This window comes from Pempheris klunzingeri, chromosome 7 (genome assembly GCF_042242105.1).
Source record: "Pempheris klunzingeri isolate RE-2024b chromosome 7, fPemKlu1.hap1, whole genome shotgun sequence".
Classification (NCBI taxonomy): domain Eukaryota; kingdom Metazoa; phylum Chordata; class Actinopteri; order Acropomatiformes; family Pempheridae; genus Pempheris; species Pempheris klunzingeri.
In genome coordinates this window covers 9,632,334-9,695,431 of record NC_092018.1, presented here as the reverse complement: position 1 = coordinate 9,695,431, position 63,098 = coordinate 9,632,334, and the positions used below count along the sequence as shown (strand labels likewise).

General features: G+C 40.3%; 1 protein-coding gene across 2 annotated transcripts; it reads left to right on the top strand.

Moving 5' to 3' along the window:
- The first annotated feature begins 10,525 nt into the window (after window positions 1–10,525).
- Window positions 10,526–60,939, top strand: LOC139204408 (dmX-like protein 1). 2 transcript variants are annotated; one of them, XM_070834431.1, is made up of 51 exons: window positions 10,526–10,768; window positions 12,106–12,345; window positions 13,913–14,038; window positions 17,700–17,777; window positions 18,314–18,392; window positions 18,582–18,726; window positions 18,986–19,052; window positions 19,258–19,442; window positions 20,269–20,473; window positions 22,876–23,053; window positions 23,690–23,866; window positions 24,019–24,260; window positions 25,164–25,881; window positions 26,264–26,385; window positions 26,879–26,968; window positions 27,373–27,475; window positions 27,616–27,735; window positions 28,153–28,371; window positions 28,559–29,805; window positions 30,039–30,297; window positions 31,203–31,336; window positions 31,734–31,920; window positions 32,055–32,165; window positions 32,879–33,048; window positions 33,746–33,843; window positions 33,995–34,160; window positions 35,209–35,337; window positions 35,493–35,628; window positions 36,596–37,380; window positions 37,780–37,878; window positions 38,296–38,463; window positions 40,127–40,318; window positions 40,719–40,795; window positions 43,074–43,195; window positions 44,508–44,765; window positions 45,191–45,393; window positions 45,783–45,931; window positions 46,198–46,283; window positions 46,423–46,621; window positions 47,229–47,346; window positions 47,840–47,902; window positions 49,823–49,909; window positions 50,960–51,078; window positions 51,591–51,738; window positions 54,219–54,279; window positions 54,769–54,896; window positions 57,123–57,200; window positions 57,366–57,457; window positions 57,626–57,678; window positions 58,094–58,311; window positions 60,492–60,939. In XM_070834431.1, exons 2-51 carry the CDS (start codon window positions 12,259–12,261, stop codon window positions 60,723–60,725), a joined length of 9,315 nt encoding a protein of 3,104 aa, XP_070690532.1. In that variant the 5' UTR covers window positions 10,526–10,768; window positions 12,106–12,258; the 3' UTR covers window positions 60,726–60,939. The 2 variants fall into 2 exon arrangements, with proteins under 2 accessions (XP_070690532.1, XP_070690533.1); XM_070834432.1 differs by lacking the exon at window positions 47,840–47,902.
- Window positions 60,940–63,098: the final 2,159 nt, after the last annotated feature.

Here is a 63,098-nt window from a genome sequence, read left to right as displayed (position 1 = left end):
GGTTAACATACTGCTGATTGCTAAGCCATTCCATATGTGACTTCTGGGAGCATGACAGCTGTATCTGCATTCAAAGGATGGACTGTGTTCTGCTCTTTTTGTCATCTCATAATTGATAGTCACTCATGGATCATGTCGAAAACAGACAGGAAAGTGGGGATTATAAGGATCTAGTGTAACAGTGGTAAACAGCTACGGGCTTGAAAGTGATACTGTGGGTTTTTGGAAACATTGTCCAGGCTATATGCACTGTATTATGAGGATATTTATTTATTATATATTATATCAAAGGAGAAGCACTGTTGTTTTAGAACAGGTACAGTAGGGCAAAAGTCGAATTCAGTAAAAAAGAAGCCCAATTAAAGTGTTACAGTGGAGAAATATGAAAAAAAAAAAAAAAAAAATCCATGGGTGACTGTGATCAGTCCCAGGCCAATTTATCGACAGAAGAGTCAGCGATGAGCTCAGACAGCTGGGCAGTTTAATATTTCACAAAGTCGGCTGCAAAATAATAATAATTTCAATGAAACAGCTAATATTCAAAAAGCACCACTATTCAAAAACACTGTATTTGCACAAAATCCTAGAATACTGTACAAACACAAGAGAAAAAGAACAATGAGGATGAAATATTTCACTCTTAGTAAGTAATGACGATGTATGAACTGATTTTAACCCCATGAGGATGCTGTAAGTGTATTCCTGACAAACATTGTGTTTCAGAAACAGCTTTCTCAGCACTAAAATGTCAATAGGTATAAAAGTGTAAAGGTGTCCCATATTGTAGATATTTTCAAGAAATTACCATCATCTGGTATATTACTAAATCTGTACTACAGGACTATATAGAATGTATATACATTTATTTAATCAATTTCTCTTCAAATGGTTTTTATGACAATGTGGAGCCTAGAACATTTTATATAGGCTGAATAGTTGTACAAACCTTTGCACAAACATAGGAAAATAAAGTGTTCAGCAGTGTGTTCCACATTAGATGCTTGGCTCACCGGCCCTCACAGGTGTCCCAGCTGTATTTCAGGCACTTAGCCTTAATAGAGGGAAAATATTTAGCTGTTGTCACTGCGCATTTTTCACTCTAAAACCCCTGAGTCTGTTTATAGAGGAGCTTGAAGTAATCACATATGTTGTATTACAGTAGGCTAAATCAAATTTAATTATCTTTGACCAGTTATACATGTTAAATAGTCTATTGACAACATCCACATCTGTCTGCAGGGTCCATACTGGTGTCACAGGTCTCGTTATTGCCTTAAAACTGCAAAAACTGCACAAAACAAAAAATGTACTGGCAGACATTCTGTGTATTCCTCTGTGTATTTTCTGTGTGCATTTACTGTGTAACTTATATGTCTTCTCCTCCGTGTGAGATTACTGTGAAATACCTCAAATCAAGAGCAATATTCAACAGATCCTGGAAGACAGGTTGTCAGTTTCTACAGCAGGACAGGAAACAAAAAAGGGATACTGTTCCCCCTGAGCAGCAGAATGATGATCATTAGATGCCTGACAGTTATTATTTTAAACAGGGAGATGTCACTCACACATGCACATGCATGCATGTGTGCACATAGGCACACTCACACATACGTGCATGCAGTACCTCCAGTCGTAAGTGGAGCTTGGAATGCCCTAGTTACAAACTCAGAGTTGTAAAGGTTCCCCATCCACACACACACACACACACACACTTATGTACATACTTATGTGTTATGAAAATTAGTAAGTCAAAAGAAGAAAAGAGAATGGTAAGAATTACAGGAAATAAGGGTTGCACAGAGTGTCACAGGAAGAGCATTCACATCCAACTGGCAAGCAACACTTTCACACCATTTTAATTGGTCTCCAAGAAAATTCTAGATGACAGTCTTTTTTTTTTATTCCATCAGCTCTACACGTTGAAGCATCGCTGCTGGTGGCAAAAGGTTTTGAGTAACTGATTTGTATTCAGAGAAGACTGATTGCTGCTAAACTTTTATACAGTTGCATAACATCAGCTACTTATCACTATTTTCACCTTTAAACATTCACAAGAATAAGCAGCAACTATGTATCTCTACTATTACTTCTACTGACTGCTGTTTACAAGCCCAATAGCTTCTTGGAGACATTAAAGCGTCGCTCTAGTCTACTCAACATGATGTGTGCACAGGTGTGAATGTTCATTTAACAGTTTTTATGATGTTTATCATCATTTATGATGATGCTGATGGCAGCAATTTATTGCTGTATACTGGCCACAAACAGTGTCCTGCTTTAAGCGCTTCTAAATGAACAGTGAAGCCATTATCTGTAAGCCATGCTCTCACCTGTTATCAGTGAATATGCTGTATTATGAAAATATGATGAGATTATACAAGGATGAAATCCTCCTCCTTTACTCACCACAAAACTGCATTTTCATCCAGTCATCAATATGTAGTCAACAGTAGCCAAAAATGTCAAAACGCCTTTTTGAGTATAAGTCAGAGGCATCTGGCAGCATATATATCCTGATAAAATGTGTGTGTTATTGTGTTTGTGTGTGTGTCTGACCTGTAATGGCAAAAGGATGTAAAGCATGGCCGAATAAGGTAGAGTAAGCACAGTACTGTAAGACAGACCATACACACACACACACACACACACACACACGCCAGCCTGCTGAGCCTCGCCCCAGCCAGCTTCAGTTTCCTCTGTGCATCCAGGTTTGCATGAAAGCCATGAATAAGTCAGCATTTCTGCATGATAGGTCTGTAACTAGGAGTGACAGTTAGAGAGCATAGTCTTTAGAATCTCAGATGGGACTCAGTGTGTGTTTGTGTATGTGTGTGTGTGCGGTGGGTGGGGAGGCTGAGTGCTTGTGCATGTGCATGTGAGCCTGTGTCCTCGCCCCTCCCTCATCTACCTCACAAATGGACGTCATCCTGCTGATGAGGTCCTGAAAGAGAGAGAAAGAGGTTGTTGACGTCAGTTGCAAAAGGGTTTTATTTATTGGTTTTATCTATACGAAATTGTAACCATATTCTCATTTAACAATACTGAATGGTCGTATATTTAATAATAAAATTAATTTTGTCTTTTGCCTTTTTTTTCCATTTTGGTTTGTTAATTTGTTCTTTTGTTACCCTACATCATGTTTATTCATTCATTTAATTTTCCCCCCTCACATCTATTGTATGGCATGGTTTGATATGGATGGATTTGGAGATTTTTTCAGCCCTGTGAGACATGTTGGGATTCTAATGTCATATATAATTCAAAATTGCATGCTATCATGGTGTGTGCTATTGCTTTGTATGCTGAGAACTCATGTGTTAAATAGCTTTTCTTAACCAACTGACACTAATTTCTTGACCATGCTCCTACAGGCTCCCTTCTCACAACCAATCACAGTCCAGGCACACTGTGGAAACGACAGGCCAGACAAGGCCTACCAACCCCTGAGCTCAGCTTCACCTATGGCCACATAGCTGTTCTCTGCCATCATGCCAGATCTTTTCCCATTAAAAGTGTATGGAATGTCAGTTAAGATGCACTTCAGGCAATACTAGCTCCAACTGTACTGCTTTTACTTACAGAAATAAAAGAAGAGGTGGGTTTAACATTATTTTACCACAATGGTAACATGAAAGGCAAATTACTTTAAAGGTGTGGCTATATTGGGTAGAAGTTATTGCAACAACATGATTCATTGTCAAAAATATGCCCAGTTCGTTACATTTGATCACATTTTTCTGCAGGAAGTACAACCGACCATTGATTCATCATCTACGTAAGCAGCAAAATATTTGCATACACAACATGTAGGGGTATCTTTGCTCACCTTGTCACACCTGCAAACAGACATCAGGTGTTGAGTGGAATTGATTTTATGAGGAAATGATGCTGCAGAACACAGTATAACTACAATGGCATACAAAGTGGAAGCAGATGTTCCCCTGACATTGCATATTATTATTCCCATCTCCATCCCAGCATATTGATTCAGATCCAAATCCAGATCCAGATTCAACCCCAGCATTTCAGGTCTCTCCCTGAGCTCCAGCTTTAACTTCACCTGGCCGGCTGGACGTGGCGATAGCAGCTAATTTAATGACATGTACACGCAGTCCCTCATTCAGCCTCTGCTTACACACCCATAGTGCTCATCTATTTTTCAGGCCAGGGCATTTCTCTGTCTTTCCTTCCACTCCCATTCTGTCTGCCTGTCCATCTGTCTCAGTCTCTTCTTCTCTCTGCCCATTGTTGTTTATAAATTGTTCTTTTAGTGCCACTGAACTGCAGTGAGCTACATAATCTGCTGAGACTACTGAGTCATTCTTTTCTTTTCCTTTGGAGTCTGCAGGGGTTGTTTCTAATGAATTATCTCTGCACAGTGGTTGTTGTTGACTGTTTGGGGGAGAATGGATGGGAGGTCTGTATTACAGGAACAAGAAGAATTAGTCAAAATTGGACTGTGACCTTGGAAAACCAAAGTATTTGTATTTACCGCAGGCTTTGATAATGGCTAGACTCCACAAATTGAAGATGATTGTCAAAATAATCTGCTTCCCGGTTGTCTTCTCTTGATGTATTGTAGTTTGTATTCTGTTTTATCCACATCTGTACAGTGACAGCACGTTTTAGATACATAATATTGGGCACTTTTTTATGGTGTCATTGGAGAGTTAATGCCATGGTGATCCAGCTCTCTGCGTTCCTCCACAGGCAGACCTTGGCTTTGAACTTCTAAATGATTGATGGGCGAGATGAAGAGAATGTAGGTCACCGTGGGCGAGGGTCAAAAGAAGAAGTATAAATCAGATGAGGATAATAACCAGATATCATGGAGGATAATGGCCCAACCAGAGCCATTACAGGTATATTCAACAGCCGTAACTCAACAATCTGTCACAGTCACTAAATACTAGATTGCACATTTTACTACTAACAGATAATTTGATCTTGTAGAGAACATGAACAGTTTAGTGTCTGAACACGATGTAATTCTTGATTTGAGTTTAGCAGGAGTGAAGCAATACAATATTCGTGTAAGTGAAGGTGATGCAAACTCTATGCTTAATGTCAAAAGTATCTCTGTAACTTTGAACCTTGTTCACATGTACTAATTTGGACATCGCTTTATATAATGTAGATGTGAGTAGTTTCTTATGACAGCAGATAGAAAAGATTTCTGTGTTTTTCATCTACAGTGTGTCTGCACTGTATTTGATTTGTTATCGGATGTGCGTCGTTTGAGAGAGCTGTGTTCTGGACGTCTGCTCTGTGATCTCTGTTTAAATCATGTAAAAATATTCTTGTCTCCTCATTAAGCAAGTTCACTCCACATTTCCTCAGACAGAAGGAAGCAGGCAGACAAAGAATAATGCAACGGCATCTGATGATGAAGAGACCTGAGCTCAAACAAAGTTAAAACACATCTGGGCAAACTGTGTCTTAATGCTCAAAACAAGCAGAGATCTACAGTATAAAGTACAATTCTTTTTCATTCTGAATTTGAAATCTGATAAGCAAGATGCGCATCGCTAATTTCTAGTTTTAAATGTGGGACACTTATAGATTTGCTCAAATGTTGAACCATAATGTAAGAATATTAATGTGAATGACGTTTGCTCTACTTTGAGGCAGCTACCGTGCTTTCTTAAGATGGTTGAGAGATCTCGCTTTAAATTTGCATGACACAGAATATGAAGACATCAAATTATCACCTCTGTTGCTCAGTTTAGTCAATACCCATACATTATTCTATTACAGGACGTTGTTGTGTATCATGAAATATTCATGGTGACATAACATCTATATTGCATTACCACGTGCCCCAGATTTTAGTTGTATTTTTGACACACATTAGGCTGTGCTCTCGGGCTCACTAGACACAGCTCGTCCTCTCCTCTCTTGCTAAAAACTCACCGAAGATCACCCTCTGAAGAATTAGGTTCAATCTCCAGTCTGTCTGTGAAAACAGCAGTGGGTGTATAGTATCTCTGTTGCAATCTAGAGATCAGCTGCAGACTCAACAAAAGGTCTCAGAAAGAGGGACCTCTGAGATCCTTGAATCTGTGAGAGAAAATGACAGAGTGATGCAGGGCTATCAAAAGAGCAAAAAATGAGGCAAATAAAAGGATAAGAAAGGAACAAGAACTGGGAACAGATGGAGAGTAAAATATGTGGAAATCATAAAGGCAGAGTGAGAAAAGAAGAAAAAGGAAAGGGGTGAGGGATCATAAAGAGCTAAAGCTGGTGCCAAAAGTAAAAGGGGACCGGAGGGAAAGTTCTGTTGTCAGCAGAGAGCGGGCGGCAGGTGATGGAAGGATAATGACAGAGGGAGGAGCCTGCCCGACCTCTGCTGACCTCGCTGCTGGGAAGAGTTGAAGGAAGTGGGCGCAGCAGCAGTCCTAATGTGATGGGATATCCTGCCGCCTGCCTGCTCACCCCTCTTCCTCCGACGCTAATGTCTGTTCCCATCGTTTCACAGTCACAGACACAAGAGTAACAACAACACACAGGAGTTACAATCATAGACACCTCATGCAATGATGTTCACATGTTCACATGCATGTGTGCACAGATGGATGCATGCACTGATGTACGCGGGCCTTCACACATACTGTCAGCCAAAAACACAGCCACACATACACGTAAACACACCTCCAGTTGACTCAATAACATTGAGAGCCAAGGACACATTGACTTAGGTCAGTGCATTACGCAGAAATGTAGGACAGTGTTGAAATTGTAACAGAGGAGGAAGAGCCGGTGGATGACAAACACAGAGGGTCTGCCAGAGATGGCGCTAACAAAAACAATATTATCATGCAGCAGTGCAGTGCAGCTGGTTTGTTTGACTGGATGCAAACAAAGCCCATTATTCCTCACAGTGCAGTTTTACACATATACACCAAAATGAAAGCTTATCATTTGATGAGTGTTTAAAAGATCCACATAATTACCCTGAGATGTGAGTATTTATCAGTTTACGATAACTGAAGCCAAGTACTAAATGGCTAGTCACTTCAAAAGAACTGTTGTTTCATTTGCCATTATGCTTATGCATTGTGGTTAGTTACTCACGTCCCTGTCTGTAAGAAAAAGTTCAGCAACTTGTGGGTAATTTCTCCTGTGGAAAAGCCGCCTCACTCCACTCCCCCCGACCCCATGAAACATCAAAGCACGGCCACACTGAAACTTCAAGCCTATTTTGGCATTGCCCTCCTACCTCCAGATCCAGTAATTACAGCTCATACAAGACATCAACATTATTACTCGTCAAACCACAGTATAATAATACCACAAAACACTTCAAAGAGACAACTCACATTTCAAGGGAAAAATAAAAACTCATGGATTATGCATTAGGAGGGACTGATTCAACCTTCCAAAGCAGCTGGGGCTCAGTTTGCGTTATCTGGAGCGAGACCTTTGCGAGAACTTGATAATCAAGATCTGTGTTGGTGTAATTTAAAAATAAATTTTACATGATTGTTAAAAGTGAGCAGGCCAGTGGTCTGGGGTATTTGTACCAGTGTGTATTTTGCATTTGCAATGCGGTGCCTATTTCACATGTAACAATAGGATTATGCAGCAGCCAAGTGTGAGTTTGGCTGTGAGGTTAAATTGTAGTGCCTTGATAGAAAAGACAGGCCCGCCACCCTCGATTTTTTTATGTTTTAATACTGCCCTCTTGTGTCCTGTGCTTACTATGCAAAAATTCTGTTCTTTCAATTTTTCTTCTTAATATTATTGTTTTCTCCTTCCAGTTGTATCAAAATATAATCAATCTGAGCACCTAAGTAAGTTACTGACTGATTTTATTTTTCCAAATTCTCCCTTTCAAAGAAATACCAGGGGATAAACAGCAGAAGCAGCAGCAGAAGAAAAAGAAGAGATGTGTAGCATAGATGGGTAAATTTAGGAGAAAAAGCTTGAATACTATATACATTATGAGCATTTTCAATTCACAAAATCAAGCATGAATATACAAGATACTAAATACTAAATACTATACGCAAAAATTCTATTGAAACAAAAACAGTCATGCCCAATTTCTCTTGATTAAAAAACTTTACGGTTTTGAGAGATGCTGCCAAATATATCTTGGACCTGGCACAGAGATGTTCAGATATTTTTAGGGCCTCTTTTTTAGCTCTCTCCTCTACCAAATAACAGCTTAGCCTTGAAATATATTATATTCACTCAAACTGAAAACTCTAGATGGCACTTTTAGACAGTCAGAATCAGTATCTGTTGTCATTTAGACCATGTTGTGGCACAGTTCTTTAACACATAGCTAAAAACTTAATTTATTGATAATTATAACTTCATTGTTATGACCAGTTTCAAATGGGAGACAGCATTGAAGAGAAACTGTTGCTGCACACTCTTGCACAAAAAGTATTTCACTGAACAGCAATCTCCCATCTATGTTCCTCTGTGAATGTTGTTCAAAGTCAAACACACTAGTAGGAGAATGAGATGGTGAAAGAAGATAGGGTGGCATTATTGCACCAGGATGGATGATGTAGGTGTGTGTGTGTGTGTGTGTGTGTGTGTGTAGGTCTGTGCACAAGCTTCTGTGCAAGAATATCAGTTATTCACATTTCATTTCGTGCACATAAATTTAACCTGCAGTGGTCATGCATGTGTACATCTGAAAGGTGATGAAATGTTTAACTTACTATGAAGCTACATCTTTAATAACACTGTGACCTACTTCCTTGATGTCAACAGTTTCATCATCAGCACCATCCAACTGCCATGACAATAAATGTCACCAACCTTCCCTAATGTTACTGACATGTCAGCCATTTTAACTATTCATGGAGGATGTCTGTCCCATTTATCTCTACATGCCTTAATTGAGTTTGAAGCCCCCAACCCCCCATTCTCAATCCCCTCCCCCATTCAACACTGTTTTGCCCATTACAGGGCTTGCTTGAACAGAGCTAAAATATAGTGCAAGCAGGAATTGAGAAGTGAGCTGCTGGCTAAATATTATGTAGAGCATATTATGCTGTATTTATTCTCTGTCCATTAGTCTATTGTAATGACAGAGTTTCATCATGTTTGAAAAGACTTCCAGTCTTTCAGTCAACCTAATTACAACCATTCACCGTGTTCATTTTGAGAAAAATGGTAATAATATGAAATATTAAAATATGTTATAGCTAGGTTGCTTAAGGGAAATGTATTCTGGAATACCACAAAAAAGGAAAAAGAGAAAAAAAATAACATCAGGCCATAATTGCTGGAAGGCTGGTTCACCTTAACCAGTTGGACTGGTCAAAGTAAACTAGGATCCAGCGTAGAGCAAGAGTGACACCCTGTGGTGGTTTAGGATTCATGTGAGAACTTCAAACACTTGCCACCACACTGTCTTTCACTGCCCACTATCTCAGACAAGAATAAAACATAAAAGATAAATTTAGATTGAATTTACATCCATTGAACAAAGATATTCCTTTTCAGCTAGAAAGTTAGATGTTGAAAATGACAGATTTAGTGACCCTTGTCCAATAGTGACTAATATTTCTTGGCCATCGACAAAAAAAAATTAAAGAGTGCATTAATAACACAGAAACATTGAACACATTGATATGTGCAAAGGACACATGACACACAAAAAACACTACAATATATATAGAGCAATAAACAAACAGATGAAGCAAATAATGAGACATATAGTGATGTGTTTAGTTCAGTTTTCTTATAAATACTAGGCATGTTGATATACTTAAATGTCTAACCTGAAAGCGGGGATGCAGACGTGTGCATGGTGTCAGGAGGGTGCATCAGTACACCATGACATCACTGATGGGTGAGGTTACAGGAGCACCTTAACACAATCAGACGTTTATGACAAGATTAGTCAGTTTATGCTTCTCCGCAGATCTGTGTTAACTGAATCTGCAGGTGCTGCAGGCTCATCTTTACACCTCTGGATGCATTACATTTTTTTTGTATATACTGTACATGTATACATATATATATATTATTCCCTTTCTTTTTTCCATATCTTATTTCTTCTTTTCTCTTTACATATTTTTTTTATATATTTATACTTCTGTATGTGTGAACTGCTGCTGACTGGGAATTTCCCCATTGTGGGATAAATAAAGCCTTATCTTATCTTAAATGCTAGTTGCAAATCTTACATTAAGTTGCTAAAGTAAAATCTACCACTAAAATGAACTTTCACCATTTATGTGACTCTGTTACAGTAGTCTATAATTCATGTATTTGAGCAAGGCAGGCCAGTTGAGCTAGGACCTAATTCAAATGTGTGTAAACAAGGCTAACCACAGCCACACCAGGTCTCTGGAGAAGTGTGTGCTATGCTGATATGAAAAACCGCCCTCTCCCCCACTGCTAACAGAACGCAACTACAAGCACCATAATGCATTGCAGCGAAACAGTCACTATAATGACACATCTTCAACATAAGGAAAAGCTTCCTCCTTGGAAGCGCTGTATTTGCTAACCTTGGGGAGAGGTTGGCTCCTTCTTATGGTTAGCATTTTGAGGAAGTGATTTAAAAGCTACTCGTGTTGATACGCAGACGTTGTCAGGCACTGAACGTGTGCCACAAATGATCGACAGCTAGCTTTTCTAGCTCAGGAGCTCGCTAAAAGAAAGCTAGTAGCTACGCGCTAAAGCTAGCTAACTGAGGAGACCGACTCAAACATTAAACGCTGGAGAGCTACATTCATGAAAGAGAGCAGCTGAACTCGTTGTAACTACGGGATATTTTACAAAGTAGCAGCACAATGTAAGTAGCTCATTACTCACCGTGTTTGTTTTACAAACTACAGATGGCTAGCTAAACTTGACAGCTAAGTTAGCGTCATGATTCGAGCACCTGAACCAGACAGTGTATAAAGTGTTTGCTTAAAACCACTGAGACACTGAAACAATTGTGTGTTTTATATAAACGGGTGACACAATGTTAGTCAGATGTGTTGTCATTTGGTGTGTGTTAATGTGCTGGCGTGCGAGACGATATCACGTGAGTTGCCCCAGCACAGGAAACACACCTCACATTTTCTCCAGTTGTAAAATAGCCAGATGTTACAGCTGCACTTTGTATTAATGTAGGACTTGTCATCCATTCACTGAAAAATACATTGTTTTGTGTTGCAATGTTAAAATGACAGTGCGCCCTAAGCGTGAAGTGTATCATGCAAAGACACGTGATTCGGATTGATTTATTTTGTGCGTGTCAGTTTGATCGCTTGAGTTTACCTGTGTCTGCATCTACGATTGAGTTGACAAAGACAGGTAAGGCAAGTTGACACGAACAAAGTGGATTAACTGGGATTGTTGTGTTGTAGTGAGGTGTAAGCCTGCATTGTGTTGACCCACTTGGCTCACTGATATCTGCTCTGCACCCTTTTAATAATGGCCTTTTTGTGTGTATTGGACTTGATTTCCTGCCAGAATACAAAGGTGTAATACTGTACTTACCTCAGTACCTCTGCAGAATTTATAGTACATTTGAAATGCAAGAGGCAGCCTAAAACATTGTCCAATGACTTCACTAGATAAAAGCTTTCTTCTGCTGTCACGGTCATACAGGTGCATCTTTATTTAATGCGTAGTTTCAGTTATGCACAAATATGCATTCATGATCTTAATTCTCCATTTGACAGACAATGTGACACTGCATTTCATCAGCAGCTACAGTATCACCTTGCTTGTCCCCTACCGCTTATTTACTCCTGGTCTTCTTTCAGTTCATATATATAAATTGTTTATCAATAGTCAAGCTGGATTTTAAGATGGATCACTAGGATCAAATGAGCTTTGTTGCCAATATGCCTTTTTCAGGATTCTGTATGCCAAATAGGATTTATGCTTTTTTTGTAGTTGCTTCTCTCACAATACTGCCAGTGTTTATTTCGTGCATTGAGGTCCAATTGTGAGACATTCATGCAGTTTTAGACACGTAGATGGGGGTTAATGCATAGAAACAATTTACAAATGATTTTAACCTCTTTAATAATATTACTAGTGTATTCAGTATCCTTGAGTTAGTAATATACCCTAGGCCTGACATTTTCTGTTTACATTCTCTGTCTTACCTCTATCTTCCTTCCTTCCTCACAGCAAGTTTGTAGAGACACCGAAGTGAAATTACTGGCTACAGATGAAGATGAACACACCCTCCCAATGGTTTCCTATGAATCTCACCTGGAGCGGAAGGGTGTTGTGAGAAAGGAACAAGGAAGAAGGATCACAAGGGGACTATAAACGAGAGTCATGAATCTCCATCAGGTCCTCACAGGGGCTGTCAACCCAGGAGACAATTGTTTCTCTGTAGGGAGCGTCAACAATGTGCCATTCACGGTAAGATATTTCAAGCTCTGGAAATATTTCCCTTCCAGCCATTTAGGAGCTCTGATTCTCAGTAGGTTACCCAACTGACTGTCAGAACATATTTTTGTTTATGCATTGATACTAAGCGTAGTGTAACCCCATAGACTAAAGACTGAAAGGATCATATAATAATATTAATTGCAGTTGTAGTCACATTTCTGTAACTGAAGAAGAATTTTTTGTGGTGAAGATGAATTAAGGAGCCTTAAAGTGTGTTCCCACCAAACACGAAGCAAATATTCGCAAATATTCGCTTATACTGTGAGCAATGAAGCTGCTTCATAGTCTGGTTGTAAGACAGCTGATTCCTCTGTATCTCTTGCCAGACGGCACAGGGTGAACAGGCTGTGGCTGGGGTGGGAAAGGTCTTATTGTATCCTTTAGGCTCTGCACAGGCACCTCAAAATACCACTATCACTGATGCTTGGTATATGGGTACCAAATGTGCTCTGGGCTGTTGTAATCACCTGAGTCCTCCTGTCCTGGGCCATCCACATCCCATAACAATTTGTGATGTTTCCAGGTTGCTTCAGGTATGATAGAGTATGATAGAACCAACAATCACACACAAAATGTTGCCACATTATTGATATCAGAGTTTCTGGTCCAGATTTGACAAGCCCTCAGGCATTTGCCAAATTGCACCTAATGTTGTGTGTTACTTGGAAAAGTGGAACAGCTGGAGCCACTCGTGCCATTTTGTTTCTTTGTGTCGACATGTATACTTTTTCAAAGTTTTCCACTAATGGCAGACCATGCAAACACACCATCCCTCTTTCATTTCCTCAACTTCAAACTGCAGTAAAAACCCAACTGAGATGCCTATTCCAAATGAGCTGTATACGTTTCCAACACATGCTCTTAAAACCTGAATAATATTGGCATTTCCCACGTTTTATTTGAAAAATGCTACATTCATAAAATGTAATGCAGAATATCCAACTGGAATATGCTATTTTCGTAATCCGTATCAAATTTGGAGTATCATGTGTTACCTTGATCAAATGCATAATTATACCAGTGCTAGCGTGAACTTACTTTTAAAGCTGTAGCCTGTGTCATTGTGTTTTTTAACTGCTTTATAATTTAGATCTTGCTCAGTGGTGCAAAAGCACTTCCCTCTATTGCAGGAAGTCCTTGTAGAAGTTTTAGGACAGTGCCACATGTCTGGAATGCAAAGCCAGTACCTCCGACTGTTTTTGCACTCTGTGATCTCAAAGGAAACTCCTTGAGATACTACTCCTGTGCTATTCAGAGAATGGATCAATTGGGTGACTATTTTTGTCCCTATGTCTTCTTGTGAAGGAGGCACAGTCACAGCAATTCACAGCTCCTGTGTAGATTTCCTTCTGAGAGCCACAGAAATACAACACAGATCCTAATCGTATCTGCTTGTACTTCAGGGCTGTCATCTGGTGCCATGTTTTTGATGCAGTGGCAGTGGCTCGAGGACAAGTGCAGTTCAAGTAACCCTTCGTGCAATTCTGTGTCATCTTCATCTCTCTCTCCTCCTTGCTGTCTCCTTGTCTCTCGATAGGCCTATGCGTCTGGTTGTGACGTGGTGATTCTGGGCAGTGAGTTTGAGCGACTGCAGATTATTCCAGGAGCCAAGCATGGTAACATCCAGGTCGGCTGTGTCGACTGCTCACTGCGGGGTGGACAGGTAAGAATAATGGAGTGGTGCTCTGTCATGTGTGTCCTTAGGCTGATGTGCAAAGCGATAAAATTCGAAAACACCATACCATTTTTGTTGAGTACATACATTGCAGTTTAAATGAAATGTTGATTGGATGTTCTTATAGTGTGCTGATAATCACTGAGAATGCATATTCAGTTTAATGGGAGGGTAATATTGTATTTTAGAGCAATTGAAGATACAGGATTTGCTACAGAAAATGTCGCCACCACATGTAAACAATGCTGGATGTCTCTACACAGCAATACACAATATTCATGACCAACCCTTAATGCCATCTGGTGATTTCATAGAGATCAAACAGTAAAAATAGGGCATCAGAATCCAAAAAAAATGAGGCACTAAAAAGTGTCTTTTTGCACAAAAATACAACGTGGGGTTGGTGGAATGTGTCTTTGATTGAGAAATCATACTTATCTAATAAATCCTACCCATTTAAAAAAAAGAGCACATTAGGGGCACGCTCTGTTGCTCTCTTTTCTTTTTTTTTTATGAACTTGAGCTTCCTGTCATCAAACCCAAGTGAGGGATAAATCACCCAGTATAGCTAATAGTGTTGCAGCTGGCACTTTTACTAATTTACTGCCACTGATAATCCCTTTAATGACCCCAAAACTGTTGAAAGTGGTGGTACGAACAAAGGATCTGTTGTGATGTGTTTGCAGTTTGTATCTGGGACAGATCTGCAAGCATATTCATGTTTTCTTGTCTCTGTGATGTTTCTTATTGAACTCTCCTCAGCCCATGTGTGGCACAACAAGACAACAAGAGGATTTATTTTGTTTGCGACAGGAGTAGTCTGACTGTCGAACTGGATCAGACTATTGCTGTTTTACTTGTCTTGGCTGAATTTCAAGTTGTCTTTGAGGGAAGGTGATGCTGGTGTGCATTTAGGAGCAGAAGCTGTATATTTTGATGGAGCACAGGCAGCACTGTGTGATACAATGATATAGGTCATTCTATATCCAGAAAACAATCTGTATCATAATAAAGCACATTTTCTGCGAATTCAATGAATAGTTTAAAATGACGACATGTAAAGGCCTATTTCTTATTGCATTTTTTAGCTATCTGCCATGATTCATGTGGAGGTGGTGGTTAACCAGTCTGCAGAATAAGTACAGTTTTCTGGCCTGTGTCAGACCTTTCATAACCAAACCACAGCCATGTGGCAGAAGTAACCCATCTTTTAAGTCCAAGTTCCTTGTTTTGTCTTTGCTGGTCAGGGTCCTTCTACTGTTCGGAATTAGACGCCATTCTGTGTCACGTTGACTTTCCTCCATGTTTGTTTGTGTTGCCCTCATGCAAGTGCCACGTGGAAGAATACAAAGCGTCAAAGTTTGTGATTTCTGACCCAGTGAAATGAGCAATAGAGCATAATATGAAACGATAGGTGTTTATCTCTTGTCACATGATATACATATCATCACATCGCACAGGACATAAGTTTGAAATTCACTGTTTTACATGATTTACACGAACAGCCTTAAATTCATTTTAAAAGCTAAAAAACGGAGATATGAATGCTAAAAATTCTGGCCAAGTTTTAACACAACTCTTGCTGACACTAGTTGATCTGTTGTTAGTCCAAGCTCAGGCTCTTTCAGGTTGTGTGAGTGGTTTCCTCTAGAGTTTTTGACCTTTCCCCCATTGACTGATAATAGAAAAGTGCGAAAGGTAGAATATATAGAAATAAAAATAAATTACTTCATGATGATGCTAAAGTCAGAAGGCAGAAGTCATCATTGCCAGGCCATCACTGTTATCTGGATTTATTCTTTAATTGGGGATGATGGTAGCCTTGTTAAAACAGGAGACAGGCCTTACTTTATTCAAATAAAAAAATATATATTTGCACACCCAATCTGTCACCACTCCCCTCATGTGATGTTTAATCCAATTCAGTTGGGTCAGAAGTAACCTCACATGCCTCCAGCATGGTCTAGCAGTGAGACCATGCAGACTCTAGCATCTGTTAAGGCATGCTCAGTTGATAAGCTTGCCAGTTCCACTTCACTGCCCCTCTACATACTGTGACATTTTGCAGTTCTATTTGTTTACACAGCTTTGTTGAGGCTGCATCTTCTGCACTCTAAGTGTTGCAGCACTTCGGATGTACTGTTTAAGCATTAGTGACCCACTACAAGTCATTATATTGAATGTCTAATTAGGTATAATTAAAGAGTACCACAATCTGGTGAGACATTATCAAAATCAGTTTAAACATAATAATGACTGATGTGAATAGCAACCTGCACCGGGCCTCTGCACTACATTTTACCTTGTGTTCCACCATGTCTGACTCTGTAGAAATTAGCATTGCTTAATGCCGCTGAAGAGACATTTATTTAAAGCACAAACCTAAGAAAAATAATTGCATTATTTGAACTCTGTGTTAGAAAAACTCACATTTTGTTGTTTTCAGCGGATTGCATCATATATCTCTGTAGGGTTCAAAATAAATGCTTGCAGGGCAACACTATGGAGGCAGGGCAGGGAGCAACCTCCACTAAACCCAGAGATCAGTGGCATTAAATCAACTTTCAAAAACGGCACCCATTATTGTTACCCAGCTAAAACACCAGGTTTGTCTGTGTTGGGTTAAATGATATCACTGAAGCTCTAAAATGCCAGTTGTAATACTCCTAGAGCATAACATAATCTCAAAATCTCATTTTGGGATTTATAACTCACTTTTTTTCTTTTGACTACTTGCAGAGCCCGCACATGTTGACTTGACTACAGTATATCGTTTGTTCTTTTTTTTCTCTCCTCTGGAATTTGATTAAACTTAAACTGCGTTCTAAAAAAGGATATGTTTTCGTTATGTATCATCATGCTATGAGCCATTGTCTGTCTTGAAAGATTTTATTAGACTGTCCTCGTGCATGTGTCGGATTGTATGTGTGTATGTGCGTCCAATCATACACGCATGTTTGTGAGTGTGTGACTCATTCCTTCACAGTATTCATTCCTTGACAGTCAGGCATATTATTTACCGCATCAGTGACACAGCTTATATTAGCCAAGACCTGGACCTTGTTAAGCGTGGTATTTATGGTCATTTACACAGAAATTTTACCTATTTAGTCTGTTCAGCATTGTGACTGTGGCTCCCATGGAAATCACTTGAGCATGTAGCCCTAACCAATGCATAAATGGGAGGTGTGCACACAGCAGACAAGACAATGACTCAAGACTGGGTTGTCATAGGCTAATGGTATTTTTGGCTTGTTGTCAAAGGTCTAAACTCATTAACTGTTGAGACATGTCATGGTTTAAATAGTAACCTATAGATCTTTTTGGTTTGCTCCCAATTAGGTTCTTGAATAAGCATATACACCCATTATTTACTGTCTAATTCGTCAAAGTCAAACCGTTTTTTTCCTGCAGGAAATAAGTTAGGATATTTCAGAAACGTACCTCTTTTACATTAACATACATCTGAAGATTTTGCAATAAAAGTGTAACTGTTATTTAAATCCTTTGCCTATCTAGAAATGGAATTCAAATGCAATATGTAGAATAATATATGGTTCTTGCAAATATGTTTCAATGGAACCTTTCCATCCTGTATCAGAAGACAAGTCTTAATATCTAATGCTGTCTTTTCTTTTTCTGCTGACAGATTGCAGCTTCCTATGGAAGCATTGTATGTGTCTTTGAGCCTGTTCAGCACCCAGATGAAAAGGACACATCGCTCACTGTGAGTAGCCTACATTATCTACCAGTCACTATCTGGTCATGCGTGTATTCAGATCATCCTGAAAAATAAGACCTTTCTCTTTCAGGCAACTTAATATTTGAAATAGAGCAGACTTTTGTTCCTGCAAATCCATCATAAAGTCACTAGGGGAGCACAAATATTTCAAACACTCATGCACATTCTCACTGAAATATAGTCTTGCAGTCATTGTCATGTTTACTGTTGATTCCTGTTCTATAGTGCAGAGGTCTTAGGTTTGCTTTGTCAATATCTGTTGTTTGAGAAGGCAAAGAATAGTCATATGGAAAGGAAAATGTCACACATCTTAGACATAATTCAGTACCCCTTTCATTGCAGAAGTTCCCTGGTATAACAGCTACTGTCTCTGTGGCCTGATCACATGTGGCTCACATGAGAGCAGCTTCACTGTTGGTTCATATTATGCAGTTATAACTACTTATCTAAGAGACAAAGGGAATTGTTTCTTTTAGAGCCTGTGCTATTTTTATCAGTAACATTTTTTTCCTTTTGTACAGAAGTTGAACTGCCAGTGGCAGAAGACTGGTCAATTTGTATTGAAGTCTATGGTACGGAACCTGGCCTGGCACCCTACAGGTACTGTGATACATAGTCCTCTCTTAATGTAACACAGAAATGCCAAAATACACTATTGTGTCCTCAAAAAAAGAGTTGATTTTGTTCATGTAATTTAGGTGTATAAATATCTCTTGCAGAATATGTCTTTTTTTTTTTAACACATTTTATGATACAAGACATGGGTGGTGTCTGCTTTTGTGTATCCAGGCAGCACTCTCCTAACTGGCTCTAGTTGCCTCCAGTTGTGGTCTAATTTGGATGGGGTGAAAGATGAAGCTGAAGAAGGGGAAACACAGAAAGAAATGACGATGAGAGACTCTCATTCTGCCTGGAGGTGCATCTGGCAGAGCAAGTAAGATGTGCTTTTTTTTTTTAACAGGAATGTTGTTCTTCCCAAAATCTACTCATGTAAACACTATTTTAGCTCCGTACTAAATGAACAATTTAGTAAAATCAGCTGATACAGATTTTTTTTTAAAATATTTTTTGATATTTCAATACTATGACGTTTCCTGTAACATATTTTATTGTGTTTAATAGTTTCCATTAATCATTTTATTTTGTATATCTGAAAATTATTTTCTAATATTAATTTTATTTTTCATCTGAAGGACCGCCTCTCCAGTCAGTTTAATGAAGTTCTCCCCTGATGGGGAATTCTTTGCTACTGCTGGACAGGTAAGTGAGTTGTTAAACATTTACAGATTTTGCAAACTAATTTGTGCAGTTCATGTTTGCATCGTCTGTGCGCACTGACAATGCCAAACACTGTAATTGCAAACTGAGAGTACTGCTTACATTCTTTTTCTTTAGTTCGGGCTTTAACTAGTAATAGCACATGTACAGCACATCAGTTATATCCCTATTTGTCTCTCCTCTTCAGGATGACTGCCTAGTAAAGGTCTGGTACAGCACCAGTAAGTGGAAGTCAGGTGTTTCCAGACTCATCACACCTCCAGAGCCCAGCGTCAGTGTCCAGGGAGAGCTGGCCTTTTCCTTTGTCTACCTGGCCCATCCCCGTTCTGTTACCGGCTTCTCTTGGAGGAAGACCAGCAAGTACATGCCACGGTATGGACAGCGTGAAGGCAACATTTCACAGTCCCCTCTCTGATGCCACGAGTCAGTTGGTTCCTCTTGACCTAAGCTGACACAACTGAATACTGAATGGCCAGTTTTACTTGATAAACATCTCTTTTCTTTTTTTTTTTTTTTTATTTATTTATTTATTTAGCTGCCTAGTGTACAGTGTTTTATTGATTCAGTGTTTTGTGGATTGAGCACCCTGTAAGGAACAAAATCAAAAAATGTAGATACTGTGCCGTATTGCATTCTCACACTAAACTATAGCTCCCATTTCTGCTTCTGCTTGCTTACAACATTGCTAATCTTATATAATCTGTAATTGTTCTCTGACTGAAACTATAATGAGACAAAATATAAAGCAGATTTAGCATACCAGACGATTGTTTTGGATATTACTTGATTATTGTTCACCCTACTTATTGGCTCAGAAAATTAACATCGACAGTAAGACAGTGTAGTGTTAAGGGAGAATTCTCACTAATCTTATTTGTTGCTTTAACTTGGACTTTAGGAAGTACTGAAGTGGCCTAGAGCAATTTAGCGTGTCATGTTCTGCAACAATGACCTACATTAAGGACAAGATTAGATTAAGTAATTTCTTTATCAACGGTATCATTACACACTTTTTGACCTTCATTTAACTTATCTCTCAACAGAGGTTTCTCCTTTGACCTGCTGTTGAATAGCACTATCAACTTTAGATGATAGAAATCATTAATGACAAGTTCAGTGTCCTCCAGTGGACTTCAGCCTAAACCCTATGTCATTATCCTGCCTTGTCCCCTTCCCTTTCCCTCCTCTCTTCTAACAGAGGTGCAGTGTGTAATGTTCTGCTCACCTGCTGTAAGGACAGCGTGTGTCGGCTCTGGGCAGAGACGCTGTTGCCGGGTGACAGCCTCCTGTCTGGTCACCATGACAACCATGCAGCTGGCCAACACAGCGACACACTCAGATGTGCAGGCCCTTCCAGGAAAAACGCCTGCAATGGGAAGACGCAAGGAAAAACTGCACAGGAAGTAAGCTAAAGATAAAGATACTCAGTCTGCAGTTTATTTAGGTACAGCTAGCTAAAACAAATGCAGTATAATACAGCAGTCCTCAACCCTCATGGTCTGATGAAAGCACTATGAAATCTCTCTGAGACAGTCAGTTTTCATGAAAGTACAATTTATTGCAGATTTGTTATTTGTAAGTTATTTTAGTTTATTACTGTTGAATTATACTGCATTAGCTTCAGGTACATGTGCCTTAGAAACTGGCAACTGGGTTTATATCAAAGTAAATATAATAATAATTAGATACATCTATGAATGAAGAGAGCAGGGACAGAATAATTAGAACTTAAAGCACATCATAAAATCAAATTTGAAAAATATATATACTAAAATTTATAATAATGTAGAAAATGTGTACTAGTAATGATTTTATCAGTTTGTAGATATACAAAGTGAACGTAGTTAGGTATGTTTTCTTTCTTTCCTGTTTAGATATTATGGCCATATTTTGACAATGTAGCACAAAGATTGAGACGGTTTAAAGAGCATCTTTATGCACAATTTGGGCCAACACAATTTGTTTTATTCTGAATCAAAAGCATTATATACAACTATATCACAGTGAGTATATCATCTACTTTGGTTGCACAGTGCACACAGAATCACAGTAATTTTTATTGATAGTGTGAAAATGAATGGCACAAATGCTATGATCTCTCGTTTGCACCATTTGGCCCTGAAGTAGAAGTTCGACTACTGTCTTTTCACCACTGGCAATGGAGGACATTAGGGTGCTGCAGAGATGAGGGAGCAAGAGCAAAGAAGATAGAAAAAGCAGGCTTAGTGGAGTTAAAAGGGAAAATTAATTGGCTATCAGACATGAAGATGGTTTTTGAAGCTTTATAGGGCTTAAGACGAGCATCAGTGAAGACTGTTGGCCTCCTTTCTGTAATCACTGCATCACCTTCCCAATCATAACTTTGACTCCATGGTTGTTATTTTGTTTCATTTTGCTGCTGGTAGCTCACATTTGTAATGGTGGCGTCTTCTGCTTTAAGTGACTTGTGCTGTTGCTGACAGCCTAGCTAGGCATCAAACACAATACTTACATCCACTTTAATATGGGCATTTAAATGGTTATGGGTCTCACTGGCACTTCCAGAGCTCAGGGCACATTAGATTACAGGAAAAATAGGTATGCAAATTTCTCGACTGTGCCTTGAGGAGAGTCTGTAAGAGTACATGTGTGGAATTATTCATTAAAAAGACAGAGACTGTGCTGGATGATCGAGGCAGTAGTCTGAGGCAACTCTCTTTCTCCAAAACTGAATGGATGGACAGTAGTGAGAGAGCCCTATTTCAAAATCCATTTTAGTATCATGCCTCAGGGTTGGATGGACAGTGCAAGATTTCTCTCATAATCAATGAAGTTAATTAAGCCCAAAGTTTCTTGATAAGGATGGTGTTTGAGAGCCCCTAGAGGAGATGGTGATATGGGATTCCCCCCACAATCTCATTATTCTACACATACACATCCGTATGACGCATTCATACTCAAATGGCGACTTTAACATTTATTTTCAATATTTGGTAAAGGACGTCTTTGTGGGTTTGATCAGCACATAAATCTCAATAACACTTGGATAAACTGCAGCCTCATAGGTCTATTATATCACTCATTCTACACCAGAGAAGCTGCATAAAATCAGTGCAATTCAAACCCATCATTATGTTAAATAGTCTTTCAAAACCTTGGTCGTTATTCATATGAGACTGCTATTACAGCAAGAGAAAAAAACAAATTACGTAACCAAAGTATCAAATTCAGTTTCAATTTCAATTCCTCAATTCAATTCTTTACATGCCTCTCTCTCACTTCCATGCTGCCTCTTTAGTATATTAGAGCAAAGTGGGCAGTTAATGTAAATGTTTCAATGTCAGTAACATTATATTAAATTCCCATCCCTAACACCTGTTCACCAAAGCAGAGCAGCTCAGGCTGGGAGGGGAGAAGTCAAGCCCAGTTAGTTGGCACAGGTTGATTCATTTACATCAACCTCCAAAAGCAGGTTCAACCTGCATTGCTGTGCCAGGCTGAAAGGGGTAACAGAATCCTATGGCATTTCACCTCCCTGCCCCACCCTAAAAACATAATAACATTTTCAAGTTATCTGAAGATCTGAATCTCTGTGGAGACTCATGCAAAATCTCACTACCTCAGTGATTTGCATACACATTTGTGAGCTATGAAAAAAACCACATAGATAAATTCAGGGCAATCGGCTCTAATGAAATATAGATTTCATATCTGGAACCACAATCATCCTATTTTTGGTATCAGGGTTTCACATGTCAGAATCTAGAAGTCACAAAATATTGTTTATTTAATTGTCTGTCTTTAATTATTGATGTTTTCCTCACAGTTGAATCTTCAAGAATCATTGCACTCCTTTTATCGGGACGTGCCCCAGCCCTCTCTGACCGGCTGCCTGCCTCACAATCAGAGCCGACACTACAACCACAAGAAGAGCAGCAGCAATATGCCCCATGCCAATGCGCTCTGTCACTTCCACATTGCTGCCAGCATCAACCCTGCCACAGGTTAGACTCAAACAGTTTTTCTAGCTAGTCCTGTTGATCCTTGTCACCTGCATTGGGTTGAACATCAACCAAATTCTCTAATTTCAGCAAAAAATTTGAAGTTATAAGACGGTACAAGTAAAGTCTTCAAATGAAGGAATGAAGGACAACCACAGTATAGCAACATATTAGCTCTTACTAAACTACAGAAACTGCATACATAATATAGTTAGCCCTTTTGAATAAAATCAAATGGAGGTCACAGGGCTTCACCTCAGTATTTTTTATGGTGAAAAAAGCCATACATTTTGCAGATTGCCCGAGGTTGTTTATTTAACATTCCAGTTAGCTTTTATGCTCAGTGAGAGCTGCTCAGAGTAATTGTAAGACATTTTCATTTTGTTCCTCAATGCATTTATTGACCTGAATGAGAGCAAAATCTTGTAGATTTTTTTCAGCCTTGAGGCTGAGAAGTATTGTAGGATTGTATTTGTATGCTTGAATTATTTTTTAGTATACTTCAAACCGTGCTCATATTCATGAAACTCAATGTGCTCCAGCAGATGTCTTTTTATCATCTGCATACCCCCAATCTGATGTCATGTAAATTTCTGTTATTCTTTTCCCCCGTTTTTGTAAATGTTATCTTTATCACAGACATTCCTCTGCTACCTTCCATCTCCTCTCTGAGCGCCGCTGATGACGAGGAACCTGGAGGTCCTTTTACTGTCCACTGGCTCAACAACAAAGAGCTTCATTTCACTTTAGCAATGGAAGTCTTCCTGCAGCAGCTCCGAGGCAGCCTGGAGCAACAGAATGATTGCTCCCATGAAGGTACTGAAAATATTTGGGTCAGACATTGACACTTTATTTGACCTGGTGTGCATACGAAGCTGGAATAACTTTTACATGTTGCATTTTATTTTGTCTTGCATACTGATTTCCAGAATTTACATTTGGGCTATATGATTTGCATTCTCTCCCAGAGCCAGAAGATGGAGATAACTTTGATGACGAAGATAATGGTAGCAAGCCAAGTGACCCCCAAGGACCTGAGGCTGTGGAGCTCCCTCTGGCAGCGGTGAAGCACCAGGTGGACGTGCTGTTGGAGGAGTGGAATAAAGGGGCAGATATGCTGTTCAGTATTCATCCTATGGACGGCTCCCTGTTAGTCTGGCATGTGGACTGGTTAGATGAATACCAGCCGGGCATGTTCAGACAGGCTCAGGTATGTTCACTGGTGAAGTGGCTCATGTTAATGTAAAACAATGGAATATTAGATTTATGTTGATGCTGAACTAACTTAATCCCTCACCCTTTACCTATTTGCAAACATTAGTATTCCTTTTCTTTTTCTTCATCTGCGTGATCCCACAACAAAGATTATAAAGAAATGTAGAGACACAGAAGTGAAAGTGTATTAAATATTAATTACATTTTAATTTTATAATTCAAAGAACACTGTGAATACAAACAAATCACCTGAAAGAGTGACTAAAGTAAAGTCTGCTTAGTTAACAATTTCCAAAAGCAGGGAAATAATTCATTTTTCATCTCAATAAGGTTGTGAATCATTTTGACAGCTGCAATGGTCTAGCTTCTGTTCTAACAGCTTCTCATCCAGCCTTTCAGACAATTGTATTCCAGTTATGTGTGACTTCAATATCAAAGTCCCTTGATGCATTTTTATTGAAAGTGAAATAATGAGAGCCTTGTGACTAGTCAGTTGGGGAATGAATCCCAAGTTTTATGTCATTCAGGTTGATTAGACCTGGCTGCTTTAGCCAGATAAAATAGAATACTTGCTAGCATAAGTTTTGTTGAGTGTTATTCTTTTTTACATTTATGAAAGGGTAGGTGAAGAAGGCTCTGAATGTAAAACTTCTGAATGGAGAGTAGAAAAAATTCAGCATTTGATTTTGAACTAAAGCTTTGGTAAAATGAGGATCTTCAGTGCCATCAGTGTCCTTACCACATTCACGTGGGAACTTAAGATGTTTCATAATGAATGCTGAGTTAATGCTAAAATGGAATTACTTGAATAGATTGAGTCATTTTTATCCCAAACCTAATGCTCTATGTTTTAGTTGCTTTAGGCTGCATTGTGATGACTTTTTCCTTTCTCTCTCAGGTGTCGTTTGTGTCCCGTATCCCTGTAGCGTTCCCTACAGGCGATGCAATTTCCCTGAGCCACAGTGTGGTTATGTATGCCTGCAACAAGAATGTGGATCTGGCTATCCAACATGGCAGACAGCGACCACCTGGGAGCACATTGCCTCAAACCAAATCAGCTCTAATAAGCTACGGAGGTCAAGGAAAAGCTGCTCCCAGCAGCAGTCTCCGACTAAGCATTTTCACCCCCAACGTCCTTATGATCTCCAAACATGCAGATGGCTCCCTGAACCAGTGGGCAGTCAGCTTTGCAGAGGACTCTGCCTTCTCCACTGTGCTCAGCGTCTCTCACAAGTCCCGATACTGCGGCCACCGTTTCCACCTCAACGACCTGGCCTGTCACTCATTACTCCCTCTCCTCCTCACCACTTCACACCACAACGCCTTGAGGACACCAGAGGCAGACAGGATCGTGGTTCCTCCGGACACCTGCTCCTCTAATTTCTCTCATTCAGCATCTCTGCCGCATGGGTCAAGGTCCAGCCGGGGGTCCCTGGGTGTGGCTTCCCAGGATCCCAATGCGATCTATAGTGAGCTGATTTTATGGAGAGTGGACCCTGTTGGCCCACTGTCTTTGTCAGGAGGGGTCTCCGAGCTTTCTCGGATCAATTCTCTCCATGCATCAGCGTTTGCTAATGTAGCCTGGCTGCCCACGCTCATTCCCAGCAGCTGCTTAGGTGAGAAAATATTTTTATTGTTAATGGTGAAGGAAATGCAGTAATCTTTTCCTGAATAACTGACTAAGCTTGAGGACATGAAATCCCCACAAATATGATTTTTAGAAAAGTGTTTTTGAGTCCATTTTACCCTCATTTGTATATAAATAAAAAAATTCCTGGTAAAACAACTCATTTCAACTCGATTACATCTGTGAAGGGTTCCAATTTTCCTACTAATAAAATTAATACAGATGTGTGTATATATAGTCTATATAACTCCTTAATATTTGCTTGTTTGTTAAATGTACTATACAGTCTGTATGTTTTTGTCTTTAGTTTTAATGTTTATTTAGAAAAGTGTTTTATCTTTCTTTCTTTCTTTCTTTCTTTCTCTCTTTAGGTGTGTACTGTAACTCTCCCAGTGCCTGCTTTGTAGCAAGTGACGGCCACTCACTCAGGCTGTATCAGGCTGTTATTGAAGCTAAGAAGCTCCTGAGTGAGCTCTCCAATCCTGAAATATCAGTAAGTCATCAAACCGGATTCTCAAACTCTGCAGGGTATACTCAGCATTGCAATTACTACTTAAATGCACGCCAATAACAGCACATCAGTGTTTACCTCTGGACCCTTACAGAAGCAGTGAGGAAATAAGGTCTTGTTGATTTGTTTTCTACTTAATTAGTGTTAGCCGTGGATGACTTGGCAGAAAATTTACATAACGTGAGAAATAAGATGAATTACAATGATTCTTCTCACCGAACACAGCAGAGTTGAATCCAGCAAGAAGTGACTGATGAATTAATTGGTATTGGCATTTTTAGAATATTTCCTCTTGCATTGTGTATAAGCAGCTCATTGTTTTCTCAGCACAGTCACTGATGATATTGATGATAATGGTTATATTAGTTACATTTTCTAAAGCAAAGTTGGCACACTGTATTTTGGCTGTGTACAAATAGTGTAATATCAGTATTGCTCAAATAATGTGATAATGTCACTGCTTGTTTCATTTTAGAAATATGTCGGGGAGGTTTTCAACATCATCAGTCAGCAATCCACAGCAAAACCTGGGTGTATTATAGAGCTGGATGCCATTACTAGCTTTGTAAGTATATATAAAGACCAAGAGAAACAGAGTGTTTAAACAAATTTCTCTCTCTCTCTCTCTCTCTCTCTATGTCTGTCTAACCGTAGAGTGTCATTGTAAACGTCTTGGACGGAAGGAAACTTCTCCCCTAAAATACAGGATATGTAAACTGTAATGTTTTTAAAAGTCATAGTTGAAGTCTGGACCAGTGGGAGCATAAAACATTCTGCACAGACTTGTGAGTCTCTGTGAAAGGTCAACCATGATGAACCAAAAACTGTTGCAGAGCAAACCTTCTCTCATCCCCCCAGGCTGTTTGTGTGTGCGTTTGTGTCTGCGTATCGGCTCCACAGTGGATGAAGCATGTTGTTCAGTGCCTGGAGGTGATGTAGTTTGATAATAACTGATGTTGTTCTCTACAGCAGGGGAAGGAGACCCAGCTCCTGCATGTGTTTGAGGAGGATCTGATCCTCGGCAGTGAGAGAACAGAGACCACAAAAGAAACTACTGATTCTCCTCACACTGGTACAGAAAAATTACCTTTTCTAACTCAATGCTCTAAAATGTAGATGTTTTTAAGGTTTCATATCAAACATTTGCACCATCTTTAAACACACTGATAATGACACCTTTTATTCTCTGTGTCTGTGTGTGATTCCCTGCAGCCTCAAGCGAGCCGACCTTCTCAGCACGTTTTTTCCTTGTGGTGGTCGAACTGACCCCAACAGGTCGCTCGCTCCTCCACATGTGGCATCTCCATCTCGCTGCTCGACCTGTCACCATGGGTGGGTACTTAGTAAAAACGACTTTTAAGTTCACGGGATGTAGAAAACAATTTGATTCACTGCCACTATTGCTTCAGGACAAGCACTTTTATCAATCATCTACTGCAACCCCCAACCAAATGAATGAATGGCAGTTTAAATGACAGCTTTTGCCCAGAGAAAGTCAAAATAACTGGAAGCCATTAGTGAGCAGTCATTCTGCTGTAAAGTTTTGAAATCAGCAGTTGTTTTTGAACACTCTAAGAAGTTGATTGAATTTACTGGCAGTACATCTACTGAAAAATATATTTATAGACTCTTGAAATGCATAATGAAATAATGATCTAATGCAGTGTTTGCCACAAAGTGAAGTTTGACCAAAAATTGTTTCAGCTTTTTTCGATTATATTCCCCTCTTCCTTTTTGTGTCCCCAACAGAAGAGACAACAATGGAGAAGGATCCCATCACAGCTTCTCCTATGAACAGCTCCCTGTTTAACTTCGATGCGTTCAGCTCCCCAGTAACTCCGAAGAGTAAACCCTGCACTTCCAATCTGCAGAGTGCCTGTCGCCTCAGCCTCACAACACACAAACTATACAGCCAAGAGATGGCTCTGCCAGAAGGGGTGGAAGCCAGCAGTGTTACACCCTCAGCAGGTGAGAGACAAATCTGCAGATACAAATGAGTCTTTGAGCCTCTTCTGGGAGTGGAATGCGGGAGACAAACATCACAGCTTGGTTGTCAAATACATAGTCCCTTTTGAAAAACCCTTTTGAAAACTAACAAAAATCAATGGAGAAAAAAGTTCCCTGCCTAATAGTGTATTCTTGACTCTTTACCTAGGTCACCTGAGCGCGTCATGTTCTCTGCCAGCTGGTCGTGTGCCTTACCTTCTCGCTACTTCCTGTTCAGATGGAAAGGTGCGCTTCTGGAGGTGTAATGTCACAAAGCCCGCCAGCATGGACAACTTGGTGTACCAATGGGACGAGTGGCCTCTACTGGTGGAGGAGAGGTTTCCCAGCAGCAGTGCTGTAACTGTACAAGGTCGGCCCATAGAGGTCAGCTGCTGTCACACTGGACAGATTGCAGTTGCTTACAGGCAGATGCCCAACACGCTTCTATCCTCAACACCTCATCTGAATTCTCACGGACCGTTGACTCCTACTCTGGCCTCCACTCCTAATATGCACTACAACACCACCACCAACACTCTCCTGACCCCAACCCTACCTGTGCAGTGTAGCTCAAATCTCGCTCCCAACCCAGCAAACAATAAAGAACCAATGGTCCACATTGGCATCTTCCAGTGTGAGTCCACTGGTGGTTCGCAGTGGATTCTAGAACAGACCATTGCCATTGAAAGCACAGATCCAACCGCTAACTTTGGTATTAGCAGCACTGGAATTGCCTGTGCAACGAGCAGCATGGACTTCTCTATATCTAACGAAAACTGTAATGGTTCTTCTGGTAAGAGCCTGGTTCATTTGGACTGGGTCTCCCAAGAGAATGGCTCACATGTTCTGACTGTTGGTATTGGGACAAAGATTTATATGTATGGCCGTCTCTCTGGCAAGCCTCCAGAACTCTGTCTGTCATCTGACGCCAGTAGAGACCAGAGTTTGTCCCGCGTGGTTCTGCTTCGATCAGTTGATCTTGTCTCCTCTGTTGAAGGCTCATTGCCCATTCCAGTCTCCCTATCCTGGGTACGTGATGGCATCCTGGTAGTTGGCATGGATTGTGAGATGCATGTCTACTCCCAGTGGCAGCCCCCTGCACCACCCAAACCCAATGCCACAATTGCCCAAGACACAGATATCAGCAGCAGCATGTCCTCCATAATCTCAGCCATCAGACAGAGCCAGGAGGAGGGTCTCAGCCCTGGGGTCCCCATGTCTTCACTGGCCCCTCCCAAAAAGGCCCTGACAAGATCGATGATGAGCCTGGCCCAGAAACTCAGTGGGAAGAGAACCGCTTATGACCTGCCTGTAGAGATGGAAGATTCTGGGCTTTTTGAAGCAGCTCACCAGCTCTTTCCCACTCTGCCCCAGTACCATCCTGTACAGTTACGGGAGCTCATGGATCTGGGGAAGGTAAATTAGAGAAACTACTCAATTAGTTTATACTGTTTCTTTCCAGTTGATATGATGGATCACTTTTGTCAATCGATATCATTTAATTTCATAAGGTTTGAAGCGGTAGTAAAGCAGACCAGAAAAAAGAAAAGAATGAAAGCTTTAAAGTCAACATTTGTTGTGGTTGCAAAACAGGTAATGCCAGTTGACTTATGATGAAAATATAAATGCGTAACATGATTTGTCTTAAGGTTCACCGTGCCAAAGCCATCCTCTCCCACCTCGTGAAATGCATTGCTGGAGAAATTGTGGCACTTAAAGACAGCACCAGCAATCCAGAGAAACGCTTGCGCTCGCGCACCATCAGCGCTGGAGGCAGCACAGCCAGGGACCGGAAGATGTTCAGCAAAGCAGAGAACTCGACCCCTGACTACACAGAGATAAGCTCCATCCCTCCCCTGCCCCTGTACGCCCTTCTGGCAGCTGATGAGGATACATCACCAAAACCTGGTAACCTATTTTAGACTAATGATAATATTCAGTAATGAATAAGATAATGGTAAACTTTATTTCATTGGTATTAAACATAGGCGAAGAATTAGTAAGTATTGCAAATGTATAATGATAGAATGATGATTATAAAAATGCTAATAATAACAACACTAATATATATAAAGTTGGAAAATGACAATCAACCAAGCAAAAGTGGAAAAACGATGTCGAGAGTAATTTAATTGAAAAATGTATTCAATGAAGTCAATTTTAGTGAGTTTACTTAAGGCACAATGGTGTAGTTTTTCTGTTTTAATGTAGCATTTTAAGGGTTTTCACCTGCTGATCTAAAACTATGCTTCTGTAGATAATGCAGCCCTAAACATAAATAAAGAGCCACACAACTCATTACTGTCAGTCAAACTTAAGGAGGTAGGGATGCTTCGAGATATTAGACTATCCTAACCTTAAAAGACTTCACTTATGGTTACCAACTAAACTATAGACTAGATTTTCTGAAGTGTTGATTTGAAAAGGGTGAAAACTGACGACAAAGTGACTTTGTTGTAGGTTGAGTCAGACAAACATCAAAAAGGTTCTTCAGGGATGTTTTTAGGCAGATAAACAAACTAAAACAGAGAAACAATATTTACAGTGGAAAAGAAACAACCATTTTAAGCCACAATGCCCCAAGGTGGCTGAGTATTATATCCTACTCTTTGGTCTTCTAGTTTTTCCTCATTGTGTGTCTATGTATACAAAGAAAACTGGATGGAAGCATCACCATTTCGAGGAAAAACATGTCCTGCTCTTTGGTATTTTAATTTAATCTCCTGTCCTGCCAACGGTAGGGGATTTTTCTACATGTCTCTCGTGAAATACATGTCTTGTGTAATTTTACTCTGTCTTGTGCCCTCCAACAGATAAAGTGGGCAGCGTGGGTGGAGATAGTGGGCATGGTTCCAGCCATGCTGATGCCTATGATGAGCTCTTTCATACACCCAGCATAGCAGACCTGGACCCTCTGGATAGTGAGCAAGAGGAAACAGGGAACAAGGTCAACATCTTTTGGCTTGTACTTGGTTAAAAGAGAATTTATTAAAATACAAAAATGGGAACAGACAGCAAAAATGTGGGCTCTTTTGGTATTCCAGTGTGTAACTTAGACATGAACACTAGTCAAGATTAGTTTAGATATATTGTTGCCTTAAAAGATAGACCATTCAAAGCCCATAATTGCTCCAGCTAATGGATCAAAAAGCTAGTCTCAAGTTGACCAAGTCTCTAGACATTGCCAAAAGAGTGAGGCATATTGTATAATTAATATGGATGTGCAATGTTGTGTGTGAGTTTTAAACTAGGCACGACAGTCTCCATTGTTATATTATTTCCTACCTCTCGCTATTATGTGTTGTTTTACATGAGTTTTCCTCTGTCTTGTTCCCTAACTGTAGGTTATTGACCTGTCCCAGTACAGTCCAACATACTTTGGTCCAGAGCATGCACAGGTTCTGTCCAGTCATCTCCTTCATTCCAGTTTACCAGGTTTAACCGGTATGGAGCAGATGTCTCTCATGGCGCTGGCTGACACCATCGCTACCACAAGCACAGATCTCAAGGACAGCCAGGGCAAAAGCAAAGGTACAGCAGGGAAATAACAACACAAAATAACTGCTTTTCACACAAATAGGTATGCAGTAGTTAAATGTGGAGCACAACATCATCTAATTAGGTTCTGAAATAGCAGTGAGAACTGTCTGTCATTCATTTACCAGGTGGAGAGACACTTGATGAGTGTGGTCTGAAGTTCTTGCTGGCTGTCAGACTCCATACCTTCCTCTCTACCTCCCTGCCTCCAGCACACCGTGCACAGCTGCTCCGGCAAGGTACAGTGGGATAGTGATTTTCAAACTGTTTTTATTGAGGCCATTTCTTAGCTGAGACAGGCAAAGACATACAGCAGAGGGCCACTATCACATTGATGAAAATATCCTTTTTATAATCTAACAAATTCACAGATAAAACTTTTATTAGCAAAATCTCCCTGAAAATTAGCACACTTAGTTCTTTGTCCAAAAGGTCTTCATATATTTTCACCTTGTACAATGTTACAAGACTTTGTGTAAGTTTGCTGCCTAAGGCGCCATCTCTGCGCTCTTTTAGATACAGCTCCAGTGCCCACATAGGTACCAGTGACTCTATAAAAACTCCCAAAGCTAGAGAGAAGCTTACAGATGGCCTCAGTTATACATTTCTGACAGTAAAAGTCTCACTGAGAGAAGTGAACAAGTCATAGTCCATTCATCATCCCTAACTACTGTGTTAAAGTTACCCCTCAGCAAGGCACTTGATCTATGTTGGCTCCCATAGAGTTCCTCAGTGGTTAGCAGTACAACACAGTAGATGTAAAAGGCAGCTCGCTGCTTTGAATATATGGAACGTCTCTGCTGCTGCATTAATCGCTTCTGAGATTGTAATTTACATGATCATTTTTAGTTAGTTTTAGCCGTGTTAAATATTAAAATCACTGCAGTGTTGATACTCAATCTATGAAATACAGAACATTCCCAATTTTGGTATCATGTTCTTCTCTCTACAGGCCTGTCAACATGCCATTATGCCTGGGCCTTCCACTCTGAAGCTGAGGAGGAGCTGCTGAACATGCTGCCTGCCCTGCAGAAGGGAGAGCCCACCTGGCCGGAGCTACGCTCAATGGGTGTGGGCTGGTGGCTGCGCAGCACTAACAAACTACGCAGGTGTATTGAGAAGGTAAGGCAGCTAATGTAATTAGTTAATTATCATTATCAGTTTAGATGTCTGTGCTCAGACAAACAGTGACCCAGTGCCAGCTTTGTTACAATAAATTGTCTGATTTGAAGTCAGTATTGACAGATTGTGGAGTTAGTTGCAAATCAGCATACAAGAGTAAACAAGTAACTCTGGGGTTTAGTTTGATATTCAGTATGTTAGACATTGTAGATTCGCATTGACGATTTGATTTTTAATCATCAAATACATTTTTTCAGAGAATTGAGGGTCTGGTCATGTATACAAAATGCTTCTCTGCATATTTGAAATTACAGTTCAACACAATAATGCTAAACATTTTCTACCTCTATGCTGCTTCTTCCTCCTTTCCTTTGTATTATTTTGTAGTTAACTGAATATTTTTGTTTTTTTGAAAGTTGGTCTGACACTAAGCAATACATAGACACCACTATAATCACAAAAAAATTCTGCATATTAATGCTTAGAATGTTTGCCATTAATGTAATTGTCTTGTGTACTTCAGGTTGCTGTCAGATAGGTGACATTTTGCTGAGGTTGCAACAAACTACAGAACTACAACTGAGTTTCAGCTGCTCCCTGAAATGACTCATAAAGTTACAACTTGTTCTGTGGATAAAAGTGTATGGGCTGAGGACGTGTAAGCTGAGTGCATTTTTTTTCCTATTTATTTTACTAGGTTGCCAGGGCTTCTTTACAGAGAAACCACGATCCTCTGGATGCAGCTATATTTTACCTCGCTCTGAAAAAGAAGGCAGTGGTCTGGGGATTGTACAGGTGGGCAAACCTGACTGACTGAATTTTGCATGAGAAATACAAATGCTGTCACATGCATGCACATATAGTTGTCACAATATTTGCCTCTACCCTTATTACATAAGACCTATGACAGGAGTATTATTTGAATCCATAATGTCTTTCTCACCAGGTCTCAGAAGAATGCCAAAATGACAGACTTTTTCTGCAATAACTTCAGCGAAGACCGTTGGAGGAAAGCAGCACTGAAAAATGCCTTTTCTCTGTTGGGAAAGCAGCGGTTCCAGCATTCTGCAGCCTTCTTCCTTCTAGCCGGCTCCCTGAAAGATGCTGTGGAGGCAAGTGGAAAATATACATGACAGAGTGTTTGCAAGAGGCTCTTGCTCCTTCAACTGCAAGTGCCACTTGCCACCCAGCTGAAGTTAGAAAATTAGCTTTCATAAGTGAAGTGCTGCTTATTTTCATTGCAAAATTCGGTAACATTGTAATTGTGCCTTTTTCCCCCCCCATACCATTCATTGTCAAGGGCAGTGCATAATGCTATAGTAAAAGGACAGAGAAACCGCATTCACAAACACAGACCTCTTCAGTAGTATTTCAGTTGTTTGCAGCATCCTTTTTATCCTTATCCTTTTTATTAGAACAGCTCGATACATTTCCACAAAAAAAAAAAGCTCTTGTACTACCAAGAGCTTTTTAGCACACTGCATTGAGGAATTATTGATGTTGGCAGTTGACTCATGGGTATTGCTGTCTTTTTGTGAGTTTTCAGTTGCTTGTTGTCACATTCATGAACCAGTAGCATCACACTCTCATTGAAGCTTAGGAAATGGGGACTCAACCTATGACCTTCATTTCATAAAAGCATTTTTGCATATTTTTTCTTTGTTAATGTGTAGATTTATAAATTAGCATTAGTATTCCTGTCATCTATTAGGTTAGGTTAAGCCACCGAACACATACAGCTCTCCATCTTTTTGCTCACATATCACGAGAGCTGCTTCTGGTTATCTTGTTCGCTTAACCTTTTATTCATCAAGGGTATTTCTGTTTAGAAAGTCCCTGAAGCAATGACTCACATTATTTCATCTGCGTGAGCAACCCAAGCTTCTCTAAGTATTTTATGGAAATGAGCATAACCCAGGCAAAGGGCTATCATTGACTTTGCTTGGTCTCCCTGGGTGGGAGGTAGTCTCATTGAAATGCACCTCACACCTTACCGGTTGGGAAGATGATGCTCGACTGGATTACTGTGTATCCAGAATATATGTTATTTGTATACTTATGTCTTGTCTTTTCTTATCCAATCCTATAGCCAATAGGTCGGAGACAGTTTTTTTTTTACAGCTAACCAACTCTGTTATCTTGCTTTATTTCCTCCTCCAGGTGTGTTTAGAGAAAATGCAGGACCTACAGCTGGCCCTGGTGATCTCCAGATTGTTTGAGTCTGAGTTTGAGACAGCATCCACGTACAAAAAGATCCTCCAGAGACATGTCCTGGGACAAGACAAACAGGTACAGTTTGTGAATGTCACAGCCTCTACAAGCTATTGTTTTTACTGTGGAAATTGATTTCATCAAACTAGCTGGTGCACTTTGTCTCTGAGCATTTTGATAATTAACACTGCAGAAATCCAAGATGAGCTATTGTAATTTTCTGTATATTTCAGATTCCAGCACACCAGGACCCGTTCTTGCGGAGCATGGCTCACTGGGTCCTAGAGGACTATAGCAGGGCCTTGGACACTCTACTCGAGCAGCCTCAAGGCGCCAGCCCTGGGTCCACTGAGGGCAAAAGTGACAGAGGTAGGTCTGCAGTGCTCTACTGTGTACCACAGAAACACTCACTTTCACACACTCTAAATTGATGACCTGCAGAAATGTATCCCCTGAATCTAGTTCATCTCAGCAGAAGCAAGCATAGCACTCTTTTGTACCACATCATGACCAGGCACTACTTTGTCGTCATTTCCACATTTGTGTATATATATAGTCTGTACTGTCAGAACTCCTTTACAATATCACTGTGTTCACTTTGGGGGCATTGCAGGTATCTCAAATGCAGCATTGCAGATAAAACCCGAGAGTAGACTATAAGTGCTGCAGATTGTAATTGGGTACTGTGAGGTTGAATCCTCTGCTTTTACACAATGTCTCAGCTTTGCAACTACTTTGTTCCTTCAAATATGTGAAAATGTACAAGTAATTAGACACTGGACATAGAAGACCATTAAATTGAAGAAAACATACAAGGCATGCCTTATGAATAGATGAAGAACTGACCTAAATGTGAACCTCACTTAAACTTGAGAGCCAAACCAGTCTCAGATTAATATTCCTGTGCTACATCTGTTTTGTAAGTGGTGTTATCAAAGCACATATGCTCGCAGAGAAAAAAACATTGGATATTGGAAGTTGAAAACTTGTCTTCTACTTGATGGACTATTTGCTGTCCTAGATGGATTTTCAATACGAATTGTGGGGCCACTGTTTATATCTGGATGAAAAAGAGTAAACTCAATGCATCATCTTTTTGTCCATCAGTCCCTCTCAATAAGCTTTCAACTCCACTCTCTCTGCTCACCTTTAAGTAACCACAGAATTCAGTTTGTCGGTGTATAAGCGCTCACATAGCTGCATGTCTCAAATTGTCTGGAAGTTCAGATTCAGTCTGGCCAGCTTCAGCTCCATTTCTGTGCCTGATCAGATTTTTCAGATTTTTGCCATAGGCACAGATAAAAGCCAGTTTTCTGTTTCTTTGTATCTTTGACAGGTACCTCTCCTGTGTCCTTATGTAACCCTGAGGTTTTCAACTTTTACACCTACCTTCGTACCCACCCACTCCTCCTCCGCCGCCATTTCGGCTCTTCGGAGAAGGCTAAAGTTGGCCTGACTGCTGAGGGTCGCAGGGCTGACTCCATCAGCCTGGAGGAGAGAAGACTCTTTTTCACTGCTGCATATGCACACCTGCAAGCTGGCTGCCCCATGCTAGCCCTCGAAGTCCTCTCCAAGATGCCCAAAGTCCGAAAGCTTTCCAAACACCCCAACCAGGAGGATACAGGCATCGCGGCTGAAGTCAGTGTTGGGAGCAAGACCGGACAAACATCAGACCCGGATTGGTCACAGCCGGCTCTGAATGGCTATGAGTCAGATGGAAACAGCTTATCCAACAGCCAGTCAGATTCGGTGTTAAGTTTTGACTGGAGCCAGCCATCGCTCTTGCATCCAGATGAGCCCCTGGAGCTGAAGTGGGACAGTGATAAAGATGAAGAAGATGGTGATGAGGATGAAGAAGAGACGAAAAATGGTAAGAGCAGTAGAACCGCAGACAGCAGCAGTGTATTCCAGGACACGCAGGACGCCATGTCGCCGCTAATGGAGACAGTGATGGAGGACAGCAATGACTTCGTATCGCCATCTAATGACATTTTGGCGGCTCAGCTGAAGTTTACTGCCTGCCTTAAGATTATGACCAATGAGCTCCGGACGCTGTCGACAGGGTATGAACTTGATGGAGGGAAGCTGCGTTACCAGCTCTACCAGTGGTTAGAAAGAGAGGTAACAGCACACATATATGTAACCACTTCTGCAGACTTAAAGTCAAGTCTGATATATTTGTTTAGTTTAGATATTGTTATAATATCCATCTGTGTGAAGCATTAGTCTAGCTGTACCATTAGGTTCACTCAATAAAACTTTTACAACTTGCATAACTCCCACACATATCCCTTGTCTTCCCACACATCTATTTTGTCTTCATGTTCGCTATTTCAAGATTTTATCTCTCTGTGCACTGTGCAGTTAAACTCCAGTGGTTCTCTCTCATTAAATTCTTTGCCTTTTCCTGTGAAAACTGTTTGACGATTTGGTGATTTGATGATGTTTTAGCATTCCCTCCCACACATGCAAGGTAAATTTCCATCTTGATAAATCACGATGATGTTCTGTTTTCCCCAGGTGGTGGCTCTCCAGCGTTGCTGCAGCTACAAGCCATGCTTACCAGAGCTGTCTGTCCAGGGTGATGCCTCTGTTTCTGGGTTGGTGGAGGAGGAACAGGTGAGTATAAACAGCTGCTTCAAAGCAACACTTGCTATAATAAAAAAAAATTAGTCACAGTTCAGTGTTTCTTGACTTAGACTTTTTTTTATATTTTACCGAAATGATTGTTGCATCATTTTCCTTTGAATATCTGAATGTTTGAACTGATTTGTTGTTGGGGTACAAAACTCCTAACACTGCAGTAAATTCTGCTCTACTCTAGCAGAGTACAGTTACTGTGTACTTATAAATTACAAGAACTTTTCAACCCAGTTGTTTATTTATCGTTGACAGATTAATGTGTATTGTTTTAAAACACGTTTTTAGCGCTGTGGGGCTTCTGTTTGAACACAAGCCAGCTGGATAAATAGGCATATTTACAGGGATGTTGATTGATTTTTCTATCAAACTAATAAAGTGAAAATGGTTTTCCAGCCTGGCAGTCCTCGTGGTGACAGCCAGAGGAGCAGGAGACACTGGCTGCAGAGTAACCAGCCCTTGCTGAGGATGTTTCTGAGCTACTGCAGCTTGCATGGCTCCCACGGTGGAGGACTGGCCTCCGTACGCATGGAACTCATACTATTGCTTCAAGAGTCTCACCAGGTATTTAAAACAACTGCACTGAAGGCCACCGATAGACAGAGCAGTAGAAAGTGTACCAACTCATTTTTAGCTTGCAAAGTTTGAGGTTGAAACTTAAAATAAAAATTTAGATAAAATGATTTTATAAAAGTAAATTTTAAATGATTATCGATTAATGGTTATATTATATTTGCCAGTTACAGCTTCACAAATGCTTTTGTTAACTTCTGCTTTTGTAATTATTAAAAATAATAATAAAACTAGGTAAACGTGTGTTTGGTAACTTGTAATGCCAGTGAATTGAGAAAACAAATTGATAATTGATTATGAAAATATGCATAGTCTTACAATGGACATATTACTGATTATTACAATCATCGTGGACAAGTGGTACTTGTACTTAAGGTGGTACTATCTGCTAAAACTTTGTCTGTCAGGTGACGTTCTGAATATACCAGACAACACAAACTCTGATCATTTGTCTCAATGATTACTATGTACTTGGAGAGGAATAACAAAATAGTTATTGAATTTTTTTTTCAGTACAAAAGAAAGAAAGATAACTGGCTGCATGTGAAAACCCTCACACCAGCAAGCGGAACTGCAGTATTTTTAACTGATCACATATTCCCTTTGAAGAGACAGATACTTAGCAGATGAGGGGCAAAGTACGAATGAAAGACGAGCATGACACCATCTGATAGCTTGTCTTAATGCAGCCAGATTCCCAAGACACACACACACACACACACATACACACACACAAACAGACCTACTTATTGTGCACTGGCGATTGTCTGCACACCTCCAGCAATGGGCTGACAGGTTGCGCAGATGATCGGAGCTCCTTAGAGAGGCTCTGCCTTAGGCTGACTATTAGAAGGTTGAGACGAATTTTAGGAGGTAAACAAGTCAATGAGCCACCATGGGAACAACGCTCTTGAATGTTAGTACAGTCGATGGGCACTGGGAATCCTTTCTAGTCTCCTACTTTGATTTTGAAATAAAAGCAGTTGCTTTTGTCCCAGCTCTGGTCCCATGGCTGTCAAATGTCTCTATTGTTGTCGAGGAATTTTTGTATTTTCCTTTGTCTCTACTTCAGCCTGTATGTAGAGTTTCTGTTAAGGATGTTTTTGAGAGTGTGATTCATCAAGCGTGACAAACATAAGCCTGTGGTATTCTTGCACACAGAATCATGTTTAGGGATCTAGTAAACACACACAACAACAGGCACTCATTCATTGCCCATCTCTTCTTTTTAGCACTCTAAACGTCATTCACACGTACACTGGAAAATACATCATGCATGCATGTGTGACTTATTATGGCGCAGGAATAGACTGTCGTTTCACTGTTCAAAGCAGCGCCCCTCATTTCACACGTCCCTTTGTGAGCTGTCTCTTTTACCCTCTAAAAAAAGAAATGAGAATGTTGAATACATCTGCTCTTATTTTTGAAGTTTGCTGTGGCGTGAGTGTGATGTCTGCTTATGTAAATGTCCTAGAATGTCTGAGTGTTTTTGTGAACACTAAACTCCATTTTTATTTACTGTGCTTCACATTTTCAACGTTGTTAAAACGGTGTGTGTATTCATCAGTGCATCTGTTTTCTTGTGTACCTGCAGACATACTGAAATGACCGAATCCACAATTCCCACATGTTTCTCTTTGATTTCTCTCCGCAGTATGACTCCATCCAGTCAGCGGTGACACCTTGTTTGCAACCAACCTCGATCCCTCTTCTGATGGCTTGCACAGCCAATGTAAAGACAGTTGTAGCCAATCCCATCGTCTACTTGACAAACCTGACTCATGACATCTTGCAGACCATCAATGCGCTCGACTCTCCTCCACATCCTGATGTTGTTAACAATGAGGTAAGGCAGTCTCTGTTGTCTTACTTATCCAGCTCTACTTATGGTACTGTTTATTACATCGGTGGACATTTCCTTGCGATAGAAAGACACACACATTTTATTGAAGTAGGACAGTGATCCTGGGAAATGTGTGAAATGACCCGTACAGCAAGATATGTGAATTTTTCACACTGATCTCAGAGCTGGGATACATCCAGGCAGCTTATTGCAGATATTTCTGTATCAGCATATATGTCAGCCAGTAACTATGACGAAATAAGGTAGTTTAGAAACAGGCACACCATGAAAAGGGAATTTTTCAAAAAATTTTACTCATTACAACAATTCTTCAAAAAGAGTACGAAATTAAGGGGTCATTGGAACTGGTGTTGCATTGTTTTTACCCCTTGCCTTATTTCAGATCTATGTGATGCACACGTTGGCTGCCTCCTTGTCGGCCTGTATATACCAGTGTCTGTGTGATGGACAAACCCACAGGTAAGTGTCTCACCTGCCTCACCCGTTATTACTATTTTTAATTTATTGATCTTCTAGTTTCTCATTTTTCAGGGCCTGTTCCACAAAGCAAGCTTCATACTGAACATCAATGTGTCACAGACCTTAAACTATTTCCAAGCCATACACTAAACAATGATTTTAGGGATGTGGTGGAATAATGTTTCCAGCCCAGTCTAAAATGCTTTTATGCAGCCTGACTCAAAAAGGTTTCTGCATATCTACAGTGTAGCATCTCTCTGAGCAAGCTTGTTGAATTCTTTATAAGTCTTCAAATGATGCTTAACTTTGATACATCTCTTTCATCTTCCACCACATTCACCTTGACACGACTCCATTAACAGCACTAGTCACCACTGGATTATTTATCGTTCAAGAGAGATCTTTGTTTTCCTATTCTTAGCGTTAGCATTTAAAAAAAACAAAATGTTGATAAAAATAATGTGTGTGCGTGCGCTTGTGTTAGAGGGTTTTTAGGCTTATTGGAGCAGAATGATAAGAGATAAGGGGGAAGGGACAGGACTACTGGTAACCAAGCATACTTTATGATGAGAGGGTAATACACTCATACATCTCAAGTCAAACACTACAAATGTAACACCGAAGTGGAAAATGCTTTTCAGGATGTTTATTTATGGCGTAGTGGCTTTGTTTATGAAAATCTCCTTAGCACATGCTTCAGGCTGGTTTTACAAAGTGCTACAGTGGTGTCATTTAAGACATGGGGGGACAAATTGTGTGTTGGTTAAAAGTTTTCTAACCAAAAATATGACAGTCGCTTGTCTATTTGATCATTTTGAGAGAGATTTATGGAAACTGCAAGGCTCCTGTTTGTCATTCTTATTGTAAATACTTCATTAGGTTTTTGGTTTTGACAGATGGGAGGAACATTGTTTATTTATGATGCGTTTGTACCATAACTCCCAATCACTTTGACAACAACCCAGTAGGATTTAAACTTGGGTGAACGAGTGTCTGTGTGGGATTCCTTTTTTGAAATAACCCATTTGGCTTACAAGCTGTGCTGCTGTGTGAGTTCCTGTCATGGTTCTGGCAGATTGCTTGATGTTGTACAGAATCAGTTTTACTCATGCTAGGCCAGACTGGGTCCTTTTTTAAAGCCACAGGGCTGTAATTCCAGAAATACAATTGTTTTTATCAGCAAAGACAGAACGCATTCATTATACTTTCAGAGCAAGCTCTCTGACTTTGGTAATTCAAACCTCACACAACACTGAGCAATGTCAATCAAATGAGCACTTGGTTTTACATCTTCTTTACACACACACAGCCACCTATCACATACTGTTTGTTAGCTGAACAATCTAACTGAATTCGCAAGGCTATTTCTAATTTAATAGCGTCTTTGTTATGTTAATTATGATATAAACTCTCCCGACGTGTTGCTGCAGAGGTTTGATGAAATTGTGTTTCTGTGTTTTTTCCTCCCGTGTGTGATTGAAACAGCGAGTGCAAGAGAGTGAATTTTTTAAAAGATATTTCAGGATGTAGGTTGCCAGAGTTGAGTGTTGCTGCCAAGTTGACAGCATTCTGATGCATGCTCTGCTCTTTTCTCTCTCTGTAATCACATTAACTTCAGTTTAATTTAGTTGCCTGTTAAGACGACAACCAACAGGTACATCCATATGAACCCTAAACGCACTGGTGTTGTGCTCGAGTAAATTTGTTGTGAGAAGTGCATTAAAGCCATGTTGACTGCTGCTCCTCCTTTTGAATAGTGTTCCCTTTGACTTTTGAATTCTTTTTGATGTGAAGGCAATTGGTTTTTTCACAGAAGCTTAAAAGGGGAGTTATTGGATGTTAGAAACTTAATAGACTCCCTGGTGGGTTAAGCAGTCCATATTTTCTGTTAAGGAAAAAAACATTCAAGGTTTTCGTGAGTGCATGTGTTAAGAAGCCACTTGACGTGAGACCTTGCGCAATGACACTTTCTTCGTCATGAATCATTTCTCTACTACGAAACAGCATAGATAGGCTAACCTGAGATGCAGCCCATTAGTATTTCATGTCCTGACAGAGCAAAGCTTGACAGCGATCTCTCTTACTTAGAAACATCATCCCAGAATTCATAACAAAGTTTTAAAGTAAAACATTTCGACATTATCTATTTACGCCACCTAACCCAATTTGACCAAAAATGACTTTTAAGTCCACTATTTCATGTTTAATAAACATGTGCTTTGTGCCCTCACACTGACTGAGTGCGGTTGTTTTCTTTTGTTTGCTGAATCTCCCACAGCCATGTGAACCATTTCACAGGAATCGTGTATCAGAGTGTGCTGCTGTCTCAGAAGCAGCCAGTCAGGACTGTCAGCATAGATGAGTCTGTTCAGCCCAACACTTCCCCTGCACAGTGGCCAGGTAAGGCAGCCAAACCGAATACATTTTTTGGTCGACTTAACAAAAACAAAGCATATATTTCTCATTGTCAACATGTAAAACACCCAAAACCAGCAATGCGTTTGTCCATCTGTCATTACTTGCCAACTTCCCTGCTTTGTCTTGTGGCATTGAGCTGCAAGCTGAATGCTCCAAGCCCAATCCGGTGCTGCTGAGGATGTAAATCATTAAAAATGGGTCGTGAATATATGGTTTCACTTCTAAAAACAGGCTCATTAACTTCCTTAAAAAGCTCGGTACTTTAGTTTTATTCAAATTCATTATTCAAACGTGGCATTTACACTCACACTGACCCAAACATTTTTTTTAATGCCTGTGTTCATAATAGTAAAGGAACATGTGACTAACCCTAGTGCAACAACGCAGGTCAATAATAATGTGTATTTAGTACTTTTTAGTATTTAGTATTATTTAGTCTTTTTTGACATCAATGGTGGCAAAGACAAGAGAAATAACCTAAATCAGGGTTTCGCTACAGTCAGTAATTGTGAGATGGATCAATTTGTTGTTGGTTTTGGTCTTTTCAGGGGATTTGTTTGCAATAAGAAAAAATGAGTATTCTCAGCCTGTTTAAGCAGTAGGTCGAAATGTTGCATCCATAAAAATGTTTTAGAGCTTGCAAATTGCAGTGTGGCCAAACCCCCTTTCTTTTGTTCACGGGTTCGTGTCCTGCACCTCAAACTAAGTGAGGTTGGAAGTGGACATTTTTTCAGCCTTCAACTTTAATTAACCTTTTTAATGCATTCGTCAGTGATTTGACTTACAACGTGCTGTAAAGTCTGCTTTTTGTTTCTTCAAATGCAAATGTGCTCTTGGTGTGTTTTGTGTTTTTACACTGGGAATGTTACTTTGTAAGCTCAATATTTATGAGATTACTTTACCATGCATTCAAACAGAATAGGTTTGAAAGCAAAACTTTTCACACTGCAATCAAAAAACACATTTGAGACCAAAACTAGTGACACTGCAATCAAATGAAAATGTTTTATGCAAATAAAATACATTTATGATTAAAATTGTATCAATGCAAATCCAAAAGATTTCTTTGCTAATCCACAAGTCTTAAATCCAAAAGTTGTTTGTTGTTTAGCTGAATCTCATGGGCGGGACCTATGCTGGAAAATATAAGACAACTCTATTGGCCACAAAAGTAACCTCAGAAATATTTTGATCAGCTACCAGTCCTTTAAGTTTACACATTTTGAGTGGTTCTCCTCCTCTCTCCTGTCCCTTCTCTCTCCTCACTTGCCTTTCTTCTCATCCCTTTCTCCAGGTATCGCCTCTCTAATACGCCTGTTGAGCTCAGCAGGGGAGGAGAGCCAACCAGGTTTAACGGTGCTGCTCTGCGAGATCCTGACGGCTGTCTTCCTCAGTCTGTTTGTTCACGGCATGGCCACTCACTCCAGCAACGAGCTCTTTCGCATCGTGGCCCACCCCCTCAACAGCAAGCTTTGGGTGACGGTGTTCGGAGGAGGTGCCCGGACCCCCGTCATAGAGAAACCCAACAGCCCAACAAGAACACCTCCGCCAGGTTAGTAGGGATTAGTTTGGCCACTCTAGTTTTCTTTCTTACAGTCTGTTTGAGTGGCTGTATCACTGTGTGGGGTTTTTCGTTTGGAGGTGACCCAGCAGCTAAATTAAATCAGTCCTGCTAAATTAATTGGGTTCCTGTCTGGAGGTCATAGTGAAATCCATCAAGCTATTAGTGTGAGAGCTGTTTCCCCTCACACCCTCTCTGTGCTATTAACTCATGGTTGGCAGAGCAAACCTGATGTAATGCGACTGTAACTTCTGTTCATTTGACAAAATGTAGGCATTCCAAACTACTATTTTTTGTATTTTTAGGAAGGCATTTCACTATTTAAAGCTGGTATAAATGTAAAAAGCTTTGGATTGTAATGGCAGCTGAAATTGTAAATACAGCAGTTTACCGAATGCTTTCTCTCAACTCCCCAGCCTCACCAAGCGGATCAGACAGGAAGTCCAGACGATTCAGGCTTCTGTCATCACGCAGCGGATCCAGAGAGGAGTCTGGGATAGAGCGGGAGGGCCCATCCAGTCCCAAGCATGGCCCTGTTGCGGAACAAGAAGCTACCTCCATCTTTAAAGAACGATTTGTCCCTCCAGAGCTCAGCATTTGGGATTACTTCATCGCCAAGGTAATCCAAAATATCAATAATGTCCCAAAATTATGCTTTCATATCCACTCATTTCCTAATTATATTTTAACTATATTTATGGTGATAGTTAATTATGGACTAGCAGCAAATGAAGGGTGTGTGTGTGTGTGTGTGTGTGTGTGTGTGTGTGTGTGTGTGTGTGTGTGTGTGTGCGCATATATATATATATATATATATATATATATATATATATATATATATATATACACACACACACACACACACACACACACACACACACACACACACACACACACACACACACACACACACACACACACACACACACACACACACACACACATGAATAATAGAAAAGTCTGTGTGATTCATTGTTCCTGCTATTGTTGTGCTCTTGTGTCTTTTAGCCTTCGCTGCCTCCATCAGAAAGCAGAATTGAATATGACTCAGAGGAGAGCCAGGGCAGTCATGATGAAGAGGAAGATGATGATGAATATGAAGATGTGTTTGACCCCAACTCACCTCAAAGAGAGCATTCAAACCACAATTCATACAGGTAATAACACAGTGGTGAGTGGCAATTACTGCAGAGGGTGACTCATCTTCACCTCAGCTCAGGCTGCCTAGAGTAAACCTCTATGTGTTTATAGCTGTTTGTGTTTTTCCATTGACTTTCTATTCAGTCACTCTGCCTCTAAATATTGCTCCACATTCAGTCTGAGCACATTTTATTGCTTCTGTTTTTTTTAAGGCGGCTTTGGACCCATTTAGAGTATTTATGTTCAAAACTGTAATCTGATTTCTTATGGCTTCTCCTCCCAGTTGGTGTTTAATGCGTCTGGCAATGGTTCAGCTGGTGTTGGTCAACCTCAAGTCTTTTTACCCAATGGCAGGATATGATCTATTAGGTAAACACAAAAATACACCGCACACCCACTGATGCACTAATGTCCAGAATGTAGATAAGTGCTGCCCCATTTCTCACTGCCTGTCTTAGCTAATCTTATTGGCTTCTTTTTTGTGCGTGTCTGCTTCTGCTTAACGCAGATCTGCCTGTGGGCTCTCCTCTGTGTCACGCTGTGCTGAAGACACTGCAGCGCTGGGAGCAGGTGCTGCAGAAAAGGCTTGAGATCTTTGGGGGCCCCCCTTCTAAGTACATCTCCACCCACCTGCAGGAAACCACCACGCCTGGTCCCGCCCTGCTCAGACACAAGGCCCTGTTTGAACCTTCGAACACCCCGTTCAGGTACCACCATGAGTTGGAATTGGTAGTGCTAAGCGCTAAAGTTCTGAGTATTTAGTGATATATTTAGATTGAATTTGAAATCGGTCCGCCTTAGCGTGATGTACTTTATTCACTCAGGGCCTCCGAAAAGTTCATGTTTTTGTGTAGGCAAAGCAATTGACTTATCCTTTTATGAAAGCGCTTCAAGCCTAATGATATACCCTCCAGCTTTTAAACATCATGAATTAATGTTAACATGATGTTGTTCAGTTGCTTACAGTTTGCCTTAAGCAGCAGATATATCTGTACAACAGTAAAATGTGTTCAGAAATTGTTCCTCAAGATCTCCATAGGTTAAAAGTTTCATCCTCCAGCATATGTGACCCCTGTGGATTTCCACATGGCTTGTACAGTTTGTACTGTAGGGATTTACTGTTCTTGGTGGAACAATCGTTACTGTATGTGCATTTGATGTGTTTTGCCTTAAGCACCAGATATGTGGAGTTTTCATATTAGCATCAATGGTCCAAATCAGAAGTAATATTTTCCAACAGATTTTGTTGGGCTTCAGTGAACTGATTTAATGAGTGTTAGTGTTAATATGCAGGGGGTGTTTTGTTTTCTCCAGGACGAGCCACCCTTCAGCGCTGCCAGTGAAGCGTCTGTGGCAGTTTCTGGTCAAGCAGGAGGAGGTGCAGGAGACTTTCATTAGACACATCTTTACCAAGAAACGGGACCCGAATGAGGTACACCATTTCTTTTGTTTTGTTTTGAGTTTTTTTTGTTAATGCAGTGTGTTGGCACAGTGTAAACATTATGCCAGCACACTGCACAAACTGTGTTTATGTTTTTAAAAAAAAAGTGGTTGCAAAACTAGCACATTGTATTAATTGTCACTGAATAACATAGTAACTATTTTGTGATGATAAAATCCACTCGCCTATGTATTTGCTCCCAGGCTACCTGCTTCATTATTGCTTTTACATCCCTGTTTGCGCATTTGCGCTTTATTTTTATTTTTTTCGCATGGCCACCACATGTATATCATTGCTGCTGCCAGTTGCATGTTGATGCTTTAATTTGATTCAAATAATTACACCCTGTTTGATTAACAGCACAATAATCCAGTTTCTGTGTGTCTTTGACTGCATGGTTCATCACTGGTTGTTGTTGTTGTTGTATGTGTTTTGCGTGTGTGTGTGTGTGTGATACCCTGTGCTGCTTCCCCAATCATTAAAGTCGGGTGAGGACCAGACTGACAATATGAAATGTTCAGGCATGGAGGAGACAGGAAACCATCAGGTACTGCTTCAGATAAATTGTGATTTATGGTATTGGGGTGGGATGGGCTGGGTACCAAATATCAGTACTGACTGAAACATGTCCCTACTACCAAGTTCTGGAAACTGTCAAGAACCAAATTTGGTACCAAATACTTACTTAATACCTACCTTACTCCTGTTAATTTATTCTTTTATACAGTAATCTGTCTGTAGAACATAATTGGTGCAATATTTAAAATAACAAGTTCTTGTTTTTGGAAGTGCAAGTTTATAATCGGTAAAGGTACTGGCACTGATATTTGGAAAAAATCAAACAATGCCAAACCCTTGGTGTTGGTTTTTTGTGGTAGGATGGGGGATTATAATCCTGAAATTTGAAATGTAAAACTTGTAAGTAAAACTATGCCTTTTGCCTGTTTGCTTGTAGAAGATCATTAAAACATAGCCTTTGTCTTTCATGTAGGGCTAAATAACTGTGGCATGCTGAAAATACTAATACTAAGATTCATTTTGTCCCAATTGACTGTGGTTTTAAAAATTCATGATAGGTCAAACGGTTTCCCAGCAAGCTTTACAGTATGTGACAGATCAGAGCATCACTCTGAAGATGGTGTCAATATCACACCAAAATCAAGTTTGGTTAACTGTGCTAGCCAAAACTGTGATTGAGATTTTTATATGATGAATCACACACCCCTGCTCTTTTATTAAGTCTAAACTCTGAAGGAAAATGGCATCGTTTTATCTGAGTTTTTGTGGCTTGTTCACAAAAATGTCTATTTTCATTGTCAACAATATTACATAAAGATGAACAATCTTGTGCTCTGTGATGATGTTATGAAACCGACTTCACATCACCGTACTGTACTGTCGACTAGATGGGAACATGCACATCATGTGCCATGTGTCTGCCTGCTACAGTAGAATAGTAAATGTGGCCTGTCACATGTAATCTTAGAAACAATCAAATTGTGATCTTCACAGAGTTGCAGTACGTGTATTTTCTGGGCTATGAACTCTGTATGTTCCTGTCAGTGTTTGATATTAATCTTAGATTCAGCTGTCTAAATATTCATGCGAATGTGAATCATTAATCTTAAATTGCACTGTACACTGATGGAGGTTTTCTAATCCTCTGGCTCTCGCTGTGCAAGCTGCCACATTGTAGCAACTCCATTTGGCTCAGTGTTAATTAACCCAGTCTCTCAGAGGACAAACTATGAAGCTCAATAGCTTCTGATTAATGGGCCCAACACTGTCGCAGTGAATCTGCGTCCCACAGGGATTATGTGCTTGGTGAAAATGGCAAACCACCATATTTAGATTTCAGCAAGTTTTACTTTATTCCATCTGACAGAAAATGACATGGTCTTTTCCCCCTGAATACATGCAGTAAAGACTTTAATTCAATCTCATGCTCAAAGGATGCCTGTCACATTTTGAGTAAAACATCTCTATACAATATGCAGAGCTATAGTATAGTCTACACTGCATTCATCCCATAGGACCTCTATGGTACAGTGTGTGCTTGGGCTCATCGCTCAGGGATTGTTGTGTTCACGCTGCCTAATGGTTCTAACCCAGTTATGTGGACTGCTCTGGTTAACTGTATGGCCTGATACACCTCACATGTCCTCTACTATCCCGAAAAGCAAGACAAACATAGAGTGCGTATATTATACAAAATAACGGGTAGTCTGAGACTGTGCCATGGCTCCGTTATAATATCTGCTCTGTTATCTTCTACGGCAAATAATTTGACTCTTTATTTATCAACCCCTCTACTGGATCTTGTCAAGTCATTGTTTCTGTCCCGTGAGGACAAATATATCTGAGGTTATTACTGTCATTTGTCAGTAGGAAATGTAATGTATCAGTTGTAATGATTGAATCTCCACGGTGGTGATTTGTGTGTGTGCGTGTTTGTTGGTCTGTGCAGACTGAGTCAGATCTGGCCTGCCCTGGAGGAAAGGCACGCATCATCCACAAGGAATCTGACATTATCACAGCCTTTGCCATCAACAAGGTACAAACCTTTTACACAGACGTCACTGAACAAAACAGCACACTTTGAAAAGCATGGTGTGTTTCCAGCTAAAGATTTCATTGGATTCATTGAATCAATCATCCTCTAACCGACAAGACATGTTTCACTTTACTGTTTTGGTTCAGCATTACCACTCTCATCTATATTTTTTCCTGCTCCAGTAAAGAGTTATTTTTTCTAAAAAAATCTCTAATGAACCCATACACTATTACTGGTGCAGGTACTATCACTAGCACCAAACGGTAGACAGACAATGTCGGTGACTAGCTTTTTGAACACGGTTGAGCATTTAGCAGCTAAAATGTTTGCCACATAAGTTGGTGGAGACCAAAAACAGAGCTAAAAGAAGAGTGTATATCAGACCAACAGGTTGCCAGAATATCAAAATAAATGGTAATGTTGCTCTATGCCTGCCTGATGTGTAAATGATTAGACTGTTTGCCAATACACTTGCCATTTTAACTTTGTATGGTGTTCATATGTCAGTGTAGTGTGTCCCCCAGTGGCAAAAACATCTATTAATACTGTTTTAAATCATTTTATCCCATCTATGCTTGGTAACAATGCAATCTAATATGATAAAATAGATGTAAAAATAAACTCAAATTATATCCTCACTTTAACCAAAGCATCTTCAAATTCAGAGCACACAATTCAAATTCAAAACAAATATCAAATTCTTTTGGCACAGTGGTACAACTTTCACACCATATCCTCGCCCCTTTGATGTTGCTGAGCCTATGTTTTCCTTGTTTCATATCGAAAGAGGTTCACTTTGCTTCTCTTGCTTTAATGTAGCTATTTATTTAAAGGGAAGCAGTGGTGCTGGCAACAGAAGGTGCACGTCAGGTCATCGTGTAAAACAAAGAGTTTTTTGTGACCACTGGCTGAATAGAGCTGGAGCTAGAGTCTTTTGTGGGCCTTCTAATTTTTTCACATTTTGCACTTTCATTAAGCCTCATCCTATTTTCTTCCTTTCTGTTATCCACATCTCCCTTTCCCCACTTCATGTCTCTGTCTTTCTCTCAGGCAAATCGTAATTGTTTAGTCATGGCCTCCACCCATGACATTCAGGAGTTGGATGTGTCATCCATCTTGGCCACACAGATCTTGACATGGATCGATGATGATGAGGCTGAAGCTAAAGGGTAATCTGTGTGTGTGTGTGTGTGTGTGTGTGCGTGTGCGTGTGTGTGCGCGTGCGTGCGCATACTGTACTTGTTGAGGCCAACAGCTGTGAGTTCAACATCAGGTCACCTTTTCACCCTCTAAGTATGGGTGTGGGATGATGTGATTGGTTGAGTAATTATTGTGTAAGTGGTGAATATGCATGGTGTGTCAAGTTTGGATGTGCAGTATGATAATGAGATATTATTATAACATGTCAGAACAGCCTTTCTTTCTGTCTGTATTCGTTGTTATCGTTGTCTTTCATACCCTACTCTATTATGGTTTCTCTATAAATCCATGCAGCGCCAACAAAAAACTGTTTTCTTATAAACAAGATCATGCTGACATACACCTGAAATATGTTAATTACTTCCTCTAAAGATTATTAATGTGAAATCTTGAATTGTTTCCTTTAACTACGGAACCCTCTAACCACGTTACTGTCTAGAAAATACATCCTGCACCTAAATATATCATTCTGTCTCTGTAGTGTTGGTGGTGATGACTTCCTGGTGGTCCATACGCGTGATGACTTTGCCGCCATCCACGGCACCACACCGTACACGCACAGTAGCCCTGGCACACCCATCAACATGCCGTGGCTTGGAGGAGTGCAGACAGGCCGGGGTGCAGCTGTGGTGAGCTTTAGACCCATTTTTGTATGTGATACACCTGAACCATCGACTCTCCCCACCCCTCTTCTCCTGCTTTATTGGGTTATTTTCCTGATCTATGCCTGAGATTAAAGAGCCACGCAAGTTTTCATGCAAGTTTTCAGTCAACTGTCATAGCTTTGTTAACACATGAGACATCATTAAATTAGTGCATACAACATGCAGTATGGGTCACTAGAATGGGGTGGTAAGGGGCATGCAGGTGATTCTTACAAAAAAGACAAACGTTTAATGACGTCATCCTGGGCTTTAGCAAAGAGACATTTTTCGCCATGCTCTGACATTTAACAAATCAAACAATCATTTTATGAATTGAAAAAATAATCAGCATATTAATACTGAAAGTAATTGTTGGTTGCAGCCCCAGTTTTTTGATTTACTACCTTGTTTGAAGCCACTGATGCATTTAATCTTAGTACATTGTGAAAAGTCATGGCACTGGCCTGGGATGGAAAATCTCTCATAGTGAATATTTTATCGCTGTTATTTCTGTTTTTGTTTTCGTTAGATTGTTGCACAGTGTTTCAGGGCTGTAATGTTGAAAAGAATAATGAGCAGCCGAGTCTCAGATGTTTGAGCATCTTTAAATGTATTTGTTTTAAAACAGAAACTTTTGGAAACTGCATTATCAAAAATTCAAGCTAGCTCATTGAGCTGTAAATCTCAGAAAGTTGCTGTTTTAAACTACGTCGATACACTGCAATATCAAGTAAATACAGTTTGTAGTTCAATTAAACCTCAAAAACCCAGCAACGTGGTCCCTGAATCTTCCATAGACAGTGCAGTGATGATTGCCATGGATTTAATGCTCCCCACTGCTTTTCTGGAATTAATTGATATTGTCTGTTGCTCTGGATCTGCTCCTCTTTGTACTCCAAAGCAAAACCCTCAAAGCAGTTTAAATGACTTTAATCAATAATTCATCTTTTTCTGGGCTCAGTGTGTCAAAAGCTTCATGGTTGCTAACATTAACTTCAATGTAAGTCATTGACTTACAAAGGACCAAAGCTGTCGCTGACTGATGCAGTGCGTGAGACACCAGGCTTTTTTATTTTTATGTTTTTTTTTAAGGAAAAGTCTGTAAAAGCTGTTTCACTGAGCAGAGAAACTTGGCGTTAGCAGTGGGGAGGAGGAGGAGGAGATTGATTTGATTCTGCTGGTAACAGTGTTTTTGAATCGAGTAGCTGGTGAGTCATGTTTGTTGATATTAACCGACTTGCTCGTTGCTCTTGATATGCAGACTGGACAGTTAAGAGCCACTCTGCATCGTAATCATTTTACCAACCAGTCAGGCAGCGTTCTGGAGGTGGGAGCAGAATAAATTTAAAGACAATGATAAATAAAATCCTTGGCAGGCTTTGCTGTTAATGTCTGCCTCACTGGGCCACCAGTCATAATACAGGATGGAAAATACTAACGGAGCCACAGTATATTAAGACAATTTATGCCATATGATGATAGAATAACCATTTGCTTATGCTGTAATTTAAATGCAGCATTAAATATGTCCTTTGGCATAATGAGAAGTCCTAGTGACATCTCTGGACTTTATGCCTGAATTGAATGCAGCCTAACATAAATATGATAGTTGCTCCCCTAGCAGATGGATTTGCTCAGTTGTCACAGACATGGTTCAGTTGTTATCATGTGATGACTGATGGTTGAACACGAGAAAGCATGATAACCCCTGTCAGTGATGGTCTATGGCATCAGATGTGAATGGCGTCCTTGATCTTTGACTCCTGGTTGATGACCCCTTCCCAGTCTATGTTGCGACCCGTTTTGTTCTGGTGTTCACAGACAGCTGATCGTTTGCGTTCATTCAGTGTCTTGTCAGGGATCGTGGATGTTTTACACGCTCTCCTCGGTTCGAGAATGAATCCTGAGGCTCACTTTGAAGTTGTTAATGAGATTCTTCTACATGACAGTAGTTTAAAATTGATTTCTCTCCCTCTCACGATGCAGGGCAAAAGAGGTTTGAAAATAAAAGTCTCAACAATCACACTGGTGTTGTCTTGAAGTCCATTTCCCTGTTGATTTGTGTTTCACCTTCGCCTGAACCTCAGACCAAGCCTTTCCCTAACTCCAACTTGTCACAAAATAGGAATTAGATAAGAATCCCAACTTAATGTGTGGTTACTCCACACGTTGGCACATTACAAGTTAAACTTCAAAATCATCACTGATGAACACTGTGGCTCCTTGTGTAAAACTTGTCATGTTAAAAAGAAGCCATAATATTTGGAAACAGCACTCAGGTGAAAATGAGAAGAAGCTGTGACTTTTTGATATTGTTTGCTATGTAATAGTACATATTTAGTGAGTTTGTCCCTGTTGTAAAGAATCACTCTGTACCATAATGAAGTACTACATTTTCTACTAATGTTTCCTCTCTGAAAATCTTCTCCTCCTCTTCTTCCTCCTCCTCGCTTTTCTTCTCCCAGATGATCAAGAGAAATATCAACAATGTGAGAAGAATGACCTCCCATCCCACACTGCCTTACTGTAAGTGCAACTCTGCTATCTGTCAGTAGATTAGAGGAGTATCCACCTCTCGAAGGTGCTCTCCAGACATTATATCTCTTATTATAAATGGAGCCTTTGGGGGATGATTACATCACCCAAAAAGTTTCTCTTATGTAGATATTTAGCAAGTGGCAAAGTTTTTTTTTTTTTTTTTTTGTGGTGCCAGTGCTGCCATTGATTTAGAAAAGGCTGAGTGAGTCCTGCTTGTTACAACCCTGTATTTTCTAGTCAAACTACAGAGTGAGGATTCAGTTGTGAGGTGTTTGGATGGGATGAGTCCCTGCAGGTCGTAAGAGCAGCTGTTGGAGTGCGAGTGTGTAATAAAGCATTTCCTTCATCATTTATGAAATGGATGATTTTGGGCAAAAACGAAATGCCAAAACCTCATGTTGGGACGAGAATGCTCATCGAGATGCACTGAAAAATGAGCCAAATGATGTCACATTCATTTTTCATTCTGCTTTTCAGATCTGACGGGAGCTCAGGACGGCAGCGTGAGGATGTTCGAGTGGGGTCACTCCCAGCAGATCATCTGCTTCAGAAGTCCAGGCAACTCCAGAGTGACCAGGATACGTTTCAACCACCAGGGGAACAAGGTTACAAAATCATACTCGTACTGCGTGGGCTGGGAAGTTGAGCACGTTGAACAGTTGATCTCAAACTCTTCTTAGCTTTGCAATATGATGGCATTGTAGGTGTGGTGGGAAAAATCAATTCCCAAGAACCGCAATTCACAAAATGTCAAAAATTTATTTTCTAAACGTTTGTTAATAAATGGTGATGACATGAAAAAAAAAGCAGCAGTTGCAACATATTCCACATTTTGTTATTTACATACGGGCAGTAGGCCTGTCGCGATAATCAATAAATCAATTAATTGCACGATAATTAAAAATGAGCTCGATAAGTTTGCCGGGCTCGATCATTTTTCATTTACCAAAGACACTGGATAATGAGTTAACTTCGCTGCATCCGTCTCGACTGACTCCTCTCGGTTCCTTAGCGTAATGAGGAGTGAACCCTCCTGTCAGTCACTCTGTCTCTGTGGGGGGAGGCGGGGCACCTGGCGTACCACAGGGTGCAGCATGAGAGCCCCGTGAGGAGTAGAGGCAGAGATTTGGAGGAATAAATAACAATGGAATTGGTCTCTAAGCCGAAAGCAACAGCTGACGTGTGGGAACACTTTGGATTTAAGCCAAATGACCGCGGTGAAATACAAAACATAAATGAGCCGGTATGTCGCATTTGTTTTAAAACAGTTCATGCTAAACGCGGCAACACAACAAACATGCACCTTCACCTCAAACACAACCACCCGTTGCAGTTTTCCCAACTGGGAAAGAAAACGTCTACGAAAGAGGCAGAGGGGCCGTCAACGTCTTCCCGACAGTCCACCATCACTGGGGCGTTTATGAAGCAAACCAAATATAAACGTGACAGTGCCAAATGGTGCGCACTCACAGACAGTGTAGTTCACTACATCGCCAAAGAGATGCAGCCCTTTAACACCGTCGAAAAGCCGGCGTTTCGACAAATGTTACAAACATTTGACTGGCAGTACGAATTGCCAGGGAAAACATACATGTCACAAATGGCAATTCCACAACTGTACAACAACATGAAAGACGACATACTGAAGGAGATCACAGACATCCCATTTTACTCTGCCACTACGGATATGTGGTCAAGCTCAAACATGACCCCCTATATGAGCTTGACCATACCATACCATTGACCATCAGTTGTGAGTGGTTTTTATTCAAGTGCATTTTTTGTTAACAGAGACTGACAGTCCATTTTATTTATTGTTTTTGGTTGTTTTGATTATTTATTTTGGATATTTACAATGTCTTTTTTCAGAATATAATTCCAATTTTAAATATTCTTAAGAAATAAAAGTTCATCTTTAAAAGGGTGTACTTGCATTATTATACCATTATTATTGTATTAGTTGAAAAATGGTATCAAAACGGTAATATTATCGTTTATCGCAATAATTTCTGGGACAATTTATTGTCCAGCAAAATTTGTTATCGTGACAGGCCTAACGGGCAGCAGAGTGTATGTTTTTAAACTAATTAGTTCATTAATTACCGCTGTTAACTTTTATAAATTAAAGGCAGTGGATCATTTATCTTAACTGCCAGTTATGTTTCATATTGTATTCCAGTGGAGTAAGGACACCAGCGAATGGTTTGGCACACAGTGTACCAGAGCAAGACACTGAAATTAGCGCCTCCTTTGCTTTGCAGTTCATTTTGAGGATCATTTTGTTCAGAGAATTGATCCAGAATCATCCCAGACACCAAAGAATCCGCATCGGATCATGAGATTTCCAAAGATTCCCACTCTTACTGCATTGTGATGTGAGCCTGTCAGATTCAGGAACATTTTCACCCTTCCTCTCACAACTTTACCATTCAGGCACGAACCGCAGCGGGGAGTTCGGCTTCAGCACACATTGTTCTTCAGCTGAGTGATTCAGCTGCTCTGAACTCAATCTAATAATTTTCTCAGATGGTGCCTCTCCCGTGCCAGTGCTATCTTATCTGCCTGTTCTGGCCAACAGAGAAAATATGCTTTAAAAAAAAAAAAAAACAACATTGGAAAGAGAGGATTTGCGGAGCACTTGAATTTAGTTTTGAAAGGGATGCTTGGACTTACAAGGTTGAAATCAAGGGAGTGAAGCTTCTCAATGGATGTGCAAACACAGCTGGAGCATCCGCCAATATGTTGCATCTGTCTGTCTGATGTAGAATAATAGATAATTCTAACTAAATGGCAGTAAAGTCTGATATCTGCTCTCTGAATGTTTCCTGTAGTTTGGTATCGTAGACGCTGATGGAGGTTTGAGTCTCTGGCAGACCAACACAAGTGGAAATGCACCCAAACCGTACCTGGTAAGGAACTCGCAAACGAGATTGATGTGTTCCGTTCTCAACATGTTTGTCTCAACCTTTTTTAGTGTTCTCAGGCTTTCCTCCTGTCATTGTCATTTTTGTTTGCTCCTGTCCTGCATCTCGATCTCTGTCACTGTTACTAACCGTCCTCTTTGTCTCTGCCAGACGTTGCAGTGCCACAACAAGACAGCTCACGACTTCGTCTTCGTGGGCTCCTCCTCCCTCATCGCCACGGCAGGCCTTTCAACAGACAACCGGTACGAGAGATTTTGTCTCCAGTCATCTTCAAAGTGTGCCCGTATCCTTTTCCATGAACTTCTAATTAAACCCTGACCATTCGGCTCCACTGTTCTGTGGCCAACAGGGATAATTGCATGTCCTTTAATTAAAATCATGCAGTAATTTTGTAATTTTCAACTCCACAGGAACGTTTGTCTGTGGGACACTCTGGTGACTCCTACCAACAGCCTTGTACATGGTAAGATGCAGCACTAGAAAGGCATTTATAGTATGTAACAACTTCTTTGAGGAATCAGCAGAGCAGTCGGTGTCAGTTTTGATAATGGGTTTATTGTCTCTCAGCCTCTCAGATGTGGATATTTACTGTTTGTTTTATCTCCTATGATAGTAAACTCAGCATCTCCAGGTTTTTGAGTTTGTCACAATTTGATTGACAAAACGATTAGATAATTATTTGAGAAAATAATTTGATTCTAAAATATAATTGTAAATTGAAGCCCTAGATATTAAATATTTTTCCCACCATGTCTTCTTCTCTCTGGCCACCTGCTGTATTTCCTATTTGGAAATGTCTAATTTCCGTTCCCTCCGATCTGTCCACCCTGTTCTCCTCCATGTCCCGTCCTTCCCCTGCTCTCTCTACCTCTCCTCAGCTTTCTGCTGTCACGAGTCCGGTGCCACCGTGCTCTCAATGGCCCCCAGGCAGCAGCTGCTCATCACAGGCGGGAGGAAGGGCTGGATCAGCGTCCTGGAGCTTCCCCACAGGCATCAGCGCCAGAGCTTCCAGGCCCACGACTCGCCGGTCAAAGCGCTGGCTGTCGATCCGACGGAGGACTGCTTTATCAGTGGATCATCTGAGGGCAATATAAAGGTATTTTGGCTGACTTCACTTTCATTAATTAATGTGTGTATTCCAGACGTAGTAGTACGTGAATATTTATTAACATTTGTTGGCGCCTTTCAAGATCAGTTGCAAGAAGATAGTTAGTCAGAACTTCTATGACTTAAAATGATTTTCCTTTCAAGTAGATTGTCTGTCATTGTCTGTTTTTTTTAGAAAGGCATTAATCTTTTAAGAGAACTTCACTGGTAACAGTAATTCTAAAAACTGTAACTTTGAGCAGTAGTAATGATCAAAAGTGTTTTCATAAACAAAGTTACGGAGCAGAACTGCAGGGCATTTAGCACCCAAGTGTGAATGTTTCCTCCCCCACCCTTTTACGGAGGGAGGGGAGGAAAGCAAGCGCCATCATAGACAATTGAAACCAATGTCTCACTTATGATTAACCACCTGCTCGGGACTACAGTGTCAGCGACAGAGACTAAAGTGTACGCTGAAAGTGGGCTGACATGGGAAAAGGCAAAGGAAAGCGTTTCGATTGAACAGGCAGGAGATGTGACCGTCTTCAGCTAATATATTTCCACAGACTGCAAGTCTTTCATCTTTGCAACTTGAATATGTTGGCGCAGATCACACAGCTGTCACTCTGAGGATGAAGCCGCTGCGTCACACAGATGTACAAGAAATGCTGCAGTGCACATCTGCTTGAAATTCAAATGACTTTCATTCTGGATGATTGCTCACAAAAACCTCCAAAGCTGTGTGTGATGTTGCTCATATGAAGTCATTAACTGTGTGTTGGCTGACTGAAAATCTTAACAAGGGTGTGCTGCAAATATATAAGCTTTTAAAGTGTTTGATGAGAGTCCATGGAAATGGAAGATTAACTAATATGTGCAGACTTCAGTCTATGAAAAACCTTATCTAATAATAATGCTCCCAGGCTGGCAGTACCAATCAAACAAAGCTAGCTGCTCAGAGTTAAGCGTGGCTCTCAGAAGACGCTCACTGGTTCCCGTTGAAAGTGTAAATCTTTGAAAACAGGTCACAAATATAGTTCTTTCAAAAGGATAAACGGGAGTAAATATTGTATTTGTTGGACTATTTTCAGCAGTGGATGTGTAACAGCAAGTACAGAGTGAGCCAGGAAAAACTGGAAGTTGATCCATACCATGTAGTCAGTGGAGACCAGTGGCCATGGTTTAACTCAAAATAAACTACAGTGCCCACGTTCGTTGTAGGAATGAGCTATATGAGGCCTTAACAACAGCGTATTAGGACCACTGTAGGTAAAATAAATAGATAAACAACGGAGCCATGAGAGGAGGGTAGTACTCAAAGAGAAAATGTGGAATCCCCCACGTTAAAGTTGTCAATTTACGAGAAAAAAAAAAAAAATTGGTTGACTTGATATTCTCTGAAATTAAAGTGGTCAATTAACCAGAAAAACACTCAATTTACAAGAGAAAACTCGAATTCTCTCTGAGTTTATAAAGTTGTAAATGTGTGAGAAAAAGCTCAGAATAATAGCGTTTCTGTTTCCTTAATGCTAAATCTGATTGCAAAGTATAATTTGACAAGGTCATCCACTGCAGTGATGATACACAGCCAGCAGCAGTGGGATGAGGTTGATCCAACCTTACAAAGGGAAAAAACCCACACATTTTCTGTTTTTTTTTCTCCTAAATTTGTGACTTTAAACTCAATGAATATTTCTTGTTATTTGGATCAATTAATTGTTGGTTTTGACCTTTTCATTGGTGGTTCCTTGACAAAAAAAATCCCAATTTTTTCCTTGCAAATCTTTGACTTTTTGATGACTTTCTGTGAGTTTTCTTCTGGTAAATTTAACACATAATCTCAGAGAATATCTGAGTTTTTTTTTTCTCATAAATTCACAATTTTACCTTGGATTTTTTTTCTCTGAATATTACCCCCACCCCCCAGCTCCGTATTTTATTTATTTATTTACTTACTTACTTACTTACTTATTTATTTCTAGCTATAATGGCCCCAATATACCGTCGTAGGCTTTAGCTATACAGACAATTCTTGTTAGTCGGATCAGTTCATTGTTGGTTTTGGTTGTTTCATGGGATTTGTTGTTAATCAGAATTATACAGAATATCAGCAGGCTTATTCTTTGATGTTCTATAGTGCTTAAAAGAATCTCCCTGCTAACTGTTTTTATTCTCCCGTGGACTCCCCAGGTTTGGAGCCTGGCCACACAGTGTCAGCTCTACACTTTTCCAAACGAACACGCTCGCCAGTCGCTGTTCAGGAACCTCGGCACGGGCGTCATGCAGATAGAGGTGGGACCTACCAATCACATCTTCTCCTGTGGCGCCGACGGAACCATGAAGATGAGGGTCCTCCCCAACCGCTTCAGTGTTGTCAACAACAACCACGGCAACCTCAAGAACGATGTCAAGTTCATCATATAGACAAATATAGAACAATTAGGTGTTAAAGCAACTTAATTGAGTAATGTGAAGTGCAGATGATGATCGAGCAAAGTTGCCAGCTGTGGAAATTACTTAATACAGTCGTCATGGGTTCGTTTCAGGGGAGCGATGCCATGACAGAACAATGATGTCAAGTGTTATTAGTGTAAATGAAGGTGTATTATTCATAGGATTTACAGACTTTCACAGAGACAGAGAGAGAGAGCTGAACGCAGGACCCTCTTCAAATGTTGTAAACTGTGGTGGAAGTGAGCATAGACGGTCGAGGGCACAGTCATTCAGAATAAAAACGGAGCGCGAAGCAAAAACCCAGCTGGAGATTCTCCAAAACAAACGACCATCTCAGTGTCAACTGAACAGCACGTGGGGAGCCCTTTTTTTTTTTTTGTTTTTTTTTGTGCACAGGAAGTGAAGCTGTAGGAGGAGCAGGAGTGACAAGAGACTTTCTAAAGAGCCTGAAGCTGCAGCGCTGTCCCCCTCACGCAGCATCACCGCATCTGTTAGTTCACATTAGCACAGCAGTCATGATAGCGGACGCTCTTGTGGAATCACTGCTGCAGTGTTCAGGTGATAAACTACAGGAGAATGTGTATCGCTCAGACACGGATCCCTTCAGGGGTTGGAACGCCACCACAAGACTGTACAGCGCTGTTAGAGCGGCTCAGCACAATGCAGGAAGGCCAGTGGGCGGCGTACGAAGCACATTATATCCTGTCACAAGGACTCCCGGCGCATTCTGGTGCTCCATATTCATTTTTGAACACAAATGAGCCAGCTTGGTTGGAAAAGCAGAGGACCAGGTGTTTGTCACGATCAAACCACGCTGATGGAAGGACAGGATGTCAGTTTCATATCACTTTTTCTGCTTCACCATTTGATTTTGAAACATTTATCATCTCAGCCCGACTTGGAATGAACACAGGAAACTTTGATTTTATCAAGGTGGACAGGATAAACACATCACATCTCTTAAATTTAAAGCAACAATTTAGCATTTCACTTTGAGGTGGAGACGTTAGATGAGAGGATTGATACCGCTCTCCTGTTAGTCCTTTAAAGGGCCCATTTTCTGCTCATTTTTAAAGTTCGTACTTTTACTTACTCATGTTACATGCTGAAAGATGGAGCAGGAGAAAAGGAGTGGCGGTCAATAGACGCACCCAGGGCAGACATTTACGTTTAAGAGACATTAAAATATACAGCTACAGCCAAGCAGATTAAAACAGATGAGATGTAACATCTTCAAGAGTTTTAGTTGCCGGCAAGCACATTTTCTTACTGTTGGACAGAACCAGACCAGCCATTCTTTTCCGGTCTGAGCTCGGCTAACTGGCTGCTGGGTAAAACTTCATATTTAACGGGCTGACGTCAGAGTGGTGTCGATCTTCTCATCAAGCGTTTTACTCTTCACCAGAAAGTCAAGAAGCGCATTTTCCAAAAGTTTAGAAGCACTCCTTTAATCGAGCCAGCCAAAATACGTGACTTAACGTGTGCGCCGCTAACCAACTTTTTCTTTATGTTCATGGACTACCTGAATGCGCCGTTACTCTTACTCTATTTGCACATAAAAATGAAGCTAAATTATATGTAGTGTAATGCATATAACTATACAAGGCTAGAGCCTTTGGTAAGAAGATTAATATTTAGTTACCATATTTGTCTATCCTGGCCTAGATTTAACCAGTGGTATTATTATTATCATCATTATTATTAAGTGTCCTTAATCTCTGAAAACGACTTCTGCCATTGTGGCACCGTACTATTGTACTGTTGGTCCTGATAATATTGATTATTATTGATATAAAATTGCACAAAGTAGCTTTAATTTAACAAGGCCCTCATTGGTATGGGACACAGTGAATAATACCTTTTCTGGCTACCTTTTTTTTTTTTTAAATGAAATGTTGAATATCAAGCTTCAGAACATGTAGCAGGAAACTTTGCTGTTGACAATAGAAAGAGGTTGTGTGGAGGCTGTTAAACAAGTTTTATTGAAAATTCTATTTTGTTGTGGAAATGTTTTATTCCAATAACAAAGCACTTCCCTTGCACCCTCTCCAAACTTTGCCTCGGAAACAATCTTGTTTGCCTTGTAGTAATCTTAACTTTATTAGCTGATTTGCTTCATATGGCTTGCTGCTCAGTTCCACAATCATAGTAATTAGCTTAACTTCACTTTTTTTTTAATCATTGAAATTCTTTATATATCATCCAAATGCAGCACATTGCCTTCAGTACATGCTTGGAAAATGTAATCTAGGTTGGTGTGTAATATGATGCGTCTTCCACATAAACAGGGAAGAGTTAAGCTGTTGTATAGCTGTTTAGACCGAAGGATTATAATCCATTAAG

What these genes read in the sequence shown, in the direction of transcription:
- LOC139204408 (XM_070834431.1), top strand. Translation starts at nt 12,259, where the DNA reads ATGAATCTCCATCAGGTCCTCACAGGGGCTGTCAACCCAGGAGACAAT. An exon ending in AGGTGCATCTGGCAGAGCAA is followed by an intron (nt 18,727 to 18,985) that starts GTAAGATGTGCT and finishes TTTCATCTGAAG; the next exon opens with GACCGCCTCTCCAGTCAGTT. An exon ending in TACGCAGGTGTATTGAGAAG is followed by an intron (nt 33,049 to 33,745) that starts GTAAGGCAGCTA and finishes TTATTTTACTAG; the next exon opens with GTTGCCAGGGCTTCTTTACA.